General features: G+C 41.6%; 1 protein-coding gene across 1 annotated transcript; it reads right to left on the minus strand.

Moving 5' to 3' along the window:
- Positions 1 to 1,246: 1,246 nt before the first annotated feature.
- Positions 1,247 to 47,924, minus strand: LOC135710564 (uncharacterized). The gene is made up of 3 exons (XM_065233179.1): positions 47,080 to 47,924; positions 12,848 to 13,208; positions 1,247 to 2,770 (listed from the first exon to the last, which is right to left on the minus strand). The coding sequence occupies exons 2-3, from the start codon at positions 12,867 to 12,869 to the stop codon at positions 2,496 to 2,498; spliced, it is 297 nt and encodes a 98-aa protein (XP_065089251.1). The 5' UTR covers positions 12,870 to 13,208; positions 47,080 to 47,924; the 3' UTR covers positions 1,247 to 2,495.
- Positions 47,925 to 72,089: the final 24,165 nt, after the last annotated feature.

Consider the following 72,089-nt stretch of genomic DNA (forward strand, 5'->3'; position numbering starts at 1 on the left):
TAGTCATGAAACAGTTTTATAGATGACTTGACGGCCTGATTTTATGACAAGCTCACAAAACCGTAATACAACCACAGGCTGCAAGGGATGCTATGATAAAACAATGATAAAATAAGAATAAATCTTTCAAGCATTTAGATTGTTACTTGGGTCATTTACGTTATTACCAATGTTCTTTCTGAAAGGAAACAACAACTTATGCGCGAAATGTCCCGAGTGTTACACATAATAAAGTCAACATTTGTGGCTCCTGTTTTGCATTAGTGTCAAAAATCACGGCTTCAAAAAGTATAAGGCTAAAGCGAATGCTAAGAGGTAATGTAAACGTTTGAAATATTCCGATAACTTTGAGATTTGGACGTAATTGCTTTTGTAAACAAACACGTCAATCACCGATTTCTCGCGAATAAAAGCACAATCTTGCGAATAAACTATACCAAATGATAGAGGAATCATTCCTCTACCTGTTTGCATTGTTAGTTTTTTAGATTATGCTTTAATTCGCGAGAAATAGTCGAATGACGTGCTTGTTTACAAAAGCAATTACGCCCTAATCTCGAAGTTTTCTGGATATACGATTTAGATGTGATGTAAACCGCCCCCCTCCCCCCTCTCCCTTCGAGTGGTGCGAGTATCAAGCGACAAAAGAAAAACTTGTGATTTGTTCCGGCCTTATTGGCAGCGATCTTAATGTGTCCGGATTTTTTCGTGTTCAACCTTTATTCGACTTTTGACTCAGGTGTCCTATTTAATTAGTTCAATAGCTGCATCAAACGTCTACACAATAGTGTAACTAGCTTATGCCCAACAGTTAACCCGACAACCCAGTAGTAGCAAGAGACTCCTTGATCTGGGTCTGATAGGTAATAACATATAAAATATAATCGATCATAAACAAGCAGTACAAAGTGCCATGGGGTTCATTTGGTAATGATCAGTAATGCGAATTTGTAATATTTGATTTAATGATAATTTGATAAAATCATTGATATAATTATTACTACTCTCTGTTGCCAAGTGAAAGAAAAGGGCATCTTTCGAAACCCGTGATGCGAGTTCCACTGTTTTTCTCTTGACGTGACTCTAATACACATGCTCCAGTATCTGCGAAGCTTATCAATAGCCATTTAGAAAAAAATAGATCTCGTGACACTTTAAATTGTCATCCGTTTCAGTCGATAGCTTAGTTATCATCTATAAGGTGGTCTTTCTGGAAATTTCGGATCATCTGACACTCATATCCATAATGTTTAAATATTCGTTTAATATGTTCATGCTTCTCACAACCTAAATACTATTATCACTTGATAACATACAATATATAAATCTAATTCGAACCGTTTCGTTCAATATCACCTCTCATCGTTCCAGTTGAAGGAAGAACCCGGAAAAAATCAACACCACCGAAACCTTTCGCCACTTATCTCGAGAAAAAAAAGTACTTAGAGACGAAAACAACTACTCCCTAGAGAATATCTACAAACAGATCAGTTCCACCTCAGTTAGTTTCGTTTGGTCCCGAATTGCAAATGGTTCAATTTGTTTACTCTATCCGTTCTAGGCGTGTGTATTTTACGAGCGTTGGATGAAATCTATCTGCCAATTCCGATAAGCACCTCCCAAATGAGTAGCATTTCGTTGTTTCGCTTAATGTACTCCCGCCCATCAACAAACGGGTTCTGCTGTTTACAACAAATTAGCAGACAGACAGATTGCATTGATTTTTCCCCTTTTCGCGATGAGGTGAAGGCGATCGAGAGTGGAATTTATTTTTGGCAGAAAACGCAAACTCTCCCTCGCTAATTGAGCGTTGTTTTCCTATCGTTTCCGCATAGTATCGACTTTTCCGAAATTACTCGTTGTTTGTTTGTTTGTTCCTTGAATCTCTTGGTTCTATGAACCGGGGGGCGTCTGTTACGCGTTGTTTGTTTTCAGTAGTGAGAAAAAATTCCTCCAAAAATATACATGCTCATTAATCTTGGCCTTTGTATTTGCATTCCGTGCGTGGGTGCCCAATTTGGCAGTTTTAAACAAATGGTTCACCATCAGCACGGTTCTTCCTTAAAATCAGGTAGCGGTATATTCATTTTATGAAGGCGACTCGGTTTAAAAATTTCAGTTACAATTTTCATACAAATATATACATCCTTCCAATCGAGTAAAACTTCTTTCCCTAATCACATTCCTTAAAAACATAAACCTAATCCTTTTAAAAATCTAGATAAATTGCTTCAGCAAAGAAGACACTTCCTAGGCTTATCGCTTCGTGCACACGTGTGCTTCGTGTGTGTTCTTTGTTTAAATGTTGTTCGTATCAATATTGGAAATCGCTCTTCCCTAAGCCTATCGTTCCCAAGAAGTGAGTGTGCGATTCATCATCAGTAACTCTTGCTTAAAACCGCTAAGTAGACTAACTGCTAGAATAATATCTCCACCGGCGTTGGTGGATGGTAGGTGGTGGTGGTGTTCGGTGTCTCGATTCTCCCATCGCCATCCTAGGTGGATCCTATCAGGAACCAGGGAAGGACCACCGTGACGGCAATGGCCGCCACGCAGGTCGCACACACCACGATCATGTTCGACAGGTGGTGCTCGTTCTTCTCCTTCAGTTCGCTGTCGGTGATCAGCAGCTGGTCTTCGCAGGGGTCCTTGGTGAATTCCAGCACTTCGACGTCGTACCGGAACTTGACCTTGGACGATTCTCGTCGCCAGAAGAGGTGACCGGAATCGCGACGCTCCAGGCACCAGATCGGCTCTTGTGGGGGGATGGCTGGAATGATAAGCACAAATAAAAGCGATTATGAGCATGGGCGAACAATGGGTCATTAGCGGTGAGGGTAAGTCAAAGTCATGGTTTAATGTGCATCGTATTTGGAACGAAATCAAGTTCGGTAGATAATGCGCTATAAGCTGTTATTATGGACTTATGGCTACCAAATCGGCAGTGGCCAAAGTTTGTTGTTGCAGCCAAAATTAAAATAAATAGATTAGCTTTCAGGAATTTCAGAAAACCAAAAAATATGCGTCAGATTGTCAGTGAATCAGTAAGAGGTTGATTCAAAAGAAGGGTTATTTTCACCAATACTTTTCTTAAGTATTATAACCAGTGTTGGAAAAATATCAAAAAATCAAATCTCACCAATGCCCTAGATCACGCTTGATTTTCGTAGAACAAACATTTGCGGTTGATTTTGCAAACTGTGATATCGCAGCTTGGAATATCGAGCTGACAAAACTCACCAACTGCAAATCTCACCAAACTGTGGTGAGATTGAGTTTAATGGTTTTTGCTTTACATCCGAATGCAACCGAAACTTCCATAACGGCTGGCAGCAGTCCCTTCGTGTCTGCCATCGGTGAAGAGTAAAAAGAGATAGCAAACTATGTTTTCTCTTTCTAAGAAAACGATGTGCAACGGAATCATTTTTGTGTCGAGTCAAGCTCAGCTTGATTTTTGCATGCTGTGAACAGTCTCACAATATCAAAGGAGCTTGTAAAATCAATATCAAGCATGATATGTTGATCCAATATCACGCATGAATCACGTGATATTGAGAGCGTATGAAAGCGGAAAAATATTACTTGATTGATGATTTTGCCAACACTGATTATAAACATTACAAACGCTCACTAATTTTTCCTGAACTTATCTGAAGTTCTCTAAATTTGTTTAATAATTCAGCAAATTTTCTGATACACACACTTAGAAATCATTACCGTCTTAGATAATTTTTACCGAAATTTCAACAGCTGAACGTTCCGTAAAATTTTGACCCTTATTTCAAAAGCTGTTTCACTAAACTTTTATTTCAAAACACTGTCAGGCTTGTTTAAATAATTGAGTCTTGCCATTGCGGTGAAGTTTTTCATGCTTTGAAGCGAGGGGAACGACTCTATCTACGCTGCAGAAAATATTGTGTTGTGCTGTGGCTAGCTGCGCGCACGCTGAGTAGATAGAAAGAAGATTGATGACGATTCTGAAGATTTCCTGCAAAAAGATGATGCTCGATGCAGTAGATGCAACAAATGAAAGAAGATTTTTCGAAGATTGATTCGCTAGTGTGAGATATGTTGAGCATCTAATTTTGAGATTTAGATGTGTCGCCTCCCTTCGCTTGGAAGCTTTAAAATGCCTGATTTTAACCGAACAGTTCAGCTGTTGAAAGTTCGCTGAAATTTACCGAAGTCGGTAATCATTTCTAAGTGTGCATATTCATAATTCTCTGAGGATTCTGACATTTTCTGATCATTCGTAGAATTCTTGGAATACCCCATAATTCCACGGAACTTCTTGTAAGTCGCTGGAACTTCGTTGATGTTCTCTAATCAACTTGGCTAAATTTTCGCATATTTTATGTTCTTGAAATCCCCATGATATAACCACCGACGAACCGACATGACACTGGAGCATTTCGTTTGTCCGCAATTAGATTTGTCAAATGAGCGATTTGATCTGTCCAACTGGCGATCAGATCTGTCAAACGAGGTGAGACGCAAATCAGGTCAATATAAATTTAACGTGTGTTCGTGTCCTTGCTCATGATATGTCGCGATCGGATGAGTAGATGGCGGTAGTGTTTAACGTATTTTTAATATGGCGTCTTGGGCAAGATGTTTAAAGTAACTTCTATGAGCTGTCACGTCGGTTCGTCGGTGATATAACACCCTTAAAATACTGTCACGTTTTACGGGTTTTCATATAATTTTTATCAACGTTTCAGAAATTCTCTCGGAGCTTTGCTGAAGTTTCCGGAAATTCCCTGCGTTTCTCGAAACTTTTTTAAGGTTTCTACAACTTCCTCGAAATTATTTGAACTGCCTTTTGATTCTCTGATCTGTCTTGATGTTCTCAAAGCTTCCCTACAGCTCTCAATTCTATTGAAGATCTCGGTTCTACTCGGAAATAAATGGAATTCCCGTAAACACATTTAAATTTCTCTGAAATTCTCTGGACTTCTATGAAATTCCTGAAATATTTCATAAATTCTTTGAAGGTCTCAGTACTTCCCTAAAATTCTCGGAACATCTTAAGGGTTCTCGATTTTTTTCCAGCACATCATAATTTTTTTCAAAATTTACGATTATAGATCTTCAAACTGCTCCAAAAGTCTGGACTAAAGTTGCGGGAACTGCTCTGGAGATCTGAAATTCCCCAAAGAGCTTTAGATCTAGCATTTCTGAGGTGCTTAGAACTTCTTAAAAACTACAAGGAACAGCCCAGCCCTATGGGGTTGTACGCAATGGTGACGTAGGACTACGTGGACTTATATAATAAATCTTATTTGTAAACTGCAGCAGGAGCTTGTGTTTTGTGTAGGAGTTGGAATATGAGCGGGGTTCTCTCTGTTTATAATCTTTAGTATGACGCGCTTGACATAGATGGCCCACAATGACTCACAAAGAGCTACTGATTCCGATCAATAGCGGTGCGGCTTCTTCCTCCTTCTATGGATGCTCAAGTCGGATGCAGCTCGCTGCTTGCAGACAGCCTTTCGTTGTATACTGGAGAACACCACCACTCAGCACGCGGTGATTAAATAAACACCGTTTAGTGAGACCGGATGGAATTCAACTTTGAAATCTGTGTCGCTTTTCACTGGCAATCGGTGATAATTTTCATTCGTGCAATTTTCAATAGTGACATTTGACATGCGTCGAAATATTTCTGATCGATTGGTGATAAAATTATTGAAATTGGTTCAGGAGCAGCTGAGTTATTAACGTTCAAAATCTTTCATAATTTTGTAACATGTTCCATTTTCGGTTTTCACAAAGTTTACCCCCATATAGAAATCACAGACGCAGTCCTACGTCAAAAGTAAAAGGGTCTGTGCCTAGGGCCACGAGCGGAAGCGTGACGTTGGACCGCTAGTGGACGGAACAGATGTGTTAATCATTTAGTTCTCAACTCTTTCCGTTTTGGAATTGGTGAAAAGGGCCGGTTGTTTTTCAAATGGTGGCCACACCAGTACAAGTCGATGCCAATCGGAGGACGGCGGCCTAGTCATGCTACCTATTGCGGGAAACCTTTTCTCCGGTCGATGTGGGTGCTTTCATCGTTGTCTTCGTATTGGTGCGATTCGGGCTGTTCCACTCATACGTCGTGTCCGACGCTTATCCGTTCGTTGCTCGAAAGCAAATGACGAAGAAAACGATTTTACTATCGCTGCTTCTCTCCTCCCTTCCTTTCATTGGTGAAATGGTGAGCGGTCCACCGAGCATTGAGCTCGCTCATGTGAGCATGCGCAATGTGTCGTGTGTTCGATTTCCGCTCTATCGTTGCGTCCGTGGTTAGGATTTTTCGTTACATGTGTGAATTTTGATTTTTTTAATGTGATCCCCAGTATAGAAATTAAAGACGTAGTCCTACGTCAAGTTTTCTATATTTCTCAAGTTCGCTTGACATCTGTGAAGTTCTCTGAAATTCTGGGAACTTCATAAAAGTTCCTGAAAATTTTCGGAGGCTTAAAGAACCACTTTGAGGTTCATAAAGCTTCCACTAAGTACCCCATATTTTCAGCGTGTTAACTTCCCTTATGTTCCCGCAGTTTGTTAATGGAGCTTCACTGAAATTCTGACCATTTCCTTTCATTCCTTAGAACTCCTTCAAAGTTCCTACAATTGCTGTGAAGTTAATGAGACTACAATGAAGATCTCTAATCTTTCATAAAGTTAATTACGAACTTGAAATAGATCGTTATTTTTTTTTTTCCTTAATTCTGGTACTTTGAAAATTTTCAATATCTTGAACTTGTACATGGAATACGAAACTTCAAGCCATTAAATATGTTTAGATCTTGGACTTACTCAAATTAAGTAAGTTTTTTTAACTTTGTTGAATTGAGTAATTAAGTAAGTGTTGAACTTCAACATTCAATGGATTTGATTGCTAAGCTGATTCTTTAAAACTGATTGCCATGTCATGGGTTAAGTGCTGGAAAAAAGCGATTTTTTCAAGGCTTTTAAAAAACTTTTTTATTAAAGTTAAAGTTCTGGAAAAAAAAACCTGGAAAACACAGGTAATTTTGTTTTGAAAAATGAGTTGACATCATGTAGATTAGAAAGACGATAACAATTCACAAAGAAATGATGATCAATCTTGTAATAAATTCACACTAGAAAAGTTAAAAATAGTGACTGATTACAAGAAAAAGTGACTTTAGTGACTTGGCCTTGGCTTGAAAAAAAAAATGACCAAGTCACTACAAAGCGTCTCAGCTACTAGCCCTGTAAGCATCATAGTTAAGGTACACCGGGGAAAGTTGAAACGGTACGTGTAACTCTTAGCGGAAGTGAATATTCATTGTAGTTATTTTTAAGAGGCATTGTGTACTACCGCAAACTACTAAATTAGAAATAATCTCAGTGATTATTCACTTCACCTGAGATATACATCTACCGTTTCAACTTCCCCACGCCCTTTTTTCTCTATGATGCACGGTATATGCAGTTAGGTTAACATCCAACGTCCCTCCTTCTTTACATATTCTGCACAAAACAAACTTTCTAAGTCCCGCCCCTGACAGGATTTCCCACCGTTTTTTTATGAATGGGGCGGGGCAGAAAGTATCTATTGTGCAGAATATGTAAAAATGGATGGACTTCGGATGTTAATCTAATTGCATATGTTTGTACTAACTGTATGTCAGTTATTAGATTATCTGCTTGCCCATCAAGCTGTAAGTTCGGTTTTCTTTTCGCTCGCTCTCTCGAGTCGTTCGGTGTTTTAAGTCGGTCGTTGCTCGTGGTACCCGTTGCAAGCTTTTGCTTTGGCTAGCAACGTGTCGTCAGTTCTCGCCTCTCTTGTGGCAGTCGCTAAATCGGCGGTAGTGGAGCAACAATTGAATGCCTCCACTCACCCGTTGAAGAAACAAGCCTCGCAAGAAAGCTGCTGCCAGCAACCACACGGAAAGGTTGCTTCAGAGTAATCCGCTCTCGGCACTCCCCGAAGAAGTAGATATAGATCCAGTTGAGAAACGGGAAAAAGTGCTTCCACTGTTCACCTCGACGAAGGAACTCGCGTTGCTCAGGAATGAGCTGGCAAACAATCAAATACATCCGTTGTTCATGCTGTGCAGCACGGGGATCAAAATCTTGAACTCGACGCTGGCGGACTACAACGCTGTTGGCACTTTTCTTCACGACGTCCCTTTCGTGGTCTTCCAAATCTCCCTGTTGCGGAGATTAAAGCGGAATTGGAGCACCTTCATCTGCAACCAATAAATATTTTTCCCATTGCGAGACGTGATGAAACCAGTGCATTCCGGAACCAGTTGTACCTGGGAGCAGTATCGCCCTCGGCACCGAGCCGTGACACAGTGCACTAATTGTCTGGCATTTGGGCACGGTACGAAGAATTTTCACATGAAGGCTCGTTGTGGCAAATGTGCTGGGGCTCACTGTGATTCAAACCATCTGGGAAGCGACAGGAGATGTCCCAAGCGAGCGGCCTTCATCCATATCCGTCAACATGCTTCCACGGGGAACCAACCTGGTCGACACCGCAATAATCGTGCTTTTATAGCCAACATGGACACGTTTCCAGTACTTCCGGCTCGTCGTATGGTCCCGAACCTAGCACCGCTTCCATTAAACCAGCGCTCCCTCCGTTACGAATCCAACATCAGATCAAGCGGGTCCCAGCCACCGTTCAGTTCAGCATCGCCTCTCTGCCGCTGCGGCCCAGCCGAGCCATGGCTCTACTGCCCCGGGATTATCGTACGCCCGTGCTGTGTCAGGTGAGTCAGAAGAAAATTCTCCACTCACAAGCGACGAACTAGTGATCCTCGTGACTGAGGTGATCATAATCTTATGACCCTCGTATATGGACCTTGAGGTCATCAAAATAGCCTACTGGAATGCTTGCTCGCTCAAGTGCAAAATCATTGAGTTCGTTGATTTCCTCAATGAACATAGCATAGACATCGCCGTCATCACCGAAACACACCTGAAGACGGAGATAAATGTTCACCTCCCCGATTTTCGTCTCGTAAGACTAGACCGGACCAGCTCCTGCAGAGGAGGATTTGCTATCGCATTAAGGAGAAATATTGGCTGTCGACTGCTACCGAGTTTCCAGCTGAAGATGATCGAAGCGGTGGGTGTGGAAGTCTCCACTCCTGTCGGCCCTATTACCATCATTGCGGCCTACTGTCCCAAACAAGCCACCATCAGGAACGGGTCGGCAGCAGACCTGCGGAGAGACATCATCAGACTAGCTCGACGCCGTGCGAAGTACATCATCGCTGGCGACCTGAACGCCCAAACACCAGGCTTGGGGCAACAGTCGACGCAACCAAAACGGCACAATCCTGAACGACGACCTGCAAGAGGCTCACTACACCATATTAGCGCCGGACTCTCCCACCCGCTGGAGCCGGTCTGGCGTACACTCCACCATCGACATCTTCGTCAGCAATATGGGAGACAACATCTCGCAACCTGTGACCCACCAGGAGCTGAGTTCGGACCACTATCCGGTGGTGGCCGATGTGGGCTCATCCGTCAACCGATTCCAAGCTTCTCGACGCAACTACCATCGCGTCAGCTGGGATCAGTTCCAACACTGTGTCGGCTCCATTGTCGACTACGGTATCCTTCCGGGGACGCCCGAAGACGTTGACCGGTGTCTGCATTCCATCGAGGAGGTGATATCCCGGGCCAAGGAACAACACGTGTCAGTATCCAGATAGGTGAGCAATACTCTGAACCGTGACAGATCTACCAGATTCCGTAACATCATCCGAAGGCAGTACCAACGCTCTGGTCTGCCTGTCCTTAAGATCCACTGTAATCGCCTAACAAAAACCATCCAAGCCAGGATGATGGACCTCAGAAATCAGGACTTTGCTAACAGGATCCGCTCTCTTCCAGATTGTGCTAAGCCCTTTTGGAAACTAACCAAAATTCTTAAAAATAAGCCAAGACCCATTCCACCACTGACCCCACTGGATAGTCCCGGCGACCCAGTGGTTCATCTGATAACTCCTGAAGAGAAGACTGCCGCCATAAGTCAACACTTCGTCAGCTCCCATAATCTCGGACAAAACATCGTCAGCCCTCATGAATCTGAGGTTGCTGAAAATGCAACCAACCTCCATCAGATTCCCAATATTTTTTTCCGAGGAATCCGAGATTACGACTGACGAACTGTTGGCCTATATCAAATCATCTAAAAACATGAAGGCCCCAGGTTTCGACAACATCCTGAATCTGGAACTCAAACATTTGAGTTCCAGATTCTACATCCATCTGGCACTGATTTTTAATCTGTGCTTCCGACATGGCTACCTCCCCTCGTGCTGGAAGTCAGCTAAAGTCATACCCATCCGGATACCTGGGAAGGATCCGTCCTCTCCTTCAAGTTATCGACCAATCAGCCTTCTCTCAGGGTTATAAAAACTGTTCGAAAGAGCACTGTACCACCGGCTCCTAACATCTGCCGATGAAAACAACTTGTTACTCGAGGAACAGTTTGGTTTTCGGAAAAGTCGTTCGACCGTCCACCAGCTGACTCGAGTAACAAACATTCTCAGACGGAACAAGTCTGTTTCGAAAACATCTGCCATGGCGTTGTTGGACGTTGAAAAAGCGTTCGGGCATGGTGGTTCAAATTGCAGCAGTACGGTCTTCCAATCCTATGAAGATAATAAACAACCATCAATCGCGTAGGACGTTCCGAGTCTCTCTCAATGGGATCACATCGGATGCTTTCAACATCGGTGTTGGGGTTCCACAAGGAAGCATCCTTGGCCCTATTATATTCAACCTACGATATGCTGGCTCTCCATGATGGTGGATCGTTATCTCTGTTCGCAGATGACACATCCATCGTCTTCAAGGGTAGGGTCATCGGAGCTCTAACTGCCAAACTTCAGGGAGGCCTGGACGACCTGTCTTGATATTTCAACAGCTGGAAGATCCGTATCAACGTGGCAAAGACCCAGGTCATCGTTTTTCCACACTCTAAATCTCCCAGACTTGTTCCGTCGTTGAATAATAAGATCTCCGTATTCCACGTATTCCGTACTCCACGGACCGTATTCCACCGTCTTTCGTCAAGAACTGTGCAGCATCGTTGGCCACTCCCGTTATGTCTATTTTCAATCGATCGCTTGGGGATGGCGTTTTTCCGGATGCCTGGAAGTCCGGTAACATGCACAAAGTGGAAAATTACCGAGCTATCTCGATCCTGAACTGCTTGGCCAAAGTTCTCGAAAGTCTTCTGCATGAGAAGTTGTATCCAGCTGTTCAAGCCATAATCTAAGAGTTTCAGCATGGATTCATGAAAAAGCGTTAACTTGATGACTAAACGAACACTCATATAGGTAGCATCGCGAAGCGTCAGCAAGTGGACTCCATTTACATCGACTTCTCTAAGGCTTTTGACAAAGTCCCTCACGACCTAGCCATTATGAAGCTAAACCACCTGGATCGTTTGTTGGTTGAAATCATACTTATCATCCAGGAAGGCTTTCTTTAAGGTACGCGATTCCAGATCCGAGGTATTCCATATACCATCGGGGGTTCCACAAGGGAGTCACCTAGGACCTCTCATTTTCGTTCTGTTTATTAACGACGTGTGTGATATGCTAAGTTCCAGTAAGTTGCTATATGCGGATGATCTTAAGCTGTACCGTGTGATCAAAACGATCGTGGATTGTTGCGCACTACAAGCTGATATAGAGCGATTGTCATCCTGGTGTCAGATGAATGGAATGCAAGCCAATGCTGCCGAATGCAAAGTGATTACCCTTACCCGCTCTCACTCTCCAATCATTTTTGATTACTCTATGAATCAATCGCCGCTGGAAAGGGTTAATGCCATTAAGGATATTGGGCTCATCTTGGACAGCAAACTACGGTTAAGGCCAACTCTATACTAGGATTTTTGCGCCGCAATACTGCACAATTCGACGACGTTTACGCCCTGAAACCGCTGTACTGCTCTATGGTCCGCAGTGTTCTTGAATATGGAGTATATGGAACATGGAGGAGATGTTCAGGGAGCACGTTGACAAAACCAAAACCAAGTGCAACATCTTGATAAGATCACTGTATCCACTCATCAACAGGAGGTCTACTCTATCCCTGAAAAATAAACTTGCTGTCTACAAACAAATCATTCTTCCCGTAATAGAATACGGGATGCCAATCTGGGCGAGCTGCACCAAATGGCATCACTTTAAAGTCCAAAGGATCCAGAATAAGATCCTTAGGATGGTCCTAAACAGTTTTTTTAAAAATTCTGAGATCCACCTCCTGGCTGGAATTCAGACATTAGAAGAACCGAGAGTTTTCATCCTGGAAAGGTTCAGAGACACCTGTCTGAGATCAAATCATCAGATCATACGTGATCATAGGTAGGTTATCACTTTTTTCAATTCAAACAAAACGACCCCCCCCCCCCCCCCCAAAGGGGTATTCTGTAAACTAGTTGAAAAACTCAAATATTAAATTGAAATATCAAATTAAACAAAGATGAAGAGCCAGGTAGGCTAATCAATTAAAATATTAATTCAATGTACTATCATAATCAACAGAAATAAACATAATTTTACTACTACTACTATCAGTTATTAGTCTGATTTTAAGTGGATTTTCAGTAAAAGTTCAACTAAACGCTGAATTAGTGTGTAGTTGATCGGAATTTACCCATTGCTACAGTTCATGGCATGATTTATCGAAATTGAAAGAAATTAAATTGATACCATCTCGGATCATTTTGCCTTCTGACGAAATACAAAAACATATTCGTACAATTCTCCATCACGAAATCGCAGGATATTACCCAACCAATCAACAACTTCCTAAAATATAAAAAAAATAATGACTATTCTTATCTCACCTGAAATCGTCATTGTGTCCATGAAACTTCAGAATCGCAATTGTTCGATCAAAATCCGCCTTCTCCAGAACCGTGCTATCTTTGGGCTTTCAATCGTAATCGCTTCTTGTATTTTCCTCGAATTGAGCCAAAACTTCCTGTCTGTCGCCTTTTCGTTTGTCGCTTATGATGGGGCAACTTTTATTTTGCCCTAATCGACGGTTGGTTCTGTGTTGTTGTTGTTATTGATTGTGAACTCCTTTTTTTTTGTTGTTGCTAAAACCATGAAAAAGGGGTACAATCCTCAACACACACACACACACACGGTATGCTCTGTCTGTTGGCGATGAATGGTGATGGTTTCGAGTTTTGAATGTGCAATCTGCGAAGGAGAAATGGAAAAATACTGAATTATCATACAATATAAACAGGTTGGAGTGGATTTCTGTAGTCGAGTTCGAGACGGAGGTAGAGTCACAGGCAATCAGATGTAATACTTTAAATAAATTTTCCTTTAAAATACCGTCACGGAATCACTAACAACATCTTGCGAGTTATTCGCGGTATAAAAACCTGCTTACCAATGTTGCATATAACTTCTATGCAATGTATAGAAACGTCAAAGTACATCTGCTTGTCTGTGGTAGAATGATTCAGCCTTCCTCACTGTGTAGGTAGGTGTGTTTGGCGAATTCGGTCCTCGCAATTTTCAAGTTGTTTGACCTCGGCGAGAACGGATTTGCGCTGCGATTTATTATATTTTATTTAAAATGTTCGATTTTAATCAAGTTTGACTGAATTAGGTTATGGCAAAAAAACTGGGCCACTGGATCATCAACCGTTGCTGCACTATACATTTACACAAATTAGTTCGTCTGTTCAACTTTGCCCGGCTTGTTTCGGGGTTCAAATTTCAAATTCCATCGCTCGTTATCGCCGATTAAGACCGGCCGCGATAAGAAATCCTTTGTTACAAATTAGAACTAGCATCGATCTTATCTAAAGCTAATTGCTTCAATCAACTTTATTTATGCCACCTGCTGTGCTGTGGTGTCAAAATCCAAACACACATATTATTAGCCGGGTGCACTCACCTCACCCTGCTGCTGCTTTCCATTCGAATGAATTAAACCTCAGATGAACCAGATCGGTTCTTATCAGCAACAACGCTGCGATAACCTAGAGATCCTCTGCAAATTAGCAATCTTTGTTCACGGAAAGCATCTAGGTCAAACATTCACACTCGCCATTGAATCAGAGTCATATTTGTGTTTCGTTTACTCAAAATCGCAAAAACGTAGGTCACTCATAGACTTAGTAAAATGCTACTCAGTCTATGAATGACATACGTTGCTGCGAATTTGAGTAAATGGAACACAAATATGAGTCAGACTCAACGACCATGCAAATACACCGAATTTGATCAGTTGATTCTGGTGGCCGGTAGAACGATGTAATCCTACGACCGAGTAGGCGGCACGTAGGCCAATGTTTATCAAGCGTTCAATGGAGGTTGTTTTGCGGATTTTTGGCGTGTATTTTTGTTCAGTTGGAGTTTTCTTTTTCTAGAGGCGCTCAGAGATCGCACACACTCGGTTAAGGGGGCTGGTCCGTGGTAAGAGTTTGATAGACAACCGGACTGACAACTTGGCAGAAAGTGATAGGGTGGTTTGTGGGACTGTTTTCGAAATACGTATTTCATAGTAGAACCATAACAAAAATACGAGTTGAGTGTGCTGAAACGGGACCTTGTCTCCCGTGAAGTTCACCAAAATTATTGTAAATTACTCACTTTTAAATAACAGTGTAAATTTCTATTGTTGTTTACACTGTATTTTGTGTGTTGTTTACACTGTATTTTTATCGCTGTCAGTTTTTCGAAAGTTAGAAAAAATGGTGTCACCCGAAAAGTAACGTCGCGAATTGATTTTGCACAAGCACCTGGAAAATCTTCAACTCTCTCATCATTAAACGTTACTACGGAACTCTGAGCATCGAACGGAAGGAGAAATGCGGTCATAATGGATGTTCTATTAGTGATGAGGACCACAAGCGTGTCGTGAAAGCGTTCAAGCGGAATCTCAATGGTTCGGTCAGGGATGTGGCCAAAAAGTTTAATCTGTCCAAGTCTTTAGTTCAGAGAACCAAGAACTGCATACGTACAAAGTGCAGAAGGCTCCAAGTCGTGACGAATGGCAAAATACAACATGATGCAATTTTACATAAGTCAAACACCTTTCTTTATCAGCGACAAAAGACTTAGACCATCACCTACACCATAACCAACAACAATAGCTAGCAAATGCCTTGACCACGCTAGAAAGAACAATCACGAACCATACCAACAAATGCAACGCCAATCAATCCTTTCTTTACCAAGCAACAGGCCATCAAACCTCCGACGAACCGACATGCCACTGGAACATTTCGTTTGTCCACAATTCGAATTGTCAAATGAGCGTTTCAATCTGCCAAACGGGAGATCAGATCTGTCAAATGAGGCGAGAGGCAAACCAAGTCAATATAAATGTCCTTGCTAACGATATAACGCAATCAGATGAGTAGATGGCGGTAGTGTTTAACGTATTTTAAATATGGCGTCTTGGGCAAGAATTTGAATGCACCTTCTTTGAGCTGGAACGTCGGTTCATCGGTGATCAAACGACATCTACCAAATCTGCTGACGGAGTAGCACACGCAGCGAGAACAAACGTCGATGACGACAGACATGGCACCACCAAGTAACTGATCCTTGAGGTAGAAGTGCTAGGTAATCCATTATGATTGATGATTGTATGATTTGAATTGTAATAAAATTAAATTAATTATTGTTCTGACCATCGTAGAAAGTAGTTCCATAGTGTCAGTCATTAGGATTTCATTCTTTTTGAAAATATATGGACATTTCTCGAATAAATAGTGCACCTAGAGTGACGGCACGTCAAAATTGAAACAGCCGGATATCTGTCAACGGCATGGAAAACGCCATCCAAACCGAGCAGAAGACCTGTCAAATGGCTGAGATGTAAAGGGCGAACACGAAATTATTGCGACACATTCAACAGGGCATAACTTTTTTTACCATTGGGTAAAAATCAACCAAATTTTGCACACTTTCTCATTGATGTGTATTGTGTACATGCTGTCAAACTTGAAGTCGTGTTTTTCGATTCAACGAAAATGGAGGTGAACCAACGCGAGTTGAGAGAACAAATTATTTCCAAACACCTGGAATTTCCTGACCTGTCGCACCGGCAGTTGGGAAAAATGTTGAACATTCACTATTCAACCGTCTCCAGAGTGTTGAAGCGGTTCCAAGAGCGGTTGACGTTGGACCACGGCAAAGGAGCTGGAAGAAAACCGGGACCGGAGAACAAAAAGACGGAGGGAAAGGTGAAGCGGATGATAAAAGCAAATCCCAACGTCTCAAGCCGTGATTTGGCTAAAAAGATCGGCATGTCGCAGAGCTACGTCCAGAATGCAAAGAAGAGAGCTGGACTACATACATACAAGGTACAGAACTTCCCAAACCGCGATGAGCGGCAACAATCGACGGCTAAAACTCGGGCACGGAAGCTCTACGAGAAGATGCTGTTAAAATATGGCTGCTGTGTGATGGACGACGAAACGTATATAAAAGCCGATTTTAAGCAAATTCCGGGGTTGGAGTTTTTCACCGGCAAGAGCAAGTTCGATGTGGACGACAAATTTAAGAAGAAGAAAATGTCGAAGTTCGCCTCCAAATATCTCATTTGGCAGGCCATCTGCTCTTGCGGACTGAGGAATGAGCCTTTCGTGACAAAGGGCACAGTAAATGGTGAGATCTACAAATCTGAGTGCTTCGAGAAGCGCCTTTTGCCGTTCTTGCAGCAGCACGACGAAGCTCCGCTATTTTGGCCAGATTTGGCATCATGCCACTATTCTAAAAGTGTCCTGGAGTGGTATGAGGCCAATTCTGTCCATTTTGTTCCAAAGGACATGAATCCGCCAAACTGTCCGGAGCTGCGCCCGGTGGAGCAGTACTGGGCAATAATGAAGCGGGAACTTCGGAAGAGCAAGAAGACAGTCAAAGACGAGAAGGTCATGTTAAAAAAATGGAAAAAAAAACTGAGAAACTGGTACCGGATGACACTGTAAAGACTTTGATGGAAGGCATCAAACGAAAATGCGTTCAATTTTACACTCAAGGCTCCATCGATTAACTTTTCTTTTGATTTTTGAAGTAAATATATGTATAAAACTACCCTAAAATTTTGGTTTGATTCTAAACATTATAAGAAAATTGGCATGACATTTTCGGTGTCGCAATAATTTCGTGTTCGCCCTTTAGTCACCGTCTACACATAAAGGTAACACTAAGACCAGAAGGTCCCAAAGAAACGTACTCATTTTTTATGACTCAGCTCTGGTACTGTCTTCGGTCCCAAGCTAATCGATGCACCCCTCGAAACATACGAAAATCCACCAACCCCTCATTTTATCTGTCAAACATGCATAGCGAATCAAAACAAACATGGTGTAGTACTAGAATTTCGATTAGAATGGGGTACGTTAATCGATTTACATGGGGCCAAGTCAAGTAGTGAACCGATTAAAAATCGTTAGTTTCAACCGTTTGGTCAACAGCTGAGACGTGCACAGGCACTCTCAGTGCGTCTCAACGTACAAGCTTAGAACAACCCATGTCAATCTAGGTGCTCCAAGACTAAAATATACGAGCGTCGAGATGAATTAGTAGAGGTGGCACACAAATAAGAAATTGTTAATTTGTTTACTAATATAAACTATGAGGATTTCGTATGGCAATTTTTGCTTAAAAAAAATGCCCCTCGTGTTTATTCGCGAAATTCAAATCAAAGATTGGTCACTTGCGTAGGAAATCAATTTGGAAAGACATTAGTGGCCACTGTGACCAGCATACACCTTCCAGTTGCATGAAACTGGCCCAAATCTGACCGTAATTTTGATTGTATTTCTTATGAAAAATAGTGAACTTTTCATGAGTGAGTAGTGTTTATCGGACTATACTAATCCATCTTGTACGAGCGTTCTGATGAGATGATGATATGAAACTATCACCCACTGTAGGAAGACAACTATCGGTCGGCTGTGAACTATCCTCGCTGTTCGACTTGATCAAGTTTAATAACCTCTAATTGTACTCTTCCGTACCCAACATATAATGTTTCATATAATAATGGAAGTCCATCCACGTACATCAGACTGAAGGCTGAAACTAGGCGGATTGGACTTGCCATCAACGCATCGAAGACAAAATACATGAATGGAAGATGTTCTAGGGAAGACAATGTTAGCCTCCCACCCCGAGTTCAGATTGACAGTGACGAAACCGAGGTGGTCGATGAGTTCGTGTATTTGGGCTCACTGGTGACCGCCGAAAATGATACCAGCAGAGAAATTCAAAGACGCATTATGGCAGGGAATCGTGCCTACTTTGGACTCCGGAGGACGCTCCGGTCGAATAAAATTCGCCGCCGCACGAGGTTGACTGTCTACAAGACGCTGATTAGACCGGTGGTCCTCTACGGCCACGAGACCTGGACTATGCTCGTGGAGGACCAACGCGCACTTGGTGTTTTCGAATGGAAGGTGTTGCGTATCATTTACGGTGGAGTGCAGATGGATGACGGAACGTGGAGGAGGCGAATGAACCACGAATTACACCAGCTGCTGTGAGAACCATCCATCGTCCACATTGTAAAAATTGGGCGACTACGGTGGGCTGGGCACGTCGTAAGAATACCGTACGACGACCCAGTGAAAATGGTTCTTGAAAGCGACCCAACAGGAACAAGAAGAAGAGGCGCGCAGCGGGTAAGGTGGATCGACCAAGGAGAAGGCGACCTGCGGACCCTTCGCAGACTACGAGGCTGGCGAAGTGTGGTCATGGATCTAGTAGAGTGGAGACGACTTCTTCGGACAGCAGAGGACAACAAGACCTTAGCCTGATTGGTAAGGTAAGTATAATAATGGAATGAAAGTAAAGAGACAACTAAAGGAAGATCACACCCGATGTGTTGCAAAGGAATCCATAACATCACGATGATTTCGAAAAGCTCCCATAGTGATTATCCGAAATTTCGGTGACGCTGCCGAAAACGGAAATGCTGCCGACTTGAGCGCGGCAAAAGAGAAGCTTCCTCCGTTGGTAGTAAAAAATGCCCATCCTAACGAGTTCATCGCAGATCTGACTTGGTCATCGCCCACCTGAGGTCTTCCAAGGTGGAATTCTTCACCCACGACAGTCCCGGTGAGAAACCATTCAAGGTCGTCACCGAACTTCGATCCGAAGTTTATCGAAGCTGAAATCAGGGACCGGTTCAAGCTGGCTCCAAGTGCCTTCAATCGGATGACAAGAAGGGACGAGAATGTGAAGGCGTACCCGAATTGCCTTTTTATGGTACACTTCCAGAAGGGAACGGTAACGCTCAACGCGTTGAAAGCCATCCGCTGGGAGCCATACCATGACGGCCACCATGATACCACTTTGGACACGGCATCCGCAACTGCAACATTAAGCCACGCTGCGACAATTGCGCTCAAGACCACGCCACCTCCGAATGTGGTTTGGATGAAGCTGTGGCATCCAAATGCACCAACGGTGGTTTAGTGCATCCGAAAACTGGCATCGACCAACAATCAACCAGAACGAAGGAAGGATAACGCCCCGGCTTTCAGTGCGGAGGACTTTCCGCCTCTTCATGGGCAAGCGAATTCACGGGTGCGATCCGCTTCCCCTCAAGAAACGTTTGGATCTTCTATTGGACAAAGCTCTCCATCTCCCCTGGGTTCTGGAGACAACCAACAGCTGGAGTTGTTCTCAGCAGATGAACTGATGGAAACCTTCATCAACATGACCGGTGCTCTTCGTAAGTGCCGTAACAAGCCCGAGCAGATCCACGTACTCGATAAGCTCATCATCCAGTATGGCGTCTAAACTGATAACTATCGTCATCTGGAATGCTTGGTCTATAATAGCAAAACAGATTGAGCTTGCCGACTTCCTCCGCAAGTATAACATCGTCGTGGGCCTTCAAACCGAGACCCACCTAAAGTCCGGCGACAGCTTCTGGTTGCCTAACCACAACATTATCCAGCTTGATCGTAGGAAGGAAGGAATCAAGTTCTGCACTCTGCCTCACATCCGCACTTTTATCATCGAGGCTCTTAGTGTGGAGGTGGAATCGCCAACTGAAAATGTCCGGTTCATCGCTGTTTACTGCCCTCGGCAGTGTGCCGCCAAACATCATTCGAACTAAGTATCTCCCGATTCATATACACTGTGCAGTTTCCGGACGAACCATCTTTCATCTCTCGGGCGGGTAATCCCTCCACCCTGGACATTTCCTGTCGAACATCGGACTATCCAAGCCGGAGGCGCACAACGATCTAAGGCTCCGATTACCAACCGGTGGTGGCTGAAGTCGGTGTTGTAACTAGTGTAACTCTACTGTCTGTTCCCGGTAAGTTCTCAATAGCAAGAGACCTCTCGAGCTGGGTCTCAAGGTCGGCTTACTACTGGGTAATCAGAGGGGCTACGCGACCAAACGTGCAGAATACTGTCACCTGATTAACTTTATGGAAAAAATGCAACTGTGGTTCAAGATGGAAACATTTTATTGAGAGGGTTGGTTTATACTACTACTATTGTGGGTGTGGGTGTAAAGTGGGTGGTTTATTCTTTAAAAACGTACCGGTCCTGCTGATGATGATGACTGATGCTGAAGATGGACGGCTTCGATGACGTTGGGCGAGCGCTCGTTGGACTCACTGTGCTACGAATTCTGCCAGATTCGGTGTGGCGATCGTGGTCAAAGTTGGCTGAGTGGCGGTGTGAAGAAGCGATTTCGTTAGCGCGTGAAACCACTATAGGTCCTCCCAGGCGTCTTCCCTCATAGACTTACATCGGCAGAGCACAGGCAAGGCCCAAGAGACTCTACCTAGAGGGGAACGTCTCCTTGGCGGTTAGGGAGGGTTCCCGAGACAAATTCCTTCCAGCCGATTATTTTTGGTCTGGCTTGTCTGCTTTTAGACCTTGCGGCCCCTAGAGACTGCTAAGCCGGATCACGTGCGCGTCGGTTGATCTTGTCAACGGACAAAATGGGGGGGTGTACCAAACGATACTACAAAAGGCCCTGTGAGGGTATCGAATGGACGTTAGTTCAGCCGTTAGCTATAGTTTGGGCAGAGAACTGTTTACCTGAATTGAGCTGTGGTGCAGCAAATTGTCACACTCGAATATTACCACTCACTACTGGCTATTTAAAGCACTTTAACTGTTCAACACCTTTCACACGCGAACGCCTGGATAGTTATGAGGAATGGCGGGTCGTTCGTGGGCTATTTGACCTCTGTCCCTTCGCTTCTTCATCCCTCCATCCTATATCCCAATCCAAAAAATCCTTTCTCCATTTTCCCGCCTGCATCTCCTTGTAGTAGTTGCACCCACTGTACTGTAACCTATCCCCACTCTACTGTTATACAATTTAAAGTTTAAACAATTTTCTACTAACAAATCTTTTAATAATCCTCCTAACCAACACCAAATAACTTATAAAAACGTGACAATTATGCACAAATTAAAAATCATACAAATCTTGTAACAAACGGCTGCAGTGTCAACGTGGTTCCAGCTAGAAATTGCCTTCGAAAATACTACCACCACGTCAACTGGGTGCAGTTCGGACGAATGGGGGACAGAAACATCAATCAACCGGGCGTTGGAACGATCCCAATATCCGTGGCTGATTAGGCATGTGTTCGATAAGTTCCTGTGAGGAGTAAGTTTGTTGCGATTGATTCCCACACCCTACTATTGATTCGGATGAGAAATGTTGAACAATGCGTTCACAACCTAGATGCCTCCCCTTGTGTCGTGCTTCCGACGGATATGATTACAGTACAACAGATTTGCTCAGCGCTGAAATGCACCAAGAACATGGAGGCTCCCGGGATTGACGGCATATTCAACTTAATCTTGAAGAGACTCTGGCAGTCTCTTTTGACCGCTATCTACAACATATGCTTGGAGTTGCACTACTTTCCAAGCGCCTGAAGGTAGCAAAAATCATACCAATCCGCAAACCCGGTAAGGATCCAACATTGTAATCATGCTACATACCAATCAGTCTCCTTTCAGCGCTGAGCAAATTGTTCGAGAAACTTATCTCAATCGTTTGCTCAAGTTTGTCGAGGAACACAACATTCTCCATCCGGAAAAGTTTGGGTTCAGGAAGGGGCACTCCACCAATCACCAGCTAGTATGGGTGATGAATAACATCCGAAGTAACAAAGCTGGATCCAAGTCCACAGCCATGGTCTTGTTAGACGTTGAAAAGGCGTTTGACAATGTTTGGCATGACGGACTTGTGAACAAGCTTTGTAACTTCAACTTCCCATTACATCTGGTTAAAATCACGCGTAACTACCTCCAGCAAAGGTCGTTTAAAGTATCGTTGAATGGTTGTCTTTAAGACAAGTTTTCCATCCCAGCAGGAGCTCCGCAGGGAAGTCTGCTGGGACTCTTGATTTATAGCAACTACACTTAAGACATTCCTCCCCTTTGTAGATGGTTGCGTGTTCTTCCTGTTCGCAGATGATACCGCAATAGCCGTCAAAGGAAGGATGCCTCACGAAATAACAAACAAATCAAAATCAATGACTCAAAAATTCAAACAATCGCCCATCGGTTCCTGTACTGTTATCATGGATGGCACAAAGGTTGAGTGGTCTGCCGAAGTTAATTATCTCGGGAGGTTGTTCTATGAAAAGCTCGTCTTCTGCTTGCAAGCAGAGAAAACCGTAGTTTGCCGCAGATCCCACCTCATGTGCACAGGCTCATAGGAACAAAATCCAGGTCGCTCAGAATAGAGTGCTGAGGATTGTGCTTGATCGTCCCTTCAACACAAGGATTCCCGATCTTCACCTAGAGGCGAATGTTCATAAATTAGATTTTAAAATTGATGACATTAAGGCTAAGTTTGTGCAGAAATGAACACATCTGAAACATGCTTTGATAAGCAATTCGTATATAGTAGGTTAAGTGTAGTTACAGTGGCGTCGCGTCCACATGTGCAACCTGTGCACGACACAGGTGTAAATAATTAAAAAAAAAAATGCGTTTAGATTTTTATAGATTTAATGGTTACATTATAGCATTACTTCTTTATTCCAGACCACAAGTGACCATGAATGCACTATTTTATAGGGCGGCTCAATTAAATCTTCGAACTTGGTTTGCTTGAAAAAGGATTACATTCAGTTCGCATGGTCTGCCTAATCCCTAATGCATTGATTTCTAAGCATGTCTTTATCACTACCATGACAAAACTCGTTAAATAGTGCACCTAAAAGCAAGCTTTTTTGGGTGGCGGATGGCAAGTTTGTGAATGGCCAAATGCCTGATGTAAGCCAAGCAGACCATCTTCCACCTCTTGAAACATACCACAAATTGTCCACAATACATGGCGGTTTGCATCACTAGTTGTAATTGATTAATTTAGATGGCCAAGTTTTGAACCCAGCACAGCATGCTTTTGGCGCTACTGTGTATGGACGATCAAATTTAAAATACTGTGGTAGCCACAGTACGGTTCTGTCAAAACCTTAGCATTTTCATTAATCCATTGAACCTTTCAGCAGTCACGCGTCAAACGGGAGCAACACGGAAACAGCAGTCTGGTACGCTTTGGACGTGTATCATACTTGCAGACCGGTTTGAATGTGTGTTAGGGTGTCTAAAACGTGCATTTCTCGCTGTGCACTTGGATATCTGATTGCAGACAAAGAGAGTAATGGAGAAAGAGAGCGCAAAAGCTCGCTCTCACTCTCTTGCCAGTTGTGAATCTCTCAATTACCGATGGTTGCGCCGGTGCTAGGAGCTTCATCAAAGGTGACACACAAGGAAGAAGTGTTAGTTTGTTTACTAAAATGAACTATGCCCATTTTGTTATGGCAAGTTTTGCTATAAGAAATGCTCCTCGTGAATAATTCACACCAAAGGTTGATTAATTGCGTAAGAAATCAGTTTGGCACGGTATTTGTGACCAGCATACACTTTCCGGTCGTATTAAACAGGTCAAAGACTGTCCAAATCCGCCCAAATTTTGTTTTGTTTTGAATTTTTGTATGGCAAAATAGTGAACTTTTCGTAAACATTAACGGCAAAGAACTCACCAACACTGGGAGACCGCGAGCTCCTGCTCACCAGTGATAAAACCATCTCGGCGCCGGTGCGCCTATCAAAACTTATGAGCTACCCCTGGTTTATTTTGATAGTGTTGTTCTGATGAATAAAGAGTTGACTTCATGAATTTTCTCTAGACTTTAACACTGTATCAAAAAATGTTTTCGGAAGTGTTTGACGGATATTCTTCATTACACTTCAGTCGAAATAGTTAGCCTTGAGATAAAAACGAGAATTAGTTGAGTTTTGCAATTCCTCCTACTTCAGCTAGTGCGAAAATGGGCATACAAGTGTTGTTTACACTAGATGATAGGCCCTTCAAATGTTACGTTAGGTAGTGATTAATATAGTAATTGAGAATATGTCCCTGGAGCATTGACAAATAAAACAAAAACTAATATGTGCACATGTAAACAAATGAGGCACGCGACGCCTCTGAGTAGTTATAAGTAGTTTTCTTTTTCAATTTCAAGCAAACCAATTCCATTAAGGTGGGAATTCTCTAAACATGCCTGATAAGACTAGCAGCTTAAATAATAATTAAAAAAAAAAATCTAAAATCTGAGTAATATTGCCCTAAATATTACTCAGGAGTGCTTCCGTAATTTCGATCAGTGAAAATCAGTGCTGTGTCTCAACATACGGCTGCATAATTCCCGGAATCAAACGAAGGATCGTCGTGCAGACGGTTCTCCGAAACGACCCAAGACCACTGCAGAGGCAGCAGACAACTCGGTGTTATCGGGCCAATGTGAAAGCAGTCAAAGGTAACTGGAGATGGTCCTTCATCTCGAGGTAATTTTAATTTTAAATATTGAATAACTGCATCCCCATAATTTTCGATTAATGATCTTCTAAACACCTACTCATTGGAAACCAACCGTTTGATTTGGGAAAAGTCACAGTATTCTGCTAGTCAGTATTCTTGAAACGTTGCCTTCGCCACAGGCTTCGAAACTATTCCTAGAGCAATATGACGCGCCCTAATGCGCACCGCTTGGCTCGATCAGCACAGTCACTCGATCATTTGCCATCAAATTAATTATCCACACTTGCGTCATCAGCCAGCGATATTCTGAAATGTCATGTCTGCTGCAAATCGAATTCTAGACTGGAAGTTTCATTACATAAGTCTCAGAAAAAAAAAACCCACCAAACGACTACAGGCGGTAATGAATTTGTCTACTCGCGCGCCGAGCGGAAATTACATTTTAATCCAAATGTTTCCCCACACGTGTGTCAAATGTCAATTAGTCCGAAACGGACACTTTTCCTGACCCCCGATTAATCAACATCGAATTTTCGAAAACAGCTGTCCTCGAATGGAGCCGAAAAGTGAAACTGTAATTTATACCGATTGACACAATTTTCAAACCGGCATCGGATGTGTGTGCATTTGTAATTTTCAGTGACCGTCATCTCCATCGAGTGTCACCGCAAAGCCGGTGAAGTGGATATAGTGGTAGTCACATGTCAATTCACTTATTCGACATTTACCGAAAATAAACTCCGAAACCGGCAGGGTGTGAAAAGCCGGTCGCCAACGCGTCACTCAAGGCGGCCCAAAACTGATACACGTTGTAGGGAAGTGAAACGGTCAAAGGTCTGCTTCGAAAATTTGCATTTGTTTTGATGGTCGATTTGTTAAACGGGTAATTTGCATTCCAGACGTTGACAAATAACTGAGCGAGTGTATGGCCTTCACAAACGTGCAACTGGTGGTGGTAGAATAATGCAAAATGTTTTACTCAACGCTGCTTCGCCCTTATCAAGGAGATGAATTTAACGAATTGCTCCCTTCATCTGGTTAATTCCTTTCATCCGCACACTCGAAGGTACACTTGAGTTAAATTATGAGGTACTGATATTTACCAACCGGATTCCACAACATTTGCATTCCAATTTCACTGACATGTTACCCGTGAGTTCGACATGTGACCGCACATGGAGAGAAGCGAAATGTTGTTTTGTTTTGACACCACCGCTCCACCAGCATCGCTCCCGGTCGCTTTATAGTGTGGCTAGAGGCTGCATGGAGCTCGAACGTTCCCCATATTTGATGTGCGTCATCGGAGTTTGTTTTGCCATTATCGGCAATCGCCGCGCGCGCGATTTATGACTGCATCTGTACACAAAGCACGGTATGGTTTGATTTTACTGCAGGGATGACTTGAAGAAGTTTTGAATGAAATGTTTTGATGCGTAGTTGGACTATTTTTATCAATACTCCGAATGGACGATATCAGGGGAACGCTTCAAGCGACTTTCATGAATTTGGTACGGCATGGAATGACGACGACAGAACGTTTGAGGAAATTCTAATAGTTTGTTTCGGTTTTGTTCTAATGCTGGGTTTAGACTAGGCAAGTCAAATGATCAACTCAGTTGAATTCAATTGGCTTGCAAAGTTGAGCCTGGTTCAACTTTTTTCAATTCAAGTGAGTTGATCAAGTCAGTTGAATGGCATGGTTTACACGTTCAATTCACGTTCAAGTCAGTTGAATTCAACTGACTTGATCAATTGACTTGCCCTATCTAAACCCAGCTTAAGAGGAAGAGGTGACAAATGGCTTCTTCCTCTTTTATTTCTATCTCTATCTCTATCTTTATCTATCTCTATCTTACGCACATGAAATCGGCCAATCAGGAGCTGGTTCACGTTTGACAGAAAAGTGGTTCATTTTCGCCCCCACCTTTTTTCTTAGGTTTTGTTTAATGACAATAATCATGCATGAGAGCAGTTCCACGCCAAATGACGAATCGATCAGAATCGGCTTTCTCCGATTTGCGTGAAGCTCTGCAAAATTGCTTGTTATGAGAAATTGTTCGACCATGTTGGATCCTGACTTTTCTTTTATAATGTCGATTTTGACATTTTTTCGAGGGGGGCGACACATCTAAATCTCAATTCTTGTTGCTCGAAAAATCTCACACTAGCAAATCAATTTTCGAAAAATCATCTTTCATTTCTCGCATCTACTTGCATCGTGCTTCATCTTCCATAAATCTTCCTTCTATATACTCAGCGTGCGTGCAGCTAGCCAAAGCAAAACACAATCTTTTCTGCATCGTAGATAGAGTCGTCCCCCTCGCATTTTTCCATAAATTGTAGCATGAAAACGTCACTTCTATTCGAAATGACGTCTGAGACAAACTTTAAGAGAAAAATAAAGTCTTTCAATGAAAAACACACACGGTAAATTAGTGTTTAGTAATATTTAGCAAAAATAAAAAAAAAGTGTTAAAATATTATATAGGGTATAGAGCTACTTCTAGCTAAGTGCGTATTTTTGGCATATTGAGCAGCAAATATCAAACATATATATGTATATTCACGCTTTCTTAAATCAAACTAAAGTTGCTATAATGTACTGATCTTTATTTATCTTTAAATCTGTTATTAAACATGAAAATTTACTCGCGCTGACTGAATTTTCCATGCATAATAGTTTTCACATTTATATTTATCAATTTTATCACTTTACAAACATTCACAACTGTTTAAAAGCTTCGGATTTATCACTCTTTTCCCATGGTGCCTTATGAAGTGAATTTGTGAGGTCACATTCGATGCACAGCATTGGAAAGACTGTGGCGACAATCCACATTGCCCTGTGTTCCTTTACATAGGATTATATTAGCTGTCAAAACATCTTCACGCTTAGAACAGATAACTCAAATGTAGGCTTACTTTACTCAAAATTAATTAAACCAAACAAGTTTAGATTATGGGTTGATTTTTAACTCGGATATGGGTAAATTCAAGTTAAGTATGTATGTATGTAAGGTAGCCACCATCCCTTCAAGACTTGGCTTGTATGCAGCTCCACTTAATAGCAGCTGCCAGTGAATGTTTCTGTTTTTGAACAGAATTTTTCAGGTAAATCATGATTCAAATTATCCCTGGCACGTCACTCCGAAATCACCATCAGGACTCCTGAAGCCTTAACTAGTGCGAGCTCTAAAGTATCTTCAAAGGACATAGGAAACTGGTTCCAGACTGTCTACAGCTATTTAGAGGAAAACCACCTTCTGGATGTACTAAATGATTCATCGCGTATTTTGAACGGCGATGAAGCTGGATTCTGTTTGAATCCCATCCCCATGAAAGTTTTCGCCGAAAAAGGAAAGAAGGATGTTTCATTTGTTGAAACTACCAGCAGCAAACAAAATGTAACAGTAATGTTTTCGTTTGGCGGCGAATGGCAGAATACAGAGGCGTCGCGTCCACATGTGCAACATGTGCACTGCTCAGGTGCTCTTAACATGATATTTAATAAAATCATTAGTCATAATCCAATAATCTTCAAGTCACATAAAATCATGCAGGCATGTCAAGTGTGACTCTTTAAAACAGCAGTGAGCATTTTGTTTTGGTTTAAAAATTCATCTGGCTCTGTCACACATTGATTTTTCATTCTACAAAAAAAGCTATAAAAACGCGTATTTAAAATCTTGCGCGCCAGTTCAAAGTTTCGCTAAGGGGAACAGCAACACGGAAATATCCGCCAGAAACGCTTTTGCAGCGTATCTTATATGCATAGTGTTTCCAGTGTGTTAGTTTCCGAGTGAAGGAAATTGATAATGTATAGGTAGCTAAAGCGTTTCATTTCCACCCGAGGCTATCGACTCTCCTGCAACACGGAACTCTCAGTCAGGAACGCTTTGGCCTGTATCATACTTGCGTAGTGGTTTGAATGTATTAGTTTCCGAATGAAGGAAATCGTTGATGTATAGGTAGCCAACGCGTCTCATTACCATAGTGCACCGAAAGCTTCCACACCAACGATAAGCTTTCCTCGGGTGGTTTGTAGTTAAATTTCGCTCTTCTCTCTTTCGCTCAAGAGTGTTGCTCTCGTGCATCACTGTTGTTGAGAGTAGTAAACGTCAAATCGTATGTGGTTGTTGTTTTTTTCAATGAAGATTTCTTAATGAAGAAAGTGAATGAAAAGTGAAAAAAGTATCGGGACTAAGAGCTCTAAAAGAAAAAAAAATGGGATTGCCGGAAGAAAATCAGCTGGACGTGATTGAAGATATACTAAGCAGACCTTTTTTCCGTCGCTCTGTTGAAGAGAAGTTACAGCTGGTGAAACTGGACGTACCCCGACCAAAGATGGATAACCTTAAGTCGGCTTGCAACAGGAAGGGGAAAACCATCACCAGGAACTTCAATCCGAGTTCGTATGAAACGAAATGGCTTTGCGGATCCGAAAAACTTCAGAAGTTATTCTGCTGGCCATGTCTGCTGTTTCGGAAGTCTGGTGACAAAGGGATGTGGAGTGGAACAGGATACAACGATCTCAGTCATTTGTCAACGGCAATCAAAGTTCACGCGGCGTCGAGGGATCATATTGATAACGCAATGGCTTTCCAGACGTTTGGGAAGATTCGAGTTGACGAAGCAATAGACCATGGCCGAGAGGTACAGCGGAACAATCACAATATATTGGTCAGAAAAAACCGAGAGGGAATGTGGAAGTTGCTCGAGATTGTGTGTTATCTGGCGACTCATGGACTAAGCTTTCGGGGGCATGATGAGAGTGATAAATCATCTAACCGTGGATACTACCGAGACCTATGTGCTTTCCTCGCCCTCCATGACCCGAATTTCAACGATTTTGTTAGTAAGAGTGTCGTGTTCTCCGGTGTTTCCGCCACTACACAAAATTAATTAATCACGATCATAGGCGAGATGATGATGGATGAAATGGTTGGTGAGGTGCAGCATGCGGAGTGTGTAGCAGTGATGGTTGATGAGACTACCGACAATTCCAGGAAATCCCAGCTTGCCACAACACTTCGGTATTGCCTAAAAAATGGTGAGATATTCTTTTTTTATGATAGTGCGTTAACTATTGTTAAGTTACCATGAAACTAAAATAACCTCGATATTTCAATACAGGAAGAGTCGTCGAACGATTAGTCCAAATTGAAGATGTCAGTGAGGATAAGTCGGCAAATGCGATAGCCGGACATGTGATGAAGACGTTGAACAATTTTAAGATTGGTGCTGAAAAACTTGTCGCGCAGACATACGACGGTGCTAAGGTTATGTCTGGGAATATTGGTGGCACGCAAGCGCTAGTGAAAAAAAAAACTTCCCTAACGCCTACTATATTCATTGCCAAGCACACGTGCTCAATCTTGTCCTTCTGCATTCTTGTACTAATAACCCTCAAACGAAAAGGTTTTTTTTTTACGTTGTCTTCCTTGGCGTCATTTTTTTCACAACGCCCAAAAAGAGATTGTGAATTGAATAAGTTCATGCAGAAGAAAATACCTGGTGAAGCTTGCTCTATGGCCAGAGTCTCCACGGGTTTCCACTAGATTTCGATACGATTTTCTTCCTGAAAGTATTTTCTGAGATATTTTACTTTACTGATATCTTGTATCTGACACTGCAGTCAAAGGAACTAGATTTTGTTGCTTGCTCCAAAAGTGTCAACGAAACAAAAAAAAATATTACGAAATTACAAGGAGAGGAAAGATTCGACAAAATAATAACATCTAGTTTCGAAACAACAGGCATACCAAATGACCTTCGGCATGAATATACTAAATATTATGAAGTATATTGTTCTTTGCTGCATCGTATATTGAAGGAATTAGATATTCGCTTCAAATACCTTCATCATTTCAGTTATTCGGCTTTGCTAGATGGCTCCAAATTTGATTCTTATGATAAAACATTTCCCAAAGATGTAGTCGACAGTTTTTGTGATCGATTCAACACAAACGATAAAGTGAAGCTCATTAATGAACTGAAAGTTTTGTACACCAAAGACGATTTTAAAGGAAAGGGTGTTTCGGAAATCGTATCATTCATCTATGACACCGGATTGGAAGATGTATTTTCAGAAGTGTTCAAACTTGGAAAACAAATTTTGTGTCTTTAAAGCACCACTGCTTCTGTAGAAAGAAGTTTCTCGGTCATGAGGAGGGTAAAATCGTATTTGAGAAGCACGATGAGCGAAGAGCGGCTTAAATGGCTAATGGTTATGGCTGTAGAACAAAAGCTTTTGCAAAATATGCAAAAAAGTGCAGGTTTTTACGATATGGTAATTGATAGGTATGCAAAACGGAGTGACAGGAGAATCGCATTAATGCATAAATAACGATTGAAATCGGTTAAATAAACTATGGTAACATATTTTCTACGTTCGTTTAATTAACCATAAATCACAAAATAACATTCAAAAGAATTGACCTTTACTGTTGGAAAACTGAGATGTTGAGTAATGTTGGTGCACATGTGACAAAAAGAGGCACGCGTCGCCTCTCAGAATAATTCCATTTAATTCCACTACCTTATTTGCTTATACTTGACAGATACGTGTATTTCGTCTACAATGTGCAGACTTCTTCAGTTCTTCAGACTCTTGCAGTCGAGTATTAGTACAATACACTGAAGAAGTCTGCACATTGTAGACGAAATGCGCGTATCTGTCAAGGATAAGCAAATAAGGTAGTGGAATTAAATGGAAATTACTAATCCTTCTCTCTTTCTTTATGCACTAAGCCGCCCACATTCATCAGGAGAATAATTCCGCCTGACATCATTCTTACATGTAAAAGATTAGACCTTTAAACCTTGCAATGCTTTCCCAGTGACTGGGGACTGGGAAAATCAGATAATGGATGGATGGATACGCATAACTTCTTGCTCTACATCAAACAAAATTTGCATCCAGCTCTCGTCAAGAGTAACACTACATTTCCCATAATATGCTTTGTAGATGGTCATAGTTCCCATGTCGCGTTGAAGGCCGCAGATATGTGCCGGCAATTGGGGATAGCGTTGATCGCCTTATACCCCAATGCGGCACGCATATTACAACCTGCTTATGTGGCAATCTTTGGTCCATTGAAAAGGAGCTGGGGAAAAGTAGTGGATCTATGGCGATCAAACCATCTAACCGCACGGATGTCGCTAGCTACATTTGAACAATTGCTCCAAGAAGCATTGAAACAATTGACTATCATGAACGGATTTTCGGCGTGTGGATTATATCCCTTTAATCCAGATGCCATTAACTATTCTAAATGCATCGGAAAAAGTTCGGATGCTAATCCATATGATTTAGAAATCACCAACGAAATGGTACAAAGCGACCAGGTAACAGTTTTTTAGAGTCCGATAAATGTTGCAGTTGATGAATGTACTGTGGATGAAGATGTTAGCAGTGCTCTGTCCGGAAACAACGTGACACTTACAAGTGCCAGAAAGCGTAATGAAAACTGCTATACGATTGTTGGGACCCTCGAGACTCACTCGCTATCAATCAGGACAAGGAGATCTTTCGGAAGAACAACAACAAACTAATCATAAGCGAATATCCTACTGATACTACGTATTCAGCAGGTGACTTAAACTATGGTTCTAAGAGTCTGGTTGAAACGGCCCAAGATGTGTTGGACATTCAACTAACATTTGCTCAAATGGAGAAAGAGACGGTCGAAGGTATGCTTGATGCACAAAGTATTCAAGTTGATTGCAACATGAGCTACATTGATGGAGCTGAAGAAACAAATTCACACGAAATTGAGTGTACTACAGCTGCTGAAGATGGAATCCACCAAGATGGAGGAAGTGGTAACGATAGTAAAGGTAATGATTGATGTAATGTTGTCCTCATACAAATTTATCGATTCGTTCGTCGATTTGTATAACAAACAATTTTTCTTATCTTATCTAGATGTCATACCCAAAATTGTGGATTTTACGAATTCAAGAAGCCTACAGGATATCAGAGACTTTTTTACTACACCACCCACTCCAAAACACAACCCGAAACATCACAACTATAAAAACTGCACGGATTCAATACTGACTGCAGCCGAACGCATACAAGCAATGCGTTAGGCTGAATCAGCTAGGAAAAAGCATTGGCGTTAAGAGTTAAAAGATCTGAACTGAGAGAAGCTCGGTAGAAGTAGAAAGATAGAAAAGCTGAAGAAATTAAATTTATAAAAAATAAACGAGAGAAAGCGAAAGAAGAGAAGGATAACAAATCAATTGAGACCATTTCGTGCGCGGCGGACCACATTGCACATTGGTTTAAAAGTTCATTTTGACGCTTTTAATTAATAGCACCGTTATTTATTAATTTATTTTTTTTCACAAAGTCGAGATCGTCTTCAGCATAGTTATAGAAAACAAATAATATAAACAACTTTGATGAAGACCAGTGTTTGGAAAATCTCAAAAACTCTAATCTCATGCATGAGTTTATGCGTCTATGAGTATTGCCTCGCAAAATTCAACGTCGCAAAAATCACCGATGAGGTTCAAAAATTCATTGCTTTATGTTTTGGTGTTATTCATTGTTATTACTATTGTTTGTGATTGGACAACTAACACAACATGCATAGGTATGATATCAATTGACGTTTGAGTGGTTTTTATGAGTTTAAAGCTGGAATGATTTTTCGGCGTTGTGAGTGTGAGTGCGTGGATATGCATGAGAACTCAAGCGTGAATTTTGTTTGCCGCATTCGCACGCGAGTTTATTCTCGCAAGGAGGCTCAATGAATAAGATTTGAGAATGATTTTCCGAACGCCGTATGTTTCACCTAAATCGAGATAGAGAGAGTTGTTTGAGGGATGACCCCCAAAAACAATTTATTTTTTACCAAAACACATATTTTCTTTTATTTTAGGTCTTCACTATGTTCTAAAAAGTTATTCATCAAATTAAAATACACAACTTTCTATAATATACTATACCTGCATCATTTGAATACGATGAGTTAATGAGAAATTTTCTTCAATTTTCCTCATACTTTGGACTTGTGTATCTTCATTGATGCAGATGAAGTCAAATGCATCTAAAACTACATTAAAATAGCTTTGAAATGGTGGTAAACTTATCCGTCCACGACCGTCTGCTGGGGAGTTGTGCTCAAAGCAAACACCCGTTGATAGGCTGTATGGAAATCATGGTTATAGGGTTAAATACCCCATTTCCGGCCTATTAAGCACAATCCGCACTTAATCTTTCTTAATCTAGCGCATTTTAGCACCAAACGGAATGTTATTATTACTGATGGCTTCCAAATTTATTTACCTTTCCGTATGTACCGTAAGATTTGATAAAGAGAAACCAATCGTTGAGATATTTTCAAAAGTCTAACACTGCTTCTTGACGCCAAACTCATCCTATGGATTCTAAACTCGGCCTAACGCGTTGAAACGCAATTGAAACGCCAATGAATTCACTTCGGCCTATCGGATGAAGATAAAAATTGTTTCGGTAGGAGCGCTTTTTTTGTTTTTGGGAATAATTGGTACAAACCTTCATATCACGCGTTCTCATTAACTTCGTTCCGAAGCTTATTAACTAAAGTATCGTACCAAACGCATAATTGGCTTGTAAACTCTGAAATCATGGATTTATTTGAAGTTTTCTGCTCGATAGGCCCAAAATGGGCGATGAGGCCGAACTAGTTCTCTACCCTATTGAATTTTAAACCACGTACTAAATTCATTGCCATAGTAACTGGCTCCATAAATAAACTTCCCATTTCTCAGAGCATATGGAAAATGGATGTAATGTCGGCCTACATGCCTCTGATTTGGGCCCACACATAAATTCAGCAATGGACTAAATTTTCAATAGCGACCAAAAATATCCATTAGTACTGTCCCAATGACGCGTTCATCTAGATAAAATTGACAAATAGCAGATTTTTAGCGATGGATCCAATCTTAGATCCATAGACCAACATCAGAGCCATTTCCTCTATATTATCAAGCAAAAATGAATAATGAAAAAAAAAAATGCTAGAAAAAAGTGCCCATAACATCGAGGTAAAATGTTCGTATAATCGAGGTATATTTGTAATTCAATTAGTCGGTTTGTTCTGCAGAGATTTGGAAATCTTAGACAAAACAAAAATACAATCCGAGAAGGCTCTCTTTTTCTGAAGTTGTTCATACTGTTAGGAAAACAATAACATGGCATGTGTCATATTGCAGAATTTAAACTACAAATCTAGATAGAGCTGGAATTAGGGCGTAACAGCTTTAGTAAATAATGGCTTCTTTCGATGATTCTTAGAAAGTTAAATCTCTTCAACGCAAATCAACAACACCATCGGGTAGACGAAAACTTCCCCTACCCGACGGTTATGTAAGTTTGCGTGGGTGAGCCTTGAGTTCCTAGAAATCGATTATAGAAGTCATTGTTTACAAAAGCTGTTTCGCCCTAATTCCAGCTCTATCTAGAAATATTTCAAGCGTAACTCTTCAAATCGACGTATCTGCTTTTGTCAACAATCACTTAAATTGACGATTTGTCTTAACTGCTAACTCACCCACGCAAACACCATCATCAGGAGGGGAATATTTCCTCTACTAGCTGGTGTTGTTAGCTTCTGTGAGTAAGCTAGCAGTTGCTACAAATCGTCGATTGAAGTGATTGTTTACAAAATCAGATTCGTCGATTTGAATAGTTACGCTTGATTTAAATGATACTTCAACAGGCCGACGTTTTTCAAAGTTTATCAAATCAATCATCCCAAAAGCCAAACCAAACAGTTGGAGTGCAAACCATCGAATTAATCCAACTATCGTCATCGAACACCGAAACCGCAAACGAATTAATTTCCCCATCAACTAACAACTGCTCAATCATACGTAGTTTCAACACATCCATCAGCATCGATCCACCCAAATGTAAACATAATATGTTTACATTCGGGTGGATCGATGCTGACATCTCCACAATCGCAGTGGTTGAATCTCAGAAATACACCGAACAAGCCACGCTCCAAAGACGCTTAGGTAGTGCCTCTACTGCCTTCTCCCGTGATCTAGATCTACGACCCGCTGATAGCACCCGTAACAATATTTACCAATTCAATCTCGATGCCCAAACAGTCGTTTCGGTTACGAAAATAACCCGCAATTTCACTTTCCACCCAAAGCAAAACATCTTCCATCGAACTTACTGCTACGCAATTAATTTTAAAATCACTCGAAAATAGAGAGAAACACGAAGCAGAAAAACTTGCATTACCGGATCCAGTCAAGGTCAACCGCCCCTCCCACCGCGTCGTGCCATGCCGCCAGGTCCGAGTGCGATAGTGAATCGAGCAGGGGCTGAACTCCTTCGAAATCGCACCACTATCGCATGGTCTATTAGCAGTGGTTCTCAAACTTTTTGTTTACTGCGATCCATTTTGAGAAATTCCATGAACTATCGACCCTGCTTCTTCTTCGCATGTCAAGCTTATTGCTTATTGTATATTAGCTTATTGCGTGCTTTCAACTTAGTGATCTAGATGCACTTCCACAGTTAATAATTGAGAGCTTTCGATGCCTGTTCCATTTTTGCATTAGTATAATTGTGTGGCAAGTACAATCATGCCCAACGAGCCGAGAAATTGTCCAACCCGAAAAATTCCTAGACCGGACCGGAAATTGAACCCAACCACCTCCATCATGATCTTGCTTTTGATAGTTGAAACAACCTGAAGTAGCAAACTATGCCAATTAGTTTATAATTAATAAACCATTCTTGAACATTCACTACGACCAAGCAGACGTGTTTCCATGACTCTATCAGGTTATGGGCCCAGGCGTTATAAAGTCTGCATTGGAAGTTCGCAAGAGTAAAACAAAAATTTTCGGAAAATGGAGAAAATCGGCGTTGAAAAATTGAACGATTCAAATTAATCGGACTGGAAGTTTGAAGTTATTGCTAGTTAGATAGCAGCTTTGGAAGTTAGTCGATCCCGGAGTACAGCCAGTGGCACAAGCACAAACCGAAAGGGCTCCAGGCAACGCAGCGATTGCGACGAAGGTGACAAGCGAGCGAGAGCCACGCTTGGGCCTCTTGTAGAACCAACTCAGTACTGTTTGATCAAGAAAACGAATCTGCGAAGAAAGCTTGGGAATCTATCCAGCGGATCAACGAGAAAAAGGACGAAAAAGTAAAACGACGATCCTGAAAAACTACAAGGGACAGCCGTATGGGGTTGTACGCAATGGTGACGTAGGACTACGTGGTCTTATATAATAAATCTTATTTTTTAACTGCAGCAGGAGCTTGTGTTATGTGTAGGAATAGGAATTTGAGCGGGGTTCTCTCTGTTTGTAGTATTTTGTATGACACGCTTGTCATCGATGGCCCACAGCGACTCACGAAGACCTACTTCTTCCTCCTTTTATGGATACTCATGTGGGCTGCAGCTCGCTGCTTGCAGGCAGCCTTTCGTTGTGTACTGAAGAACACCACCACTTACCATGCAGTGATTGAATAAACGCCGTTTGGTGAGACCGGATGGAATTCAACTTTGAAATCCGTGTTAGGGTAATCGTTTTTCCCAGGCAATCAGTGATAATTTTAATTATCATAGCAACAGTTGCACATTCGTGCAATTTTAAATAGTGGCATTTTGAATTTAGTATTAAATTTAACAGATGTGTAGAAATATTTCCGATCGATTGGTGATAAAATTATTGAAATTGGTCCAGGGGCAGCTGACATATTAACGTTCAAAATCTTTCATAATTTTGCTACATGTTCCATTTTTGGTTTTCACAAAGTGTGCCCCCATATAGAAATCACAGACGTAGTCCTACGTCAAAAGGTGATGCGCATGGAGTATGTCGATGGTGAAGATATTGGAGCATATGTCTGCCGGATGGAAAAATTTGTTTGAGAAACTCGCGATCGCTGTTCAAGAGCTCGACAAGGATCTACAGGTAAATTTTGTGCTCAGTAGTCTTCCTGATTATTTCTCCACGCTGGTCACCCCGCTTGAGATTTTGGAATTTGTTCGCGGCAAACTTGTGGATGAAGTAGCTCGGTGGAAATACATGGGATGTTCGGAAGTGGCGCTTATCACTTCTGTCAGAATCCCGGAAATAAGCAGCGAGATTGTCATCAGTGGATGAAGTAGCATAAAATCAAAGCTGCTCAGGAGCATCTTCCCATAGGTGCAATGAGGAATCCAAGTTCGAGAAGATTGACCCGAGTGTCGTTGTGGAAGTTACGCTTGCAAACGGTAAGAAGATTTTTTCGAAAGGAGTCGGAACGTGCCGGCTAGAAACTACGGATGAAGATGGACGGATTCGAGTTTTCAAGTTGTGCGATACATTGTTCATGCCGAATCTGGAGGTAAATTTGTTGTCTGTAATGGTAATCCCTGGAGGATGTCGATATTTTCGTACCATAATCGATGACTTCAGTAGATTCACGACAGTTTATTTACTGAAGCACAAATAAAAAGCAGTGAATTTCTGCAAGCAGTTCGTTCGCTACGCGGAGACAAGATTTGGGAAGAAACCAAAAATCATCAGATCGGATCAAGGTGGCGGGTACAAGAGCGGTACGATGGAGGTTTTTTTGTAAGGCAGAAGGAATATTGCAGCAGTTCACGACGACGTATAATCCACAACCGAACGGAATAGCTGAACGCAAGAACCGTTCGTTGGTGAAAATGGCGCGATGTATGGTGTTGGATGCGAAACTACCGTACAAATTTTGGGCGGAAGCAGTTAACACGGCAAACGACATTCAAAACATGCTTCCAACTGCAGCGCTGAAGGAGACACCGTACGAATAATGGAATGAAGAGAAACCGGACCTAAGGCCAGATATGTGGGACGCCTGCATTTCTGTACGTGCCAAAGGAAAAACGGACCGAAGGCAGTGAAGATGTTGTTCGTTGGCTATTCTTCAAATCATAAAGATTATCGAATGATTGATCCGACAACACACAAACCGGTGGTCAGCCGAGACGTCAGATTCGTTCCTGGTCAACATCAAGATAGCTGTGCCGAAAAAGACGAGGACGAAACCATCGACTCCTGCATAGATCGAAGCTACAAGTAGCAGCTTGCTGACGGATTTTCATGACACTATTGTCGGTGAAGAATACAATGATCTGGAGGAGGCGGTCGCAGTTGAACGAGACGGTATCAGACGGTCGACGCGAGAGAATGAGGATCTTCCACCTTTGCGTTATGGAGAGATTACTGCAGAGTGATCCACTAATGGTTGCAGAAGCAATGAAGAGTTCGTACTGGAATGAATGGAAAGCTGCAATGGAGGAGAAAATGAAGTCACTGCAGGACAATAAAACTTGGATGCTGTCGGATGAAAGTGGATTTGCAAGAGGAAAGAAAATGAAAGAGGTGAGGAAGTGCGTTTTAAGGCTCGATCGGCAGAAGGCTTTACGCAGAAGTATGCAAGTGATTATGACGAGGTTTTCGCTCAAGTGGCCAAGCAAGTGACACTAAGGACCATCTTGACGGTTGCTGGAATGCGGAATCTGCTCGTGAAACACATTGATGTGAGGGCAGCCTACCTTTACGATGATCTGAACGAGACAATTTTTATGAAGGAGCCTCCCGGATTTGAAACCAACGATGGAAAAGTGTGCTATTTGAAGAAAAGTCTGTATGGATTCAAGCAGTCGGCAAGGATGTGCAACATCGAAAATGGATTCATGTTTCAACGAGATCGGATTTAAGCCCTCAGACGCTGACCCCCGTGCGTTACGAGAATGGAGAATCATGTTTTATCCTCATCTATGTCGATGACATACTCGTTACTGCATCAAGTCAGAAGGAGTATGACAATATTTGCTCGCATCTGGAGAATGATTTCACGTTTACAATCCTGGGTGATGTGAAGCATTTTTTGGGTATGCAAGTGGAAAAAACTATGTCACTGAAGTTATCCAGTACCATACCATCCAGCATGTACTAATTTGTAGGACAGGAAGCCATCCAGTACCATACCATCCAGAATGCATCATAAATCAACTATTGCATACTTCACGGCGTAAATGGAGCAATTGTGCTAAATTAACTTTTAAATCAAAATTTACAACCATTAATGATATTACATATAATTTAACAAAGTATGGTGGGAAAACCAGTGACAAACCATTCCAGTTCTTCACCTAAAATATTCTAGAATATCTAAACAAGACATTTAAACATTAAGACATCTTGGCTAAATGTTTTTAAATTGTTTGATTGATTTTTTTACTTCAAAGAGGAGTTCTTCAAAGAAATTTGAAAATTTTTCTCCGAATACTTGCTGGATGGGAATACTGAGTCAAATATAATTAAAGTGATTTATTCAGAGTATTCAGTAATATCTTTAGAAGACATTTGCATACTTAAACATCATGGCTAATTGTTTTGAAATTGTCTGATTGATTTATTTTTACTTCAAAGAGGAGTTCTCCAAGGAAATTTAAAAAAATTTCTACAAATACTTGCTGGATGGGAATACTGAGTCAAATATAATAAAAGGCTCCTCTTCCTGGTGTGGAGTTAGGTAGAAAAGTGTACGTTCGATTAATACTGTCGCATTAATGGCCCTTCGCTCGCTATGTTTTGAGATACTATGTTTTCAAGAAAAACTTTTTAAAAGAGTTACGTCTGTGCTATTACGGCTATTACGTATCTGCTCCATTTTCACTGCTTCTCTTCTAAGGCTGTGTTCCATTTGACGAATTTTCACTTAAAATTAACGAATGTAAAATTTTCAAATAAACAAGCTATTCCAGCAGACTTATTTCTGGCAGACAAGCAATCAATTTTGACAGACGCTTTCTTGAAAATCGGCCGATCAACAACAAGGGATTTTCGAACATTATAATTTATTTTCGAGGTGTCAAATTTAAGTGAAAATTCACCAAATGGACCACAGCCTAAAACTGATTTAAACTGCTCAAAAATCACCGATTCACAACTTCAAAGTGCGCCATTTTGAACTTAGAAAAAAATTGATATCAGTATCATTTACCCAGAATCTGGGTAGATTCCACAACAAAACTAGTTTCCCCATTTTTTGACAACTCCATATATATAGCACAGACAAACAGACATAACACATTGAATATTTCTCATTGTAAAACATCGTCGCTAAAACATTACTCTGATCTTTGAAGTAAAAATAAATCAATCAGACAATTTCAAAACAATTAGCCATGATGTTTAAGTATACAAATGTCTTCTTGAGATATTGCTGAATACTCTGAATAAATCACTTTACTTATATTTGACCCAGTATTCCCATCCAGCAAGTATTTGTAGAAAATTTTTTTAATTTCCTTTAAGAACACCTCTTTGAAGTAAAAAAAAATCAATCAAACAATTTAAAAACAATTAGCCAAGATGTCTTAATGTTTAAATGTCTTGTTTAGATATTCTAGAATATTTTAGGTGAAGAACTGGAATGGTTTGTCACTGGTTTTCCCACCATACATTGTTAAATTATATGTAATATCATTAATGGTTGTAAATTTTGATTTAAAAGTTAATTTAGCACAATTGCTCCATTTACGCCGTGAAGTATGCAATAGTTGATTTATGATGCATTCTGGATGGTATGGTACTGGATGGCTTCCTGTACTACAAATTAGTACATGCTGGATGGTATGGTACTGGATAACTTCAGTGACATGAGAAAACTAGACATGGCTACACATTAAATCAAAGTATGAACATCAAGAAACTTGCAATTCGTTTCCAAATGGAGAATGCCCGACCATCAAAAGTGCCAATGAAGCCTGGATTTCTACAGCAGATGGAGGAGAGTGAAGAGCTGCCATGCAAGAATGATTTACAAAGTTTGGTTGGAGATCTGCTGTATCTCGTAGTCAACACTCGACCGGACATTTCTATCTGTGCTTCCATTCTTTGCAGAAAAATGCAGATTGGGCAGGAAATACCGTTGATCGAAAAACGAATTCCGGTTTTTTGTTCCAGCTTGGTGGGACAACAATTTCCTGGGCGGCGAAGAAGCAATCCTGCGTAGCATTGTCCAGTACCAAGGCCGAGTACATTGGCTGAGTACTGCCAGCAGTGTTCGGAAAAACTCAAAAACTCAAATCTCATGCATGAGTTTATGCGCCAATGAGTTTTGCCTTGCAAAATTCAACGTCGCAAAAATCACCGATGAGGTTCAAAAATTCATTGCTTTATGTTTTGGTGTTATTCATTGTTATTACTATTGTTTGTGCATCATTGATTAGAATACTTACACAACATGCATAGGCATGATATCAATTGACGTTTGAGAGGTTTTCATGAGTTTAAAGCTGGAATGATTTTTCGCCGTTGTGGGTGTGAGTGCGTGAATATGCACGAGAATCTTAGGCGTGAATTTTGTTTGCCGCATTCGCACACGAGTTTATTCTCGCAGGGAGGCTCAATGAATGAGATTTGAGAATGATTTTCCAAACACTGGCTGCCAGGAACTACTTTGACTACAGAAACTACTAAAGTACTTTGGTGTAAAGCAACATCTCCCAATTACCGTACAAGAGCCATTCCCGCCAGCGACCTGCAGCCGTCCCTGCCCTGTGTGTGGGCCTGGTGAAGGGGTCTTCCAACCACTCGTTTACGGCAAGTATGAACTCGTCCATGTGAATTCAACTGTTGATCCGCCACTTCGTTTCAGTTCATCTTCGCTTATGGCAACCACTTCGAGCCTTTCTACGTCAGGTGATCTTTCGCTGCCTGATAGTTCACCGTTCTCTCGTGCGGATCCTGGACAAGTTATCATTGACACGGCTCGCACCGAACCCTCTAGCGGTTTACGTGTCTACTATCATCTATGACTAAATTGGACGATGTTTATCTGGCTGCGCTTGAAGGGGAATATGACGTTTATGTATTCACGGAAACTTGGCTCGATGGGAGGATCAATTCAGTGCAACTGTTTGGTGACTCTTTTACTGTCTACAGATTAGACCGTAATTCATCCAACAGCATTCGTACTCGCGGTGGTGGTGTGCTCATCGCTGTTTCCAACGAATTCGCCTCCTGCGTAATCTCCAACGAACTATTTACTACAATTGAAGCGGTTTGGGTTAAGGTCAACCTCACTTCGCGGGACATCCTCATTGGAGCGGTGAATACTCCCCCTGAACGTTGACATGACTGCACCACAATGCAGCTTCATCTGGATGCTACAGAATTTGCATCGTCCATGACTGATATAACGGATGTGCTTCTTCTGCTTGGTGATTTTAATCAGCCTGGGCTTAGCTGGTCACCCTCAGGCCAGGGTTATGCGTTTCCAGATCCGATTGCATCTTCAACTACTCCTGCCAGCCGCTTGCTTGTTGACGGCACGGCTTTTCATGGACTGAGCCAGATAAACCTTGTTCCCAATTTCCAGTCTCGTTTTCTTGACTTGGTTTTTGTTAGCGAAAATGCACTTCTGGACTGTGTCGTCGTTGAAGCGCCTGATGTCATCGTTCCTCTTGACAATTTCCACCCTGCTTTGGATATATCTATCGCGAACGGATCTCAAATTCGTTTTGATGAAACCATGACTGCCACTCGGCTCAATTTCCGGAAGACCGATTTCCGTTTGCTGAGACGTTCCTTGTCCCGTATCAACTGGAACGTGTTGAATGACCTTGATATCGATACAGCAGCCGCTCGCTATAATAGCCTTTTGCGCGACTGTGTTTGTGCTTCAGTACCGAAGTGCCAACCTCCAAGAAAACCGCCTTGGTCTAACGCTACTCTCCGCAACCTGAAACGAGTGCGATCTAGAGCTCTCCGTGCTCTCACTCATCGACGATGTACCCTTACCAAGCGAAATTTTTCAATTGCCAGCAATGATTATCGCCACTACAACAAGCTTCTTTACAAGAGGTATGTAATTCGTACTCAACATAATCTGCAATGCCACCCCAAGGGATTCTGGTCGTTTGTGAATACTAAGAGGAAGGAAACTGGACTGCCGTCAAAAATGTTTCTCGGCAATGACGTAGCATTGACAACTGAGGACAAATGCAGCCTATTTGCTAGGCACTTCTTAAGCGTCTTCTCGAATGACTCCCCATCGCAAGCAGAAATTGAGCGAGCCGTCCGTGATGTGCCAACCGACGTCGTAAACATGGATGTTTTTGCCGTAGATGTACAAATAGTTCTCTCTGTGATGAGTAAAACCAAATCATCATTTTCACCAGGTCCGAGTGTTATTCCATCTGCAGTCCTAAAAAAATGCTCCGATATCTTAGCTGCTCCGTTGTCCTTGCTTTTCAACCTGTCACTTCGTCAACAGAAATTTCCCGCACTATGGAAACGGTCTACTGTTCCCTGTTTTCAAGAAAGGAGACAAACGCAATGTGGAAAACTACCGTGGGATTACCTCGCTTGGGGTTGAATCTAAGGTGTTTGAGTCGCTGGTAAATGAGAGATTGTTTGCTTCCTGCAAGCATTACATAAGTACATGTCAACATGGTTTCTTTCCTGGCCGCTCCGTGGAAACTAATCTCGTCAGCTTTACGTCGTTCTGTATGGAAAATGTATGCAAGAAACTTCAAGTCGATGCCATCTACACTGATCTTGAAGCTGCGTTTGATAGAGTTGTGCACGACGTTCTGCTAGCAAAGCTTGAAAAAATTGGATGTTCTGTTTCCTTCTGCAGCTGGCTTAGATCGTACCTCGTGCAACGTGAAGTTACTGTATGCATTGGAAACTACTCATCGTACTGTTTCTCGAACAGTTCAGGAGTTCCACAGGGTAGCACTTTGGGACCAATGCTCTTCTCTTTATTTGTGAACGATGTAACGTTTATTCTACTACGAGGAGGTAAATTGTTTTTTTGCCGATGATTTGAAGATTTATCTAGTCGTTCGAGGCTATGCCGACTGTTTAGAACTACAAAACCTTCTTGAAATCTTTAATGATTGGTGTGAACGTAATGTTATGGTCCTGTGCGTCTCAAAGTGCTGCGTAATTAGTTTCCGTCGAACTAGGACTGCCATTTTCTTTGATTATAACGTTGCTGGAACTGCAGTTCAACGTGTCGATCACGTTAAAGACCTCGGGGTCATGTTGGATGAAAAGCTCACATACACTCGCCACTTCTCAACCACGATCGACAAAGCTAATCGACAGCTTGGATTCATGTTCAAGATATCTAAGGAATTTCGTGATCCTCTGTGTTTTAAAGCCCTTTACTGTTCATTGGTACGCTCACTACTGGAATTCGCGTGTGTTGTCTGGAATCCCTACCAAGCTGTATGGAGTGGACGATTCGAAGCTGTTCAACGCAAATTCGTCAGATACGCACTGCGCTATCTTCCATGGAGTGACCCGCTGAATTTACCACCGTATGCTGACCGCTGTCGTTTACTGGGTTTGGATACTCTTGCTAAGCGACGAAACATATCGCAGGTCGTCTTCGTTGCTAAAGTTTTACTCGCAGAATATGATGTTCCTGAGTTACTGACCAAAATTAATCTGTATGCTCCTGCCCGAACACTCCGTCCGAGAACCTTGCTACATGAAGTAGTATATGCAACCAACTATGCTGCAAACAGTTCCTTTGTCGCCATGATTCATCAACTCAACGAAGCCTCTGACCTATTTGACTTTGACATCAATGCCTCGATGTTTCGTCATCGTTTGCTGTTGGCCAATTTTTAATTTTTAATGAGTGACTACATTTAGATTTAAGTGTTTCATTGAGACTATCAAGTCAGATGGACTATAATAATAATAAATAAATAAATAAATAAGAAGACAATCAAAGTTGCATCAAACAGCTTCAGCAAGATGGTATTCAACGGCGGTTCAAACACGTGGACACAAAGTACCACTTCATCAAAGATCTGAATAAGAAGAAAGTAATAAAGGTAAACTACACACCAACCGCTGAGATGATAGCTGATATCCTGACGAAGTCGCTAGGTGCTACAAAGCTGGCGGATTTTCGTAATGGACTTGGTGGTTGAGGAGGAGTGATAGATGAAGTAACCTGAAGTAGCAAGCCATGGCAATTAGATTAAAATTAATAAACTATTTTTGAACAGTCACTACGACCAAGCAGACGTGTTTCGCTGACTCTATCAGCTTTGTAGCTACGCCAAACCAATATTGAATATAGATGTTATGAGGCCAAAATGACATCAAAAACTAAAAAATGGCTTCAAAATACAAAAAAAAACTAAAATTATGTGATAAACTGAAACTCTATAACAAAAAGTCCAAACTGAGGTATTTCGCCAAAATAAAAAGTTAAAACATTTAAAACTGCAAATCAGTTTAAAAACGTACAAAATTGTCTGAAAACACTTTGAAGGTCAACGCATTAGTAGTTATAAAACAACAAAGTAGTATTGAATATAAAAATTCCTAAATTTCAGAAATGGACTTCACATTTAAAATGATTTTTAATCTTCAAGAATCGTTCTGAAAACACTCAAAATAGTATAACATACGTCAAAGCTACCTAAAAAACGCCAGAATTGGCAACACAATCGCTGAATTATCCTTGAATTATCAAAATGGTATTAACTAGCTAAAATTACCAAGAATACCATTACAATCGCCAAAATGGCCTTCAAACAATTAAACCAACCTAAAAACTCTTGTAATAGTCTCTACAACGCCAACTCTTATAAAATTACTCTGCTAAATGACAATTAACCTCTAAATTAAAGCTAAGTTCATTGTGAAAATACTTAAAAACGGGTATTATATAAAATTCAAAATTTGTCTCAACTAAGAGGCAGGCATATCAAGAAGACTTTAGCATGCAAAAGTGTCAGAGAAAAAATCGTTTTCATGAATAAATCAAGATTGCAAAATTTGCCTGGGGTCATATTGACCCCCAAGATACAGACAAAGGGTTAAATTCCACAATGACATTTAAATCTCAAAATGACCTCAAAAGGCAAAATTAAATGATTCAACAGTCTTTAAAACGCCGAAACATGGGACCCATTAGTCGCAACAATGGCATTTGCAAATCTGAAATGATTTTAGATCGCATAAGGGAGAAAGATTCCGTTAAGAGATTTAAATCAGTATTTGAAAATGTAATTGTCCGAATTTTCACGACCCATCGATTGAGAAACGCTGGCCTATAGTGTTCAAAGGGGGGTAAATCGTGCGTTAGTGTTGGTCTATTGCGTGAGACCAGCTGTTATCACGGTCAACGTTCAACTTTTACGTACGTGTTGAATATATTTTTTTTATCTTTCAACCCTCGATTAGCTGACGACATCCGCCGTCTACGGGAGTATTCTGTTCTGGGGTTTTAAAAATTACCTTTTGTTCGCGCTATCCGATAATCTCTCGACGCTAGGCAACACCAACTCGCTCGTCGGTCGTTCACGACGTCAGTGAAGTGCGCTTGGGAACACACCTCCAAAAATACAAGCTTCGCGCACCTCCACCAAACCGTAGGATCGACCTTTTGCTTGATTCTTACACAATTAAAAACAAAAAAAAAAGTTAAGTCACACTCGCCTCAAAACACTGCGTAAGGCTGGCCTCGATCTCTCTTCAAAATTGCTGCGTATTTAATTTTCTAACAACCATTAATTACACCACTCGTACTCGCGTTGCTTTCGATTACAGGTTACTAGTGTAGAGAAGTGCCGCCAAAGCCAACACGACACACAACTCCTCAACATGTAATGCACTCTGTACAAAGACTGTGATGCACTTTTCGCCCTCTTTCTTCTACGCTAACGGGTTAGAAAATTGCACTCGGGCACTTGGCAGCGTAACACAGCAGGTCACAAAGGCACTGGCAATGCACACTCCTCGCGTTCTCCTTTTCGATGGGCCGTGGTTGCAGGTTCATTCATCAACGGCCAAAACGGCTCATTAGCATAATATCACTGATGGTTTTTGTCGTATTAATAGCTGGCAGGTCACTGCTGCTTGCCAACTGCCTGACCTCGAAGAAGTTCGGCGAAAGCTACCAAAGCATCCACAGCCACAGGTAGCCAATCGTTCCCGCCCCAAAACAATGGTAGATCATCCGATGCGATTCGCTTCGATTTCGAACCACGACTTGCGGGTATCAAACTGTTCCAACTCGAATCTTTATGCGAATTTGTTAAGCGAGGATGAATGGAGGCTAAAACGTCCTAACCGATCGCTGGCGAAATAGCGACTGCTTGGTAGGCGACGACGAGTTTGCCTTGCTGGCACGTTGGCTGTCGGCTGTCGGTCTGTTCAATCATATGCTCACAATACTATCAGCCTCCTCTATCCACGCAAGTGGTTGGTGGTTGGGTCGGTAGGTGTGTTGTTTACTTTCCGCGTATGGCGAATTTTTTGCCTTTCAGCCCACAGCGGCTATGTTGGTGTGCGATGGTGTGGTAGTTGTGATTTGTGATTTACCTACTGCTGTATGACTCTTTGTTTGTTTAGTGGTTGGCGAAATCACTGCGAATTTATAAATCGTTTGCATTTTTTAGTATTGGTAACGGGTAAGGGTGGCTCTAATTAGCTATCAAAAACTTATTATCTTAAAAAGATTTAATCATATAGCATTTTGCAATTCGCTACCTCCCTGAAAACTGTTATACTATACAAACTGGTATAATCTAATTGCGAGAGGATTGATACATTCACACTTTCCAGTCGGAAAGACAACGGGAGCTTTAATAAGGAAAATTTCCATTGTCTCTTTACTCATTCGTCCATCGATGCAATCAGTGCAGCATGGCATTATACGGATCGGATTCATATCTACATAGCTCGAAGGGGTACACAATGGTTCCTACTACCTACTGCGGATGTATCACACAAAACGAATACGAAAATTATGCTGAGGGAAAGTTTAGCTCTTTGTTGCACTGTTCTCTATGACAATACCCGAAAAATATTTACTTACTGCAAGTTTTTCGGTGGAATCATTGAACTTGCTGTAAAGGGTGGAACGGTCAAAAATTGGTCAATCATGATTAAGTGCTCACTGATTATGTTATTGCATATGTTAAAACTTTTTTTCTTTCTAAAGTTCAATAACTACAAAATACCAAATGCGAACCGTCGGGCTTTACGTTTCACACCTACCATTAGATTGTGTACCGCTGTTGTATCAACCTTATTTGATGCTGTACGTCAATTTGCTTTGAACTATATCTCATTTCCAACTGTTTTCTGTGTTTTCTTGAGGTTCCTTTCAACGATTGCCCAATATTTTTAAATTGTGTGCAGCTCCGGCGAGTTTGGAGGATTTTTATCCTTGGGTACGACTTGCACGTTGTTGGCGGTCTACCGTTCCTGAGCCATTTTCCCGAAGTGACAGGAAGCAAGGTCTGGCCAAAACAGCTCGGAACAACTGTGTTTCTTCAAAAAGGCAACAAGCGTTGATTCATAATAAATAATAACACACACCTGCCGACATCATCCGATTCCATCCACTATTCTTCGATAATCCTGGATGAGTTAGAATTATCTCTCTGTTTACTCTAATATGTTTTAGTGTGTTTATGTTTACTGTCACTTTCATGATCGCGCCGTTTTCGCTTTCGGTCAATCTCAAAAAAAAAATCACATATAGAACTGTAGATTCTTTTAGGCCACAACACTCTTCCCCGGAGTAACAACAACAATCACCCTCACCTGCCAATCTTCCGTTCAGCAAAGCAGTTCCGTTTAGTTGATGCAGTCTTGGACCCCAAGCAGTGGCAGGCGATCGGATACTGGAAACGTTACCGGAAAAAAAATTCAGCAGATGCGTTTCTCAGTTCTTTCCAACTTCCGAATGAACTCATCGAGGACAAGACTAGCATCCACCCCCGGGGTCAAGTTAACCAATCCGAACTCCTTGCACTCCAAAGGGTATCCGGATTAAATACTCATCCCCTCCGTCCTCTGTCTCTGGTCCATGACCGCCGTCCCATTCTGTGACCCATAAATTCCGATCGCGCTAATCTACCTGTATATCAGCGACAACGCCTCGCAATTCGCCTAACCACTCTCCGGTTCGCAACCCATAAGCACCAGAAAAAGAAGCTTCGGCATTCCGCCTATACCGCTTCCAACCAACAACCTCCCTAGCAAGATCGAGACAACCTCTCACTGAGGACTCCCTAAATCCAGCCGTCAACCAAAACTCGTTTGGTCTTACAACCACCTCAGGATGCTTAATTATTTCATGATTATCAGCCATGCAAGTATCAAAGCAAATACACTCAAATAACCAGCAAGCCCGCTAACTACCTGGTAATAGCCCCTGTTTCGCGATATAAGGTAAATATACGGTTTCCGAACTTTATATCAGTCGTTTATCAGCCTTATATTGCAAAAAGGGCGATTAGCGGGTTTGTTGGTTACTTGAGCAGCATACCTGGTGCTGCTCGGTCAGACGTCGGTTTCACCTATTTGGACAGAACCCGTTATCCAGGTTGCAATCGGCGATTTCGAGGCACCCACATTCCCAATCGAACTCTGACGAAATCCACCTCAACATCTCGACACTAAACGTTCAAATTTATGACGCAATCAATCTACGTGGGAATAATTTGGATTTCGCTTATGCGCGAGTAAAATTTTGAAACGCTGTAAAAAAATCGCCAAATTTGAGTCGACCAATTTTTGACCGTTCCACCCTTTTATATTTAACAGAGGTGGGCAATCCGCCCATGAGCAGAGCTAATGAACTAGTTCCCCGGGATGAACGGTGAACACCAACTCTCTCACATACAATGATAGAAGAGCAATAGTTGGTATCGCTTAACTCGAATTGTTTACATTTGTTACTAAGGACCTTTTGAAAAGAGACGCGAGAACTCTTTTTAAAATGAACGATAGCTCACGTGCTCACCTTTTAAGATTGTGAATTAGTTGTAATCTGAGTACTGCGGAGTAAATCGATTTCGTTTTGCAAGCCAATGGAAAACTGCTTGAAAATTTGTTCAAGTTTAAAATTGTTTTGTTCTTTCTGAGTTGATTCCCGCCAAAAGCTTTGAGCCAGGAGTGCTCGAGCCCCCATGACTCTATCAAAGTTTGTTTACAAATATGTTTCGCCAAAGTATGTTTTACTGCAATTGAAAACTCAGCGGAGTCATAAAAACTATGCTGGTTTTTATACTTTCATCATTGAGCCTGTTGGTTTTTGTCTTTGAGCTTGCAATTAAGAATGTGTTATGAAAAAGTATGAATCATTTTTATGAGATTGCAATGCTTGACGAGAGGTAAGAACAGTAAGTGAGTTTGTTGCTTCTGAATGTTTGGTTCCCGTTTGACAGTTCTGACTGGCTCCCAAGTGACAAGCACATTGAGTGAGTCCGCAGTACCCAGGTTGTACTGAGCGTGAGCGCGAACGACAGCTGAGCTAGTTGTATTATGGTTGTAAATACCATAGAGGTAACTCTAAGACCACTGGGTCCCGAAGAAAATCATTATTATTTTTGGCTCACTCAGTACCAGAACCACGGTCCCAAGCAGTCCCAAGCTATTTCACTCACCCCTGCATGTTCTGCATGAATCCACACACCCCTGATGTTATCTGTCAAACTTTCATAGCGAATCAAAATAAACATAGTGTAGTAATAGAATTTCAACTAGAATAGGGTACGTTAATCGTTTGCTTGGGACCAATAGGCTACTAAAGAGGTGAGCCAATTTAAAATCGTTAGTTTCGTATTGATTGTTGGTTGTACTGAGCGGGAGCACGAACGGAAACTGAATAAGAGTGTGAACGGGAGCTGCGCGAGGGCAGAGCGTCTGATTGCAATGAGAGCGAAATGGAACGGTCGAAACTGATAGAAAAAGAGCAAGAATGGAATAAATTCAAAATAGACTAGCGTTTGCCATTCTTGCTCTCACTCTGGACATTTTTTTAAAGTAGGATTTCGTCTTTCGGCAACATATTGGGGATGCAATTTCAATCAACCGCGTTACGAAAAGTGGTCATGTTTTGACTTCTAATAACTCTGTCAATAGCGGATGGATATTATTTCTAAACAAGCCAACCGATTGAAATGTCATCTACGAATCTGCTAAAATGAACACCTTATCAATTTTCAAAAGGTCACTATTGAAAATTGCACGAATGTTCTTTTAATTATTTGAAAATCTATTATCTTAACTCCTTCTGTATTTGAATTTGTTGGTTGTTGGCCCTGAAAAGGGTCTTTCGTTTTTTAAATGGTTGCCCTGAAATGGACCGTTTGTTGTTTTTTCGTAGCGTCCATCGAAAGGGTTGTTGGAGTTGGAAAATACGGAACGAATAAGTACTAATCGCTGTTGCCTTTTGGCACTCCTATTAATTTGGCGCTATTTGTTGATATTGCTTCGGTGGATGGATAACTAACACGAAATGCATAAACGTGCTACCAATTGACATCTGCGGGAAGGTTTAGAGCTGGATGATTTACGCAAGTTTGTTCTCTCACGGAGACTCAATGACCCAAAGCTGATAGTGATTTTCCGAACACTGATATTGGCGCTGATTGATGAATCTCCGCTGTTATTTCTCTCCACGAATTAAAAAATATTTCAATTTTGTGAACCAAAACAGGTCAAACAACCCACCATCAGAGAGCCTCCGATGTCCGCGTCCTTCAGGGTCCTACCAAATTTGTGGTGACCATTTCCGTCGCAAATGAAACTGCCATTTTGGATCGAAGCGAACAAACTGGTGTACTTGTGTATCTGCAGAGACAGCGTGCTCAGTTGGCTTTCCTGGCAGCAGCATTACGCAGGTGATCAATGTAGTCAAACTCAGCTGTGTAACGTTCGAAGGATGTCGTTGCCGTTAGTAATGCTTCTCATTTCGATGTCCTCGTCCACTTTCTGGGTCTTTCAAATTAGTTGTGATGACTGTCCCTACTCTAATGGAATTGCAACTGATCACGTTCACTGAATTACAGTCTGTTTTAACACTTGCAGAATAGCTAATTAGGCCCCTTCCTTTTGAAGTATTTTTCGTCAGAACGTTCCTAGTTGCAAGTATATGGCAGCATTCACACCAGACCAAGACGTGCTCCGACCAGCATTGAATTGGATTGTTGTGAAAGAAAAACTAGCGCTACCTCACTCTTTCACTCCAGTGCAAGTCGATGCCAACCGGATGACGGTGGCCCAGCAGCGATGCCACATTTTTTTTCGAATTTAAATCTGCATTTTCATCGCAAAAAATCCTTTCAATCTGTATCTGCCTGACAAAAATCTGTAAAAAAATCTGCATAATTTCGTCTTAGTGCGGATTTACGTAAATCTCCATTGAGCAAATTCACAGTTCAAACGGAGTTTGTTCTATGTTTAGAATCATGAAAAAATACTAAAGTTTGCTTTGTAAAGAATTTGTTTATTTTAAAAATCTTGCATCCTACAATCCCCTTGTGTTTTGTATCACTTTTGCAGTCTAAAAATACAAAACATTAAGTACCAGTTATGAGAGACAAATCTGTTTCCGGCTGAAAATTTTCTTAATGAAGTAACCATCACAATTCCCTAGAATTATTTTTTTATGTCTGAGATTACGAAAACCTTTATCTGGACATTGGACATAACACAGAACTTATACTGGAAGTTAAGTCGAATGGCATGCAATAATCTTTATTTCTGTAATTACGCTTTTCAAATATAAAAAAAATCCAGTTGATTCGTTGACTCACAAACTGGTTAGTTGGTTTTCTAAAATGGCTTATTTATCGATTTGCCAAAAAAAAAAAATAAACCTTCGTATCTGTAACCATGTGACATGGTTAATTGAACAAATAGAATTAATTTCCCTTCCAACTAGAAATCAGAACATCTGAACATCAGAAGTCCATTCGAATGATTCCAAGTCCATTGGAAGCTAAAATAATAATAATACGATTTGGGTTTGATGCTCAGATTGAATTCAAGTTGCTTAAAAGAAAAAAAATAATTAATATAAAAAATAACTTAAAATACATTCCCTTTATTAGAAAAATCGGTAAAACCTGTATATTTTTCAAAAATATGTAATCTGCATATACAGATATCTGTATTAAAATATTGAAAAAAAAAAAATCTGTTTGATTACAGATAAATCTGTATATGTGGCATCACTGCGGCCCAGTCATGCTGCCTATTGGCGTTGACGAGAGCTCTGTAACTCTTTACTCCTATGGAGAAATCTCATATGTAACTGTCAGTCTATGTGTGAAACGTGGCGGACTTTTTCTTATTCTCTCACTCCAACGCAAAACCCCATAAAGAACTGTCAACATGTGTGTGGAAAAACGTCACTTCGGGACTGGTATCAAGGCGAATTGCGGGAAGCCTTTGTGCCTGATGTGGGTGCATTCGTCATCGTCTTCGTATTGGTGCGATGCGTGCTGTTCCATTCATACATCGTGTCCGACGCTTAACCGTCCGTTGCGCGAAAATAAAGCTGGGTTTAGACAAGGCAAGTCAATTGATCAAGTCAGTTGAAACGATTTGGTAAGCCTTTTTATTATCGCTGCTTTTCTCCTTCCTTCCATTCATTGGTGAAATAGTGAGCGCTCTATCGTTACGTCTGTGTTTGGGATTTTTCTCACATGCCCGATATTTGATTTTTTTTAATGTGACACCCAGTATAGAAATTAATGACGTAGTCCTACGTCAATAGACAAGAATTCCGAAAATGGCTCTGCCCGAACACATCTATTTGATGTGATCCCACTAATAAAATATCCGGGGGAAAGTGGAAAAAATCTGTCATGTTTAACAGCGTATCCTGGTATCTAAAATTTCTGCAGTTTTTCGGTTTTGCTGAACTGCATTCGGTTTTGGCACTTACAAACGAATTCGTCACGTTTAAATTTGACATACACAATTAATAATTTGATTTTAAAGAAAACTGTTTAATATTACGGTATATAGAGATTAGTGACGTTTAACCCACGCACACTAGCGAGTGAACCGCTGTGTAAAGTTGTTTATTATTTTCCTCTGGCTAACCTTAAAAAATGTATGAAATTAGATCAGTCTAAATGTGTTTGACAGCGATTTGTTATGTATTTTCCTCGGATATTCACTAACACGCTCTCATATATCATATCAATAAAACTGGACGTGAAATCTCTATATTCCTCCTGTGTAATTTATAATTCGAACCCAGTGCTGCGTGTTGTCAACAATGCACACGGCCAATGAGACTGACTCACATTTGAATTCAGTTTACTCATAAATCGCAAAAAGTGCAGGAACCCAGCGATGAGTAAATTCGCCTCATGTTTTCCTGTGGAAAACATCAATAATCTGCCGCAAAATGAGGATTGACGAAAATTTTACTCACTCTAGAAGCAGTACTAATAGGGCCTTATTACGGGTGTCACTACACGGTGATAAGGAAGTGATATTGAGAATAAGAGCCGTGATTGCCGTACAAATCGAATGGGAATCACTTCACCGTGACGACAAGTGACAAGTTTTCACCGTGAAGTGGCATCCGTAATAAGCCCCATAGACTGAGTGAATCCAATCATGAATTTTCTCATATTTACGGAAAAACCTGGAAAAACTCAGAAAATTTTACTCATCGCTGAGCTCCTGCACTTTTGCAATTTATGAGTAAACAAAACTCCAAATTGAGGTTGATCTCATTGGCCGTGCAGTCGACTTTACATATTGCTCGGGCATTGAATTTCACTTCCGACACTGATATTTCTTAGCAAGCATGATATCGGGCGGTGCAGCTTTGATATTACTATCCATGTATCATTGGGAAAAAGATGAAAATCTTACTTTTACCTCAATAAATACACTAATTCCGCATAACCTTTCAATCATTGTTTTACTGTACTGATGAGTTTTCAGTACAGTACATTATACGAGAAAGACTTGCTACAGAACTTTGAATATCAATACGTTCCATACGATATCAATGTCATCCCAACAAACAATTCAAAGTCACAAATAAGTATACACATTGAATAAATGCTGTATAACAGTGTACAATGCTGAATAAAACAGGATGTCGAATTATGTGCTGAAAAAAGCTCAATGAGATCGATAGATGCGCCTTTATTCCGCCGTTTGCTCTGATATGATTAATTTCCTTATTAAAAGCTTTATAAACGTTGACTGTCTTCCTTATTCAGAACCAAAAGTTTGATCTAATAACAAACTGAATAAGTGTGATTTGCACATACATTGTCGCTTTAATTCGACTGTTTTCAATTGATTGAATAGAATGCTTTATTAAACGTCTTATAAATGTTTTCTGGCTCCATTATTAGATTTCATTGCATTGCTTTACAATATTGCTGTATAAAGGTGAATACACTCAGCAAAATAGCTCTTATACCACCCAACAAACAATTCAGAGTCACAAATAAGCATATATATTGAATAAATGCTGTATAACAGTGTACAATGCTGAATAAAAAGAGTTGTCGAATTATGTGCTGAAAAAGTTCATTGAGAACCATGGATGCACATTTATTCAACTGTTTGCTGTGATCTGATTAATTTACTTATTAAAAGCTGTAAAAGTGTTAAATGTCTTCCCAATTCAACGCCAGAAGTTTGATCTAATAACAAACTGAATAAGTGTAATTTGTACATACATTGACACTTTAATTCGACTGTTTTCAATTGATTTAATAACATGCTTTATTAGACGTCTAATAAATGTTCTCCAGCTCCTTTATTAGATTTCATTGCATTACTTTACAATATTGCTGAATAAAGGTGAATACAGTCAGCATAATAGCTATTATACCACTATGCGTCCATGTTGTAATCAAATGATTTGTAAATGCTTTATAAACGACGTATTAGATTCATTATTCGACAACACTGATTCAATCTAACAACAAGGCGAAATCAGTAGAGTAGTGGTTACCGTTTCCGCTTTCCAATTAGAAGGTCGTGTGTTCAATCCTAAGCTTAACCCTTTTTTTTATTTGTTTTCTACATCTAATTAATTTAAATAGTAATCATCGATCACATGACTCACGATAATGAATGCATTTATCTAGTTCAAAAAATAACCTTCCTTGGGATTGGAGTGGTGAAGAGGTAACATTGGTCTCATGTTAAACAACGATGAATGAATTAATCATTCCCACAGGGCCTTGAAGGAGCTAGAGTTGCGATCGGGAGTGCTGATTGGTATTTACTTTCATGCAAGCTTTTATTGATTATTGAGTTGCCCATATGATGAATTCTAGGATAGCTCAGATGACAAGGCAAGCGGCTGGTGATCGGAAGGTACATGGTTCGAATCCCATACAACGACATGTATAAGTATTTATAAGTTTTCTAATATCTGTGTGGTGCGAGCAACGGTCAGAAATAATGGATACAATAACACTTAAGAAACACACCCTTCCTTTCCCAGTCTGTCCCCGTCCCATCTTTTTTTCTGGTTAATTTTCCCACAGTTGAATAATCGTTTAATAAATGTATAATAATGTCTAATTAAACATTACTTCACATGAGAATCAAGCGTATACAGAGCATCACTGTTTAAAAAGGAAGCAGTGATGTCTAATAAACGCTGAATAATCAAAAATTTTATCGTATGAACACTGTTACAACTCATATAAGTCGAATAAAAGCTTCTCGACATACCTTATACAACACCAAAGTAGTTCAATGTTGTGGTTGAATAAATTCTCCAGATTTGTGTTAACAAAGCTGGAACAGAAGTTGTTATTAAAAATAGTACAAGTACTATTAAGCATGCAGTTGAATAAAATGGCTAAGAAGTCGTTTCTTCAATAGACGATTGTTTGTTGGGATTTGCACACTGACATTGATATTGAAACTGTGTGTTCTAATACTGACATCAGGAGGCTAGTAAAAATCAGCATTTATTTAGTAGGCATTGATATCGATAAATTGCTGTACTTTCCGGCGCTCAGCAACACATAGAAAACTCGATAAAATGTTTTTGCAGGGAGCTCAGCTATGTAAATTTCTGCAAAAATGCCGAAATGGTTATTGAAATATTTTTGAATAGGGTAGAGAACTACTTCGGCCTAATCGCTCATTTTGGGCCTATCGAGCAGAAAACTTCAAATAAATCCATGATTTCAGAGTCAGAGGTGGCAACAGTACATTTTTTGAAAAACCATCGTCCAAAGCGAAACAAAACAGCCAGCACACGGGCGACCGTGTATAACTACATTCCAAGCGAACAGCGGAGATAGAGAATAAATAAAATCTCGCAGCCTGATTTTTCCAAACAGTTTATTGTAATGAAATTTTAGCTGCAGGCTTGCGTGTGACAGTAAATTACCAACTCCCTTATTTACGCATAATTTAAACATCAATGCTTATGAGTGGTCAGTCTTCATTCTTATCTTTTAATTCCATGCAATAAACATCAAATAAATGCAGTAATTAGCCAGAAATCAGCAAAATTCTACACGACATAAATTTATGTCGCGCGCGCCGCCGGTCTTGTCTGCTTCTTTGTACGAAAATGTTCTGTCGCTGGCAGAAAACAGTTTAGAAATGTCATGACATTTTTGCCGCTTGCCAGTTTGTTTTTGTGTGTCGTCACAATGGTTATCGCAAAATGTATCAAATGTTAAGGAAAAAATGTTAAACTCCAGGACTCGTGCCACCACTGTTCAGAGTTAACAAGTCAATTATGCGTTTGGTACGATACTTTAGTTAATAAGCTACCGAACGAAGTCAATGAGAACGCGTGATATGAACGTTTGCATCCATTATTCCCAAAAACAAAAGAAGCGCTCCGACCGAATCAATTTTTATCTTTATCCGATAGGCCGAAGTGATTCATTGGCGTTTCAATGGCGGTTCAATGCGTTAGTCCGAGTTTAGAATCCGTAGGCCGAGTTTGGCGTCAAGAAGCAGTGTTAGACTTTTGACAATATCTCAACGATTGGTTTCTCTTTATAAAATCTTACGATACATACGGAAAGGTAAATAAATGTGGAAGCCATCAGTAATAATAACATTCCGTTTGGTGCTAAACTGCGCTAGATTGAGAAAGACTAAGTGCGGGTTGTGCTTAATAGGACGGAAATGGGGTAGTTAGCCCTATCTATGGAACAACTTTTATCGTGCTAAGTTTTATCAAATGAACTTGAAAAGATTCAACCTACCATATCTGTACTCTGGGTCAGGTTCAAAATAAATTTGTCGTTTCCTGCGAATGACGGATATTTCCAGTGACATTCGATAAAATGTGTGATCCTTTGAAATTATTGACGTCTATTGATTGCACAATCTTATCCACGCAACAGCTTAATCAATACTAACTTTCTACACGGATGGTTAGTTCTTTTCATACCTTTTGTTATAGTCTTTCGAAGTGCAACATGCGTTGCCTATATCACGTACGGTGCTGAGAGCATGTTGTTGTTGTTGTTGTTCTCCGAAATGTACTCTGTGGTGCACGCATAGCGTGTCATAGATATTTCCAGAACATTCTCCAACATTTTGGAAGGAGACTGCTTTCTGGTTGAATAGCATGATTAAATAGAGGGTTTCGGAATTTGACATAATTAAAGGTATATTCTAGAACACTCATTGCGTATATTGCAAACGACTTTTTCCGTGTTCATGTCATGTTTGTTCATGTCAAATTCCTTAATTTCATTGATTGAGGTTGGATGTAATGGCAGTTCTTGCAATGTACTGCAGCGTACAAGAAAGTTTTTCCAGAATGTATATTATCGTATAAAACCTTCACGAGGTGATTTCCTAACTTTATTCGAAAGCTATTAGGGGAAACGCTCATATAGGGGAAATGGATGTAATGTCGGCCTAAATGCTCCTAATTTGGGCCCATATATAAATTCAGCAATGGACTAAATTTTCAATAGCGACTAAAAATTTCCATTAGTACCGTCCCAATGCCGCGTTCATCTAGATAAAATTGATAAATAGCCGATTTTTAGCGATGGGCCCAATCTTAGATCCATAGGCCAACATTAGAGCCATTTACCCTAGTTCCGGTACGTTAGAAGCGTTTAGCATGGAGACTTAATACACAACTATAGGAGCCTAACGCTTCTAACGTACCGCAAATATAGGAGCGTTTATAAAATTACAAAATTATTTTGAAAACTTTCCAGCGTCCATATTACAGATTCTGTTCATTCGGACAAACTTTACAAATTTTGCATGCAAATCTGTAATAGATTCTTACATTTCCCGGTTGGGTGTAGTAATGAAAAATGTCTCTAGATTTGTGATGCGGCTCATGAACAATTGTCATATTTTCACAGGCATGATTTGGACCAAGTCCCGTTCCATCCATTCCAGAATGAGATTGTGATGGTAGCGATTTCGGTTGAAGCGATCAGAAAGCTGTGGAAAGATGTTTCTGTCTATAGTCGGCCAAGGTTGTTAATCGATAAGTTCACCATTGCAGACATTAACGCTGACGTCATCGGCGGAAACAACCCCGGTTAATCTCTTTTAACTGAAATTCCGTTACCGAACATAAAATTCAATTAAAGGTCAGTTATTTGTCAAAAGAGAGTCTAATGAACGCCGATGCCTTTTAAATGTATTTGATACCTGGTTCTTCTTCTTTCCTTTATTTAACGTCGGTCTCTGTTCCGCAAGCTAGTGCCAATCAGCAATCGAATGTAAAGGAAGGCGTAGGATATCGCACCCATTCAAACACACATGGGACGGTTGATAGTTGGTTAAACACATGAGCTAGCTAGCAAAAGAAATAGGTAATCTGTTAACATGTTTCTGTTATCAAACGGTGAATGTAAAGTGTGACACACGAACAACGAATATATGAATATGAGCCATCACGAAACATATTCCTCGTTCAGTTTTGAGCTGAACATCTCATAAACAACGAAATTCTTAACAATTGTCGTTTTGACTTATATCATATTGTGGTCATTTCCCCAAGGCTACCCGGAACATGCCCAGGTGCGGTCAATTTGGTTCAGAGTACTTTACTTGGTATGGCCACTAGGGTGGGTCAAGTTTATATGGTGGATCACACCCCCTGTTTCTCACTGTTCTTTCAATGTGTATTAAGGTCACCAACAACGGTGTCAAATTTGATAAAATTTGGTTATGATCTGGATTTGTGGGAGAATTTAAAAATTGTATGGCAAACGAAACGATCGTATTCATTTGCTGCTTATCCTGTTGCTCAAATTTCTCCAATTACACAATTTTTCAAGAACCAAGGCCGCTGCAATTTTGACGTCTTGGTAAGAGATTTATATTTTTGACAAATAAACAACTTTGTGCAAGACACTAACTCTCCAAAATGTTGTTGAAGATGCTAATTTCAAATAACAGACTGTAGTGGTAATTTTTATACGATAGATGGAGTAGATGAAAGCATAGACTTGATAGTTCCGTAAAGAGAGATGAAAAAACCGATTTGTACCTTCCTTAAAAGTTGTCCTAGCTTGCTATTCTAATATCTATATACAATCTTCACACTGCCGTACTCTAACGGAACTATCAACTCTATGCTTTCATCTACTCCATCTATCGTATAAAAATTACCACTACAGTCTGTTATTTGAAATTAGCATCTTCAACTATGTAAATCGTTGACTTCACGTAGAAGTAATACTAAAAACATATAGTCAAAGTCTCCAAAATGAATTATTAAATCCTTCTCTCTTTCTCTTTATAGTGTAAAGGCTGACTAAAAGTAAATTGGAACGCACAAAAAGATCTGTAATTCGTGATGCAATAAGTTTAAAAAACCGATCTCGTGTAAGCATGCGGCTAAAGCGCCACACCGGCAAAGGAGACCGCATGCCAATTTGAGTTTGCCCCGATGAGACTGCCTCAGGGCGAGTCCAAGTATGAATCTTCTTAAAAAGAAGAGATCGAGCCAGCTTGAATACCACCGAAATTGAAGCAGAATAATCTATCACATCAACGAAATATTTCCCCAAAGCTCCCGGTAAGAGAGCACACAAACCTAAAACGACGCTACACGTCAAGTTCTCCTCATCGGCAGTTCCACCTGCTTTCCGCCAGAGGCGCAGCCACAGCAAAAGAGATACGCTACATTAAAGCGAAGACATCAAATCAAGAAGACTGGCCAACTTTGCCAGAATCCAAACGACAGATACAATAACGCTGCGCTTGAGTGAAAGTGGAAGCAACGTATAGGAAAATGAGCAAATACACAAACTTTTCTTCTGACGAAGTAATCTTTGCTATCAAATTCGTTCGAAGCATTTACCTTTGAGCGGCAGATGATACGATTGTACCTGTATCAAAGCATTCGTATGAGAAAATGGAAGAGTTGCCAGTCTTCTTGATTTGTTGTCTTCGATTAAAGTCAAATTCCGACCACGTAGAAGACAACAACAGAATTACACAACGGTCCCGAAACAACGTGAAGACACTTTCTTCCTCTCATTCCACCCAATAATAGAATTACGGAATCTAATCAAACATTTATTGTAGGAACGAAAAATCGGTAAGCTTGTATTCAAAAGAAAGCATGCCTTTACGAATTTGTGTATATTCTACTTCTCTTACTCTATAATTCTACCTTGTCCTACTTGTGTGCGTACTGTTTTTCTATCTACCTACTACAGTCAGGAATCCTTATTGCCGGATTCCTTATTGCCGGGCTATCCGCGAATAAGGATACCCACAGCTTATGGGATTTTCACTAATAGGAGCTGTGGTGGATTATCTCATTTGTTTCAATATATAGAGCTATACTGTCATTGGATTCAGGTTTAATTGGGAACTACGCCACTAGAAGCGCTTCACTTTTATGTTACTTATGACGGGTGCTATAATATATGGATCATAGGTCCAACATAGAATATTTCGTGATCCTGGCCATATAGAAAGTTACTGTCTTCAGCAAAGTTGTTCAGGTGATCATGTCCTTTTGAATAGTATTCATATTTGTTCAGAAATCTCTCAGTACGCAGCGCTAGTGTGCATGTGAACTTCCTATATAAATTGTATCTCGAGAACATGGCCATATAGAACGATGCTGTCTTGAGCAAAGTTGTTCAGGGGACCAAGTCCTTTCGGATGGCGGTCATATTATTTAAGAACTCTCTCACTACGCGGCGCTAGTGTGCACATGAACTTTCTTAATATCCTGATGAATGTGGGCGTCTTAGTGGAATACCTGTAAAATGAGAGAGAGAGAGAAGGATTAGTAATTTCCATTTAATTCCACTACCTTATTTGCTTATCCTTGACAGATACGCGTATTTCGTCTACAATGTGCAGACTTCTTCAGTGTCTTGTACTAATACTCGACTTTCGAGTCGTCGAGTCGAGTATTAGTACAATACACTGAAGAAGTCTGCACATTGTAGACGAAATATGCGTATCTGTCAAGGATAAGCAAATAAGGTAGTGGAATTAAATGGAAATTACTAATCCTTCTTTCTTTCCTTAATATGTTATGCCTGGAACGCTTGTCCATATAAGATGTTGCTGTGCAATGTGAGGACACCAAACGGAATAGGGAAGACGTGTAGAGAGGCTGTAAGTCGATTTCGGAAGCCATTTTAAAATCCAAGATGGCGGTCATCGATTCAAGAAAAACTGTCAAATTCCCTACAATATGGGTATTTCCGGAAAGGGGATGACGTGTAGAGGCCAAAACCGATGCCAGACGTCATTTTGGAATCCAAGATGGCGACCATCGGTTCAAGAAATACTGTCAAATACCCTACAATATGGGTATTTTCGGAAAGGGGATGACGTGTAGAGGCTGGATATCGATTCAAGGCCCAATTTGGAATCAAAGCAAGCGGGCACCGGTTCAATAAAAACTGTCAAATTCCAAAATATGGGTATTGGTTTTGGATAGGGAACGACGCGTAGAGATCAGATATCGATGCCAGACGCCATTTTGAAATTGAAGATGGTGGCCTTTGCTTTAGGCCCAAAATCGATGTCTGCCACCATTTTGGATCCCAAACTGGCTTTCGAAGGTACTATGAACAGCCTCATATCAATTCAGCACAGTTAACGTGGACCGTGTACGAGGTAGGTTTGGCGATAATCCACTAGGAAGATGAATTTTGTCTAATTAATGTTTTAGGGTATTTTGGAGCTCAAAATCTTGCCTCGCATTAATTTTGCTGAATAATGCTTACCAAGCATGTTGCGTTTAATTTGTATAATGTGTATAACGTATCATTGAGCAAGAGAACGTTTCGACTTACCTCAGCAAATCTTGAATTTTTGTACTCTGTTCGACATAACTGACAAATGAGCAGAAGCTTTCGAGCTCGGAGAGTTGATTTATTTTGAACTTGATTTCTGCCGTGGTGGGATGCAAATATAATCCAAATTCATTGTAGATGGGTCCAGTTTGCTTACAATTTCAGCTGCTGTAGCCGGTTCATGTTTTATGATTTCGTTGATTTCATTGTATTTCTTATGCCCGGCGCACTAAATTATCCGTGAATTTGATGAATTTCGGACATGATCTGCAAATCCTCGCTGTCGTCTTCATTGCATTGTGAATTCGCGAAATACGACGGAAGAATTTTCTTCAAGCCGTCGTCCTTTAGAACCAAATCCAAGCAGTCGAAACAATTCTTGACTTTCATGTATCCGCTAGTGAAAGGCCTTCATTCTCGGCGGTTTCCAGAATTAAACTGTAGCTTCTCTTGACATACTGCAGCATGAAATTTATGATGATGCCTTGATCAAGGGGTTGAATCAAAGACGTGATCTTTGGTGGCATGTATAGAAGCATTATGTTGGGAAAAAATGTCACAAAGGGGGGAGGGTTGATTAAAATGGGCCAAATTTGCGTGACATTATTAATGAACCTTCCTTTAGGAAAGGTGATCTCGGCCGAACTCAACGGAAGTTCCCGGATTTTCCCGCGAACTTCTTTTAACTAGATCGGCAATGCGAGAGATTATTCTGATCGCTGGCCCGTCGTTCAAAGTCGGGTGTAGCAACAACTCTCTCTTTTCCCAACTTTCCCGAAGATTTCACTGGACTCGGCCTTGGGGGAAACTGCACAAGGTCGAGTGGCGTTACTCGCGAGGCATTCTATTTTAAACGTTTATGATATGTGACGCTCCATTTATGTGCATCATATTGAACAGAAATTTACACTACTTTTTTGAACTGTGTTGCTTTACAATACTTTTATTAATACTTCAAAGTTACAGCATTAGATGGTTACATTTCTCCAGGTAAACGAAATCTCGAACCTTCCTCTTGATGGAGACCGTCAGTGCCCGTACAGTGGAAACGGACACAGAATCAGCGCATTTATTCCATTTTGCTCGCATTTGCTGGATATCCTTGAGTACCCCACCGCTTCGTCGAAGTATTTTTTCGATTGGTCGAAATTCCGGGCAATTCGGAGAATTAATTAGCTTGGGGACAAAATCGATCTTGTTGGCAGCATACCACTCCAGAACCACCTTGGAGTAGTGGCAGCTGGCCAAATCGGGCCAAAAGATGACTTTGCCCCTTTGGTTGCAGATGAACGCTTTTTCAGGCATTGTTCGATGTAAACTTGGGATGTCATCATCGAAGATGTGACGAATGGTTCCGTTTTCAGGCCACAACTGCAAATCGCTTGCCAAATCATGGCCTTCTTCGCGAAATTGTCGGCAAACACGAACTTGAAGCTTCCCGGCACATCCCCACGTCCAGTCGCGATGTAAAACTTTTGACCGAGAAGCTGTATAAAATCGAGTTTGACGTATGTTTCGTCATCGATCAAAGTGCAGAATTTGTGTTTCGTGAAAACACGGTCGTACAAGAGCCTTGCACGCTTTGTGGCCACGGAATTCTGCTTCATGTGCCAGTTCGGATGGTTACTGGCTTTGTACGGCTTGTATCCTTGCCTGGCAAGGATTTTTCGCATCGTTTGAAAGTTGGCATTGTACCTTCCGGCCACATCTCGGATCGAAAAACCGGGGTTGGCTTTAACGCACCTCAACACCTTGCTGCGCAGCTGACGATCCCTGGTTCCAGTTTTTTCGTAGATCCGCTGATTTCCTTTCCACCCTCAGGGTTTCCTTGTAGGGTTTGAAAACTCGACAAACTGTTGTCTTCGGCATCTTCAGCACTTCAGCCAGCTTGGAACCGGACCACTCCGAATTTTCCAGGTGTTTGCGCACAATATTTTTTGACGTAGGACTACGTCTTTGATTTCTATATGGGGGTACACTTTGTGAAAACCGAAAATGGAACATGTAACAAATTAAGAAAGATTTTGAACGTTAATAACTCAGCTGCCCCTGGTCCAATTTCAATAATTTTATCACCAATCGATCAGAAATATGATTACGCATTGATAAAAATGCTTCTGAATGTTGATTTTAAACAATAAACTATTAAAAAACTGGTAAATGTTCAGCATTGTCCAAAAGTGTCCAATTAACTACCAATTACCTACATGCATATGCTGCTTCCCCAGCACAGTCGTCAGAGAGTAGTAAGTAGACGAAACAAGTCGAAGTGGTATTCGCCTCCGATCCTCGGGCGCGTGCGAATAGGGAGGATGGAATTGCGTAATACTTTACACACTCATCGCCATGTTCAGAACCAAACGCAAATTCTTCGAGATAACCACCATTCGTCGTCTGGCTCGCCGTGGCGGTGTCTGACGTATTTAAGGTCTTATTTACGAGGTGTGCTGAAGGTGTTCCTGAAAAATGAGATCCGTGATGCTGTCACCTACACTAAACACGCCAAGCGTAAGCGGCCATGGATGTCATCTACGTTTTTGAAGTGACAGAGACGCACTCTGTTTGGTTTCGGAGGTTAAATCATCACCAACATTGGAAACAAAACGGCTCTTTTCAGGGCCACCAAGCTTATTACAGAAAAGAGTAGGAATAGAATTCTGTTAGAAGCCTGTTTGTCCATATTCAGAACTACCGACCACACAAAATGCTCATGTAATCAAACTGGAAGCAGGGATACAAATTATTTTGATCAACCTTGATCAACTTTGAATCGCCACGGCCGGATATTTTCGATGGAAGAAGCAAAAATCTAGCATCTAATTCGACGAAGACGTCAGGAAACATTTCTGGATCAACAATAGAATAGGGCCTATCAGCATTTGTAAACAAACCGTTCCAAAGCCTCACAAATCGAAGGCCGCTCACACAAACCAACACCAACATCTTGTAGGTAGAAGTTTCCCCTATCCGATGATGGTGTTGGTTTGTGTGAGTGGCCTTCGCTTTGTGAGTAAAAGGCTTTGGAACGGTTTGTTTACAAATGCTGATGGGCTCTTTTCTATTGTTGATCCAGATTTGTGAAGCCGAGTTATTTACGAAAGACAGTGTCGATGATGAGAATCGATCAATGTAGATAGGACCTATTGAAAAATGACGCGAGATTTGTTTTCCGTACTGAGCTCCAATGCTACCGACGCCAGGGAGGCAGCTCCCAGAGATGTTATGCCTTAGAACATGCCGATGGCGCTGACTGAGATTGGACCCAGGCCTGCTGGGGTGAGAGGTAATCACGCTAACCACAGACGCCGATATCTATCACGGCGAATGAGAACGACCCAAATTTGAGTTTAGTTATCTCATAAATAAGACATAAAGTGCAGGAACTCAGCGATGAGTAAATTCGCCTTATGTTTCCCAGGTTTTTCCAGGATTTTCCAGGGAAAAATTCCCGAATTTGAGAAAAGTAAAGATTGGATTCACTCAGTCTATTGGCACTACTCCGAGACTGAATAAAATTTTCGTCAATCTCCTCATTTTCTGGCAGATTTTTTAGGTTTTCCACACGAAATCATGAGACAAATTTACTCATCGCTGAGTTCCTACACTTTTGGTGATTATGAGTGAACTAAACTCAAATTTGGGTCGTTCTCATTCTCCGTGTACGCAAAAAGAAAACAGCCAGTGTCGCTACTTGATAGCAAACTACTCATAATGGGAGGAGTCTTTGTAGCTTTTATACCACTTGGTTGCACATCATTCTGCTTTAACCTAAAAAGATATAAAGTAGCGCTGCTGTCTGGTATCAGCTCATCGGGAGATCAGATTCTCTGCTTGTTCGTCAAGCAGTACAGTCCGGAATTTGCTCGCTCTGTCGAGTGGTTCAAAAGTTTCTAGTTTGTTCCAAACATTCGCAGTTTAATCGCGTCGTCAGTAGTGTCGGTCGCTTCGTGTGATGGGAAGACAGCGCTCCCGGAGCAGGCTCCGAGAGAAAACGGAGAAGAAGAACAGCGGTGAGGGTAGCTTGAGTGTACCTATTTCGAATAGGTACGCTACTCTTCCCACCGATGTAGGGAATCCCACCTCAGCCACGGTGAAGCGGTCTAAGAAGAGGAAGAAAAATCAAGGCCAGTCCGATGGTGCGAGTGGACGGGACGATGCCACCGCGACGAACGTCAGCGTCATTGGTGATTTCGGCGACGCCGTCGACAACGAAACTGCTGCCAGCCCGAGTGCAGCAAAAATGAAGCTTCCTCCACTGGTGGTGAAGCAAGTCCCACTCAACACGCTGATTGGCGATCTTTCATCGCTGGGCGTTGCAGCTGAGTTTAAGCTCGGCAGGATCGGCACCAAGGTGATGCTCCGAACCAAAGCGGAGTACGAAGTGGCCGTGAAATATCTGAAGGATACCAAGGCGGAATTCTTCACGCACGACATCCCCGGTGAGAAGCCCTTCAAGGTAGTCATCAGGGGTCTACCAAACTTCGACCCCAAGATGGTCGAAGCCGAAATCAACCGGTACAAGCTAGCCCCAATCGCTGTCTTCCGAATGACAAGGAGAGATGAAAACGTGAAGACGTACCCGGATTGCCTCTTCCTGGTGCACTTCCAGAAAGGGACGGTGACTCTCAATGCGCTGCAAGCCATCCGATCGATCTACTCCATCATCGTACGATGGGAGCCGTACCGTGGCGGTCATCGTGACGTAACGCAGTGTCAGAGGTGCCTCAATTTTGGACACGGTACCCGCAACTGCAACATCAAGCCACGCTGCAGCAACTGCGCTCAAGAACACGCCACTTCCAACTGCCCTGCGGATGGAGCCGTGGCGATAAAATGCGCTAACTGTGGTGGTGCACATCAAGGCTCTGACAGACAGTGCTCCAAACGCGAGGACTTCAAACGCATCCGAAAGCTGGCGTCAAGCAACAATCAACCAGGACGCAAGAAGGACAAAACCCCATCATTCAGGACGGAGGATTTTCCGCCTCTTCGTGCTCCCCAGCAAAGGCAAGCGAATTCGCGGGTGCAACCCGCCCCTCCTCAAGAAGCTTCCGGTGATTCTGCTGGCCAAAGCTCTCCATCCCCCCCTGGATTCTGGAGACAACCAACAGGACAAAACAACAACCCCGATCTATTCTCAGCGGATGAACTGATGGAAATTTTCGTCAACATGTCCGGTGCTCTTCGTAAGTGCCGCAATAAGCCCGAACAGATCCAAGTGCTCGGTAAGTTCATCATCCAGTATGGCGTCTAAACCGCTAACTATCGTCACCTGGAATGCTTGCTCTGTAAGAGCAAAAAAGATTGAGCTTGCCGACTTCCTCCGCAAGCACAGCATCGACGTGGGCCTTTTAACCGAGACCCATCTAAAGTCCGGCGACAGCTTCTGGTTGCCTGACCACAACATTATCCGGCTTGATCGCACCAGCTCCAGGGGGGGTGGTGTTGCGGTCGTCGTCAAGAAAGGAATAAAATACCACACTCTGTCCCATATCCGCACCTCTATCATCGAGGCCCTTGGTGTGGAGGTGGAGTCGTCGACTGGATACGTCCAGTTCATCGCCGTCTACTGCCCTCGACAGTGTGCCGCCAGCAGTGGACTAGCGGCTAAATTCAAGAAGGACCTGTCCACCATCACCCGTAACGGTTCCCGCTTCGTCGTTGGAGGAGATCTGAATGCTCGCCATGAGGCCTGGCGGAACTACCAGCAGAACCAGAACGGTCGTCTCCTGTTCGACCACTCACAGCATGGGCTGTACTCCGTTTGGTTTTCGGATGAACCAACATTCATCTCACCGGCGGGCAACCCATCGACGCTAGACCTGTTCATGACAAATATCGGCTTGTCCAAGCCGGTAGCCTTGAACGAACTCAGCTCCGACCACCAACCGGTGGTGGCTGAACTGGGCTGCAACGTGGCTCCTGCTTCAAGTCTGCGCAAGGACTACCATCGCGTTAACTGGGCCCAGTTTGGACGCGTGGTAGACAGGCACATCATCGACAACCCGCCGCTTGACACCGTGGAGGACATCGATCGAGCGTTGGAGGGACTCCATCAAGCCATAACCGTGGCTGACGAGGCGTGCGTCCGACGAGTTCCTGTGAGGGGTAAGTTTATTGCCATTGATTCCCACACCCAACTTTTGATTCGCCTGAGAAATGTTCGTAGACGCCAGTTTCAGAGGACTGGAGATCTGGGCAAAAAACGTGAAACGGCTGATCTGAACAGACAGATTGCTTCCAGAATGGACTCACTCCGAAATGAAAGTTTCGGGCGTGTTGTCCAGAATCTGGACGACCGCTCCAGACCATTCTGGAAGGTAGCCAAGGTCCTGAAAACTCATCCCAAACCCATTCCACCTCTCAGAGTCGAAAATGATGACGATCGACTTTTAATCACCCCACAGGAGAAAGCAAATGCGATCGGCGAGCATGTCGCTTCATCGCATTTGCTTGGCTCGAATATCCAAAGTCCGCTCGAAGATCAGGTTGCGCAATGCGTTCAAAACCTAGATGCCTCCCCTTGTGTCGTGCCTCCGGCGGATATGATTACAGTACAACAGATTTGCTCAGCGCTGAAATGCACCAAGAACATGAAGGCTCCCGGGTTTGACGGTATATTCAACTTGATCTTGAAGAGACTCAGCATGAAAGTGCAGTCTCTTCTAACCGCTATCTTCAACAGATGTTTGGAACTGCACTACTTTCCAAGTATCTGGAAAGTAGCAAAAATCATACCAATCCGCAAACCCGGTAAGGATCCAACATTGCCTTCAAGCTACAGACCAATCAGCCTCCTTTCAGCGCTGAGCAAATTGTTCGAGAAACTCATTCTCAATCGTTTGCTCAAGTTTGTCGAGGAAAGCAACATTCTCCTTCCGGAACAGTTTGGATTCAGAAAGGGGCACTCCACCAATCATCAGCTAGTACGGGTGATGAATAACATCCGAAGTAACAAAGCTGTATCCAAGTCCACAGCCATGGCCTTGTTAGACGTTGAAAAGGCGTTTGACAATGTTTGGCATGACGGACTTGTGTACAAGCTTTGTAACTTCAACTTCCCATTACATCTGGTTAAAATCACCCGTAACTACCTTCAGCAAAGGTCGTTTAAGGTATCGTTGAATGGTTGTCTTTCCGACACGTTTTCCATCCCAGCAGGAGTGCCGCAAGGCAGTCTGCTGGGCCCCTTGCTTTACAGCATTTATACTTCCGACATTCCTCCCCTTGGAGACGGTTGCGTGTTCTTCCTGTTCGCAGATGATACCGCAATAGCCGTCAAAGGAAGGATGCCTCGCGAAATAACGAACAAACTTCAACGATGCCTTAACGCCTTTGCTGATTATGCCACCACGTGGAAAATTAAAATCAATCCCTCCAAAACACAAGCGATCATGTTCCTACATCGGCAATCGCCCAAACTGAAACCGGCTCCATCTTGTACTGTAATCATGGATGGCACAAGGGTTGAGTGGTCCGCCGAAGTAACCTATCTCGGGATGTTGTTCGATGAAAAGCTCCTCTTCCGTTCGCATGTAGAGAAAACTGTAGTCAAGTGTTCTACCTTGGTTAGGTGGCTGTATCCGCTGATTTGCCGCAGATCCCGCCTCTCAAGGGTGAACAAACTGGCCGTCTACAAACAAATCATAGCACCTGCGATCCTCTACGCAGCTCCGGTGTGGGAATCATGTGCACAGACTCACAGGAACAAAATTCAGGTCGCTCAGAATAGAGTGCTGAGGATGGTTCTTGATCGTCCTTTCGACACTAGAATAACAAATTTACATGAAGAGGCAGGCATTGCCAAAATAGATTCCAAAATTAACGAAATTAAGACTAAATTTGCACAAAAATTTAATTTATCAGAACATGCTTTGATAAGCAATTTGTATATAGTAGGTTAGGTGTACATAGTAGTTGTAGGTTAGTTGTAGTTGTAAATAGTAGTTATAAGTAGACTCCTTTTTCCAATTCAAATCATACCAATCCCACCAAGGTGGTCATTCTCTAAAACAGGCCTGATAGGACTAGGAACTGTAATTAATAATTAAAATCTCACTGTACTAAAGTTGAAAAGACGCATCTGTGTCACTTGAAAAATTCATACATGTAAACCACACAAACACAAGTAATAAAGATCATTTAACTGTTAAAAAAAAAAAAAAAAAAAAAAAAAACTGGTATCAGCTCATTTTCGCTTCGGACGGCGTGGTGAGCAATAGT

Source organism: Ochlerotatus camptorhynchus, unplaced genomic scaffold (assembly GCF_037179485.1).
Source record: "Ochlerotatus camptorhynchus isolate MF236.1 unplaced genomic scaffold, CSIRO-AGI_Acam_v1.1 ptg000391l, whole genome shotgun sequence".
Lineage (NCBI taxonomy): Eukaryota > Metazoa > Arthropoda > Insecta > Diptera > Culicidae > Ochlerotatus > Ochlerotatus camptorhynchus.

What these genes read in the sequence shown, in the direction of transcription:
- LOC135710564 (XM_065233179.1), bottom strand. Translation starts at nt 12,869, where the DNA reads ATGGACACAATGACGATTTCAG. An exon ending in GGACACAATGACGATTTCAG is followed by an intron (nt 2,771 to 12,847) that starts GTGAGATAAGAA and finishes TTATCATTCCAG; the next exon opens with CCATCCCCCCACAAGAGCCG.